Here is a 72,089-nt window from a genome sequence, read left to right on the forward strand (position 1 = left end):
GTATAAATGATTATGTAAGATTGATTTAAATGCACCACGGACTTCATTAATTGGTCTTTACATATACATCATCCTTACACCTTCCATATATACCTGCTCATGGTTCCCAAAAAACTATAAAATATATATAACCTTCCCCTGTACGAATTATTATTACTATACAAACTCACAAATAACCCTCCAAAAATGAAATTGGTGGTCCTGTTAACGTGATAAGCTTCTCATGGTTATATTGCAACTTCTTTCCCATGGGCATATTGCAACTTTTGCCGTTCTCTCCACCCATCTACTACTTCACCTTACCACTTGATTCTTAAAATCCTATCTTTAATTTACTTTTCCTCCTTGTTCTCTTCTAAACTCTTACGTCTATGACCATTGACCAAGAATTTGTGATAGGTAATTAAACTCTCCTTTGATACGGCTTTGCATAGATTGATTCAAATTCTTTTATCTGATTTTGTTAATCATGACAAAGGAATTAATTTGAGAACATATCACCCAACTTTTGCAGGAAATTCAATGTATCTTATTCTCGATTTAATTTAATTTTGCCAATGTACCGACGAAGTAACTACTTAATTTCTCATAGGCATGTAACATCGATAATTCTCCTCCTAATTATAGATACCACACCTCTATAAAATGAGATTAATTTAGAACGTGGAGTCTTCCATCGAAGTCAGCATAACAAATAGTTAAAAACGTTTCATGATTTTTGTGATTTAATATTAATCCTTTATGATTTGAACCTGTTTGACTCTCACGTAATAATAGTCCCCTATTAGTTTTCTATTTGAAATTATTCACAGGATTGAATGTCTTGTGTGCAGGTTTCTAGCGCCACACCTTTGCCATGACCTTCTCCTTATCTATGTCTATTATAGAATACTACCTGTTGAAATGTTTTCTAGTTCCTTATGGTTAGTGCCTGAGAACTTCTAAGTTCTAATTAACTGTGTATATTTGATGCAACTATTCAATTAATTAACTTGTTTGCCTGTAACTTATGTGTTTTGTTAAATGTTTTGTTACAACAGCTCTTTATTTGCGAGAGCATCTCTTATCATGTTTATTACCCTCCACAATATTTGTCAGTGCAGTCTCATTAGGTGAGCATGCATCGTAACTTTCTTTTGCTTTTTCTCAAAACTTATTACATCGGTGACATAATATTATGTGGAGTTGGCATTGTAAATATGGAACACAAGATCGATAATCATAAATACATGGGATTTGAGGATCTCTGTAAATACGGGTCATAACACACATTGGAAGATTATTTGAGTGATTCTGTGGGGAATTCAAAATTATCCAAAAACCGTATTTGAATGTCGAACCAAACACTGCATTCAAAGACGGTTATTACATAATAACCGTCTTTGAATGTCGAACCAGATGTAACATTCAAAGACGGTTGTTATGTAATAATCGTCTTTGAATGTCGAACCAGACACTGCATTCAAAGACGATTATTACATAATAACCATCTTTAAATGTCGAACCAGATGTATCATTCAAAGACGGTTATTACATAATAACTGTCTTTGAATTTCAAACTAGACACTGCATTCAAAGACAGTTATTATCTAATGATCGTCTTTGAATGTCGAACTAGATACTGCATGTAAAGACTGTTATTACATAATAATCATCTTTGAATGTCAAACCAGATGTAACATTCAAAGACGGTTATTATGTAATAACCGTCTTTGAATGTCGAATCAGACACTGCATTCAAAGATGGTTATTATCTAATGACCGTCTTTGAATGTCAAAGCAGACGCAACATTTAAAGACAATTATTATCAAATAATCGTCTTTGAATGTCAAACCAGACACTGCATTCAAAGACGGTTATTCGATAATAATTGTCTTTGAATTGTTCTAACTTTCAAAGACGGTTATTATAATAACCGTCATAAAAAGTAATTTTGTTTCAACGACGTTTTATACAACGATGATTTACAACTGTCGTTAAAAACACTTAATAACTGTCGTAAAAAGCCATTTTTCTGATAGTGACTTCAAAAATAGGTACTTTAGTTTTTTACCCAAAAAATATATATTATTTTTAACATATTTAAGAGAGGTGAAAAAAAGTGAATGAGTGGTGACCTTCTTGACCAACCACAGAAGCAAAGTGTCTTCTCTTTCTCTTTGCATTGAATTAAAAAATGTCGAGCAGGGGATCGAACAATTTACTCAATCAATCACAAAACAAGCACAAAATATGTTATGAGCCATCATAAAATACCTATCCCCTGTGCCTTATGAACATATTGAACTAAATGTTTAATTATGATACACTGTTAGTATAAGAATTATTTTTACATTGATATAACTAGTTATAAATGTGACTTTTAAAAAGTGTTTTAAGTGCTTGGTCTATTTTGGTTGCCTAAAAAATGTTCAAATTTTTCACAACTAGGCAAGACATTGATAAAATTGTGGAAATGGTTAAATTACAATCTTGGTAATAGATTAATGCTAGATTTGGATTAGATTATTCTCATTATTGTTGGCTTTTAAATCCCAAAACATGTTTAGAATATAGTTAGTAAAAAATATGAAGGTTGGGGAAAGTAAATATAGGTGTAAGGAGTGATTTCAGGCATATTTCTATAGGCTCAAGAGAAAGAGATTTAGAGGTATTCATTAAGCAAGCTTGACCACTTCTATAGTAGCATTTGGTGGACGGTATCTCATACTAATCACAACGAGCTTTGTGTGCATAGAACATGATCAATGTGCCTTTTTCGTGCAATTTGTAGCATAGCAGATTAGATATGGTGCAATTGGATATAGTTATGCTTATTTCTTACAAATAATGTGTGTTTACATACATAGTTAGGGTTGGAATTGTTATGTTGGGTGCCACATGGATGCAAAGCAGTTTGGTTTGGGTGAATGAATTCTTGTAGAAGCACTAATGTGCACCCAGTGGCCTCCTTAGGTGGAAGCTACATATGATTATTGACAACAACATTCTCAGTACTCTTGCCATTTCCTATAAAAGCATATAAGAGTTTTGTCTTTTTTATGAGGTCTTATGCTAGTTGGTTGGGATAGATGGTTTGTATCAAATTTTATTTGTATCCCCTTAGCATATCAAATGATTTTCATACATGTAGTCAAGTATTGAATCTAAATATCACCAGAAACAATACTTTGAGTGACATCAACCATCAATTGTGCATCCATTAGTCTTCAATTCAAATATATCCAATGAGTATAATTATTTAAAAAAAACATTCTTCTTCAAATAGTGATGTCAACTGAAAAAGGATTCATAGAAAACATAAGAATTAACATTAATGTGTTTTAATTCCTTTTAAAAACTTTTCTAAAAAACAATGAAAATGGGTTTAAAAAAGTGTCAATGCAAGACTTAGATGATAGATTTATGAAACTTGTTAAATTAAGAAGTTTTAAAACACACAATTCTCAATCTAGAAAAGCTCTTATGTTAACCTAGGAGATATCAACTTTTTATTTCATTAAAATTTTAATGACTTCTTATCTATAAATATGTTTTAGAGTTAACACCATTATTGTATTATTCTTTGTTAGCCGTTGGTATTCTAATGTTCATTTCAATTCATAAGTAGGTAGAGGAAAGAGCAAGAATTGATACTGGAATAGCATATACACAAATCATGACTAGTGAAAGATCTAGGTTACCACCTCTTCAAAATGATAGTATCGAAAACTTTCATGAGGCATGGAACTCTAGGTGATATGTGAAGTCTAATTTAATACCTTTATGCATCTCTTTCATAATTGTATGTTCTTTATTTTGTTAATGGCATTAACTTGACTATGTTATTTTTAAAAAAATTCTATGGCTAAAAATGATCAACTTTTCACAGATAATGTTAATGAATCACAATACAATCATAATTCCACGCAATCATGCTTATCAAAATCTTGAGTTAACTTATTAACTCTTATGAATTTATGAGTTCACTTATCCTTTGCGAGTTGACTCGTGTTCAAACTCTCTTTTTAGTATACTCTAGGTAGACTCGAAAGACTATACAAATTTGGTAGACTCTCAAGTTTAGCACTGAATCAGCATGTTAGCAAGTTAAAAAGAAATTAGACAAAAATGCAAGTTGTTTTACGTTGTTTTCTGTGCGTTTAGGGTTCAACATATTGTTATTTGGTGCATTATTCATGAATAAAAGAACTCGTACCTCTAACAACATCAAATCTTGAATGGGAATGTCCTACCACTACTATCACTTATGCAAATTATTATCTAGTAGTGATGCATTACTAGACTTAGTTATTTAAGTATTATGAAATTTATGATTTATTATTTTACTTTATTATGTTGCTGAAATATTTAATTGGTATGTTATTTATATGTAATTTTTTTATTTTTATATAAAATAGACTTTTATGAGTTTATGAGTCAAGTCTGTGAAGCTCCCACAAGTCTACATAAATTCTTGAATTTGATAATCTTACATGCAATATGATTCCTCTACTTATATATACGAAATGAATTATCACTCAATATTAGCATAGCCAATCCCCATCTCAAGTCACAATGCCTAATGGTTATCAGGAACATGTTGATGGTTGTGCTGAAATATCTAGGTAAGCAATCATTAGCAGTAACTATCATCTTTCACATAAAGCAAACTATAGTTTTTTTTATTCAGCTAATTGCATATATGCAGTAAGTAGGAAATGAGATCCACAAATGATATTTAAAATGTGAGCTTATTAGAATTGATTTTGTTACGATGATGAAATCGAATCATATTTGAAGGGAAAATATAAATATGTTTTGTACATATTATGCATAGAATCAATTTTATTCAATAGAAAATTTTAAAATAGCCCAGTGATTAATTCATTGTTTCAGTTAAAAGCAGTTCCGTCTAACAAACAATAAAGTTAAGATAAGATGACTCCACCATAATCATCATCATGAGCATTAATTTCTATCATTAGTGTAAATATTGTGTGACTTGGGCAGCTAAAAGGATTAAAATTGTTTGATCCAACATGATGATGAATTTCTCCAGCAACAATATAAGAAAATGCATGTTAAAGAGATAAACCAACTCCTTCCTTTATACTCTCCACATAAGTTCTCTATGCATCCATAACTCAAAAAATTTGTCAAGTTCGATCAAGTACATCATTTACCATCTCTAGATATGACATGGTGTAAGAATTCTCTTCATGATTTTAAACCATGTTAGACTTTCGATTTAGAACCTAACTCAACTCTGCAAACCAACTTGTAAGGAGAGGATTGCTCAAGACTTATAAGCATTACTTTGACCACAACATCTGGTCGATGTAGGACTAAATGTAACACCCCTTGTTACATTGACTCATGTAACAACCGTCCCTTAGTTTTTCTTTTGAATAAATAAATAATAAAAAATAAGATTAAGTCATTAGAACTTTCATTATATAAAGGAAGGTTAACCCTGAGCATCTTTGTAAAGAACATTTATGTTCTTTTTTCTCTAACTCTCAAGAATCCTAACAGAGCAAACAGAGGAGGAGCTCTAGAGAGTACCAAAAACGCCACCATTATTAACAGAGAACACTTGAGCAACTACCTCGAGGTAAGGGATGAGTTACTCACACTTGGAGATTAGAATGAACATGTGTAAAGATCCCTAGAGAATTAATTTTTTATTTATTTTAGGTTGTTTTATGAAATGTAATTCTATTCTTATGTTTTAAATCACGGATTGATTGTGTTTGACAGGCCAATTGGTGTCCTTATGTGAAATTATTGTGAAATTGATGTATTCCTGTGTTGAGTGAGAATCCTACTAATATTGGGCATTTTTCTAGTTGATGAATTAAGCAAGGAAAAATTTATCGTAAGGAAAGTGTGTTCTTTCTGTTCCTTTATTGTATGATTTTCCTTAGATGCTCATGACATTTTCTTCTTTTTTTCAATAATAAATTCTATCAAATTGTATTTTTCTCCTTAAATATTTCTAAAAAAAATTGTGATTAATTTTCTTGATGATGGTGCAATGCTCAAAATCAAAATGTTTCTCATTATTGGATTTCCATGATTTTGTTGAAATTCATATACGTATATAAATTTTTGGTTGTTATTTATATGTATATTCTACATATATTTTTTTTATTTTTATCTAAGGATATATTTATATTTAATGTTATTTTATATATATATATATATATATATATATATATATATATATATATATATATATATATAGTATTATATGTAATTGTATAGTGGTGTGTTATATATATTTGATACATGTAAATATATTTATAAGCCTTGAAGTTAGATATGTTTTATTATTGTTATTACACATGCTTATCTATTTGTTAAGTATATTTTGTAGTTAGTTAAATTGTGAGATGTTAAATTGTAGACATGAGATATGATTGTGAATAAGTGTGTGATTAATACTTGATGTGATATTACTTGTGTTGAGTTGTGAGTTATACAATAACACAACTGGTGTTTATCTTGAAAAAAATGTTATGCACGAAGTGTTAAAAGAAAAATGTAGGTTTCCAAGTTAGGAACCTGAAGTATTAAATTGTAGCACAATATGTTAAACGTGTTTGAAAAAAAAGTGTGAGATCGTGAGTATTATATAATTTATAAACAATGTCTGCGTACAAAAATTATTTTTATGGGTTGGACCTGAATCAGGAAGGTGAAGCCTTAACGGATTCTTCGTAGTCTAGGCCTTGAGGGTAAAGACACTTGGTTTGAGCACTTCTTTAAGTCTATGTTGATCCCATATGATTAGAGCATTCTCACAAAACAGAGTGACCCTGATTGGTCACCTTATGATTTTACTTAGTGAGAGCGATCTAACATACTTATTGTGTGGTGTGTCTTGTTATGTACTCCTAAGAGCCCTAGTGTGGTTTTTCACTGACATGGTACCACATTGCATATAGGTTTGAGTCTTGGTATAATTGTTGTATAACATCTGTGAATTATTTATTATGAAATTAGTGAGTGTTGTTATGTCTTGACTCGATTGTGTGATTCATGTGTAATATGATTGGTGATTGAAATATGAATTTTAAATGATAAAGTGGAGAAGTAACGTGGATTGAAGTAAGTTGAGTTATGTTATAAATAATTGTATAATATATTTTGCTTATGTTTTTGTTTATCTGTATTTTATTTAGAAATGTGATAACTCACTCCTGGTGTGTGTTTGTGTTTGGGCTGATTGCCATTTTGTTTCAAGTGAGCCAACATATGATGAGTTTCATGTTGGAGATGGAGAGACTTAGCCTGTGATAGGTAAATGCTCTGATAAATGTGACATCGGGACAGGGTTTTATTTCATATATTATAATTCCATGAATGATATAGTTGTTTTATGTTTCCTGCTTTAGTGTGACTTCTTTTCATTCAGAATAAGCGACCTTGTTTTGAGCCGAGATAATTTTATCATTTATTTGAAAAAGTTCTATTATGATTTTACTAAGTGGATATGAACCTTTTACCCTTTTGAATTATTTTTATTTAAATGTGTTTTAAAACTTTTAATTAATTCCGTATTATTTTTCCTTTTATTATTAATATATATTTGTGTGGGATAGAGGATGTCACAGCTCATACTTGACCTTTGTTTAATTTTAAATAAAATGTTAATCAATTTATTCATGAAAATTGGTGTAAATTTTTGTGTTAACAACATCACTGGACAAAAGTGGAAATTAAAACATAAACACCATAGTGGAATGAAACATAACTTTTTCATTAATCAAAAGATGTGTCAACATAGTTAATAAATACAATTGAAAACTAAATACAACTAAAGGTACATCATATCATTGAAAGACCACTAATCAACTCCCTTTAACAAAAACCTAGCAAAGCGGTGATACAAACATATGAATCCCCTCCCTTAGAATTAAGCTCGATAGGATGGCACTTGTTACCCTCATGAATAAGAGGTGATTCAATTAGGAACATATACTTCTTAGGGATGACATGAGTCTCCACGTATTGCTCAACCTCAAGTATGTTGAATACTACAACTGGAAAGGTAAGCTCAGTTGTAACTAACGATTCGCCTAATAATGGTAGGTTACAAACGATGAAAGCTCCACAATAGTGATATCTACCCTCGCTTCTATGGAAATTCCACTGTCCACTCTAGTTGAATGACACTTCTAGATTACACGCTGCGAGGTCCATCTATGCATAAAATTAAAAGGGAAATGGTCAGGGTGAGGTCGTATTCTTTCGATGTCATCCCATGAAAAGAGTAGAGATTTTTTCTCACTCCAACACATAAACAAACAACATAGAACTATACAAATATATGTGTATAAGGTTAGTAGTGGAAACTCTAGAATAATCTAAGTCTCATTTCGTCATCATCATCGTCATCACATCATTCTCTTCATAACATCATCATATGGATCCATACACCTAGTTGATCAACAATCATCATAAATCATCTTTGGAAAGTGATAGGGACTAAGTATATCTCTACCACTACCACAACCCCATACATGTGCAATCAACACATCCATTTGCTACCATGACACCAATATCAATTGTTAGTCAAACATATAATTTCATTATGCATTATCAACCAGGCAAAAATTCTAAAAGAGACATACCCTCCGCTTCATCATAAATTGTCTTTGCGATTACTAGGGCATACAAACTAGCACTATCAGTCCCATAACATAAGGAGCTGACCTAACCATTGGAACAACACACACTCAATGCCTTCCACCCCTTAGACCTCTTGCTCGGGCAACACATATCAACTCTTGGTGTACTAAACCGTTGTTTCCCGCATCACATCCAAAACCTTCCACCTAACTTGGTTAATCCAAGTTTAGGCTTCAAGGTTCATTGTTGTGGATTAATCATCAAGATCAACACACATGGTTCATTCTCACCTTTTAACAATAAAAATATATAAGGATATGATAAGACAAACATCAACAATAAAAATAATAATGGTACACCATCACATTTCCAAATAATAGCCCCATAATAATGATAACGACGTAATCATTGTCACATGTTCATGCATCCTTATAATTATATTAAGATTCTTATCTTATCATATTATTTCCTTAGTATTTTTCTCTTAAAATAATTAAAGATCAACATGATAATAATAATAACAATAAATTTCATATCAAAATAAATTTATAAGAATCATTCACATTTATATAATTAAAAATATTTTGATAACTCAGTAATATATAATTTCTTTCTGAGATATAAATAATCATTTATAAAATCAATTTTTATACTTATTTGTATATATAAATACACCTGGCATATATAATAAAGAAAAAATAATTTATTTCTATCTATTCCTTAAACTTTGATAAAATAATTTGGAGCATATAAAGGTTACTTGATAATAACATTTCCTTTATAAAATAAGGATAATAATAATTTTGTCAACTTATACAATTTCAACACTTATAGTAATGATTATCATAACTTTTATAAGTATAATTTAGATAAAACTATAGAATTCCAAACTGTATTTTCTTCAAATAAATACTATCATTATAATAATAATTAAAATGAGTAGATACTACTAACATTAATAACCAAAGTCACACCCCACATGAAGATCAAAGGACTAGGTCTTTTCAATTTCTCTTAAGTTCATCTTGTTTATAGGTATTCATATAATTTCATGGAAATTGATACGAGTTCAACATGATGATTCAATATCAACAATTCAATCCATAGAAATTAATAATAATAACATACTAACAATTTTTATATTATAACAATATTAGATTAACCATGGAATGAGAGGACCTTGAGGTCCATTTCTACACTCCCATAAAATAACACTCTATTGAAAGAGTACAACCTCACCATACCTATTTCTCCTAAGTTTGGATGAAGTTGAGAATGCTCTTCTCCTTCTCTCCCTCAATTTTTGTGCATCACCACCTCCACCACCAAGGAGAGCTCCAAAATGTTGTTTTCCTCTAGCTCTTACTCTACTTTCTCTAAAACTCTCTATTATGAGTTTTTTTTTTTTTTTTTTTTTTTTTGAACTCAAATGATCTTTGGGGGTATTTATAGAGTAAGATGTGAGGTAAAGGTAGTAAATAGGACCAATGAGTGTTAACAATCCCATAAGTCTTTAGGTTACAAATTTAATTATTCTTACCTCTTAATTTTTTTTTTATTTTCTTAATTAGATATTCTAGATGCTTCCTAGGTTATTTAAAGTAAAAATATGTTTGCATTCCTATTTTTTTTAAAAAAAAAATAGAAATTCTGCTACTGTTTGCTCCACAAAAATGTCCTTTGCACCCTCTTTTTAGTGCAGTCTAGTTTTACTTACAACACCCTTAATACTGTTATCCACACCCCTTGTAGCACCTTATTTTATTTTTATTCTATAAGCCCAAAACTAGTATATTTCTATTCTAGGCTCAACATAATAAACATATAATGTTACAAGCTAATTACAAAGACATGTATTCAAATAAAATATTCTTACAAAAGAATTCATACAACATCAATTCACACAAATACATTATTCAAAGAATTAATCACAATTTCTTGTGATAGTAATTCTCTTTAAATCAAATAATATTTATTTTAAAAAATATTTAATTTCCTAAAATAAATTAATTCGCATAATGTGAAAATCAGGATCTTACACTAAACACCCCCTTGAGTCTACAATTAAAGCAAGTCTTGGAAGAGTCTACCACTAAAGCCAATTAGGAGTGACTCTAATTAAAACAAATTTCGAATAGAATATTTTAGTCTCATAATGTTCTAAGATATTTATGTGAGACATGTTAGTTTTGATATATGCTGAGAGGAATTTTTAATTAATGGGGGTAACAAATGATGATCTAGAATGTAAGGATTAATATAGTTCTAGTGGGATAATATGAGTAATAGGTTTTACAATTTTATTTCATAGTTTTTCTTTTCACTCGAACATTGTTTCTACTTGTCTTTCTATAGCCATTATCAGTAGCAAATAAATTCTGAAAATTAATTTATAGCTACGTTTTTTGTTAATTAACCTATCATTGTAATAAATGAAGTAATTTATTAGTCTAAAATTTTCTTGAAATAATAGTAGATTAACGCTTCTCCTTAATGTACTTTAACAACACTCAGTATCACTCAAATACTTGAATCATGTTCTTGATGATGCTATCATGTGTGTGTGTGCTAATTAATCTTTAGTCTTGCAATACTTAATTTTACTGTTAATTGTTTCCTTGCATATCAAACGAGGAGTGTTAGAATTCCTAATTAGTCTTGTATGTTATATTTATCATTGATTATTGCAAACTTGTTGTAGTATAGTATCTCTATAACTTCCTTTTGTTGTTCCCCATGTCCCCAATATTCCTTTTATCCATATAGCTTAATTTGTACATTATAACAGCTACTACATATTTGCCTAGTTCGCCAAACCCAAGTTATTCATCTCAAGTATATTCATCTTCTTTGTCTTGAAATCATATATTATTTTTTCATCGTTAATTATGTACAAGCTATCGTCTACATGTAAAGAAATAATGAGTCTGTTATTAACCTGAATTTCAAGGTATAATGTTGGTTTTTTCTTACTCTAAAGCTTTTCACTCTCATATAGGGCAGCTTTTTAAGTTTATGTTGCTAATCTAATTATATAGGTTTCATTTTGCTACATCATTTTAATGATATTGATTCTTGAATTTAACTAGGACAGAACAAGCAATGAGTATAGAGACACATCAAATAGCCCCAAATAATATAAACAGGGCCATCACACAACTTGAGAGAGCAATGGTTCCTGAATCTTCATCTGCAAAGTAAGCATTTACTTGAAGTTATGTATGATTTTGTATGGTTCAAAAATTTCCTAAGTAAACATGGTTGTTTGGATTGATTAATTAGGCTTCACTAAAAATCCTATATCTAACTTAAGTCTATTATGATGAATATTTATTTAAAAATCATATTGAATGATTATTTCACTTTCATTAACCAATTAATTCATTCTCTTTGTCAAATGAACGACTCCTCATTATCAATCCATGTGTAGTACTTAAAGTCCTTCATGTGTGTGGCCTAACAACTTAAAACTGTTAGTATTAGTTGTTGGAAAATAAAATAAAAAATGAAAGAAAATAAATACGAAGAAGATGCACAGTCTTGAATTAAATAACAAAATAACAGTAGCAAAATAAATTTAATTGACAACACATAAATAATGCATTATATCACACAATGAGCACAAGGAAAAATTAAATTAAGGGAAATAATTAAATAGCCTGGGTTGAAGCGCTTAAACGCTATCCTTAGAGAGAAAACGCCCCCACTGCACGGGTAAGAAATTCTGATTGCGCTCCTCTCCCAAGATACGACAACCCGTTGGTTCCGATCGTGTGCAGCGAAAGGATCCCCGAACCTTATGAACACCAATGCTCTTGCTCTCACAAAAAATAAATTAAGTTTTGTATAGGAAAAGAAAGAGATAAATTTTTGGCAGAAAGAAACCAGAGCTCTCAGTCTGTCATTTCTAGAAAAGAGGAAAGAGATATATATAGGCATTTTGCAACAACAAAATATGACCGTTAGAAATATGACCGTTGGAAAACCAACCTACAGTTGTCACAACAAATATAACAAACTAGTTTGACTCATTAAAACAAAATCTTAAGAGAATCTAAAATAAATATTATTTTATAAAATAGAATTAATATATATTTATAAATTTTAAATTAAAACACAAATATTTATCAACATTCCCCCACATAATTTAAAATTTTAAAATATATTTTCTAAAAGATAATTTGTATAAAAACATAAGAGAAAGAGCATGTGATATTGTATTTCGGTATAAGGAACCTTCCGGGTTTGAGCCTTATACCTAGTGTTTATGAACTTCCATCCGAGAAAAATGTAGTGACTTGATTGTCTTGAACTACATATTCTTTAACCGGACTTTAGTACACAACCCCTACAATATTGGCGTTCAATTAAGTTCTAATCAGTGGTAGCGCGTTACACGGCCTTGCGCTTGTATCTTGTTTCGTGAGTGTCCTTTAGAGATTAGCCCATATCTCACAGTGGCGGCCCCACCACCACACTCACTAGGTGAATCCTCAAAGAGTGAGTTGTGACCCTCACCCCTACAATAATTGTCATCGGATTCATTAAGAGGTATTTTGTTTTTTTTTATATACCAAAAATACACATATATAAATACCTCAACCTTAATATTGCCACAATTTATAATACACCTCGTCATAGGAATGAGAAACGGAACAACTCCGCAAAATTTCATTTTGGTGTACTTTAGTCAACAAACAATTTCGTTGTTACCCGTTGAACTCCATTCATGGGATCACCAATCACACGGAGACGGGTGTCCATTGTTGTAACTAAATAATGGGCTTTAATCTCATTCCCCTCGACGACTCAAATACTTGTTGACGCGTCAACCCTTTTGTAAGCGGATCCGCAATATTATTTTCTGACCTGACAAAGTCAAGAGAAATGACACCATGAGAAATCAAATTTCTGATAGACTTATGTCTCACTCTTAAGTGTCTTCTTTTTTCATTAAAATTTTTGCTAGTAACTTTAGATATAGCAACTTGACTATCACAATGCATTGGAATTGGAGGTATAGGCTTATTCAACAATGGTAGATCACATGACAAATTTTTAAGAAACTCAGCCTCACTAGTAGCAGTATCTAAAGCAATAATTTCTGCTTCCATAGTAGAACGTGAAATAATAGTTTGTTTAGCAGATTTCCATGATACTGCACCACCAGCTAAAGTAAAAACATAACCACTTGTTGATTTTGTTTCATCAGAATCAGAAATCCAATTTGCATCACTAAACCCCTCAATTACTGCAGGAAAACATGTATAATGAATGCCATAATTGATGATTCCTTTTAAGTATCTAAAAACTCTTTCTAATGCAATCCAATGAGAATGATCAGGATTATTAGTATACCTTCCTAATCTACCAACTGCATATGCAATGTCAGGCCTAGAGAAGTTTGTCAAATGCAACAAAGAACCGATAATTTGAGAATATTTATGTGAAGAAATTCCTTTACCCAAATTTTTCTTTAGCTTGATGGATGAGTCATAAGGAGTAGAAACAGGTTTCACATCAAAATAATTAAACTTCTTCAACAACTTTTCAACATAGTGTGATTGGGTTAAAATCATGCCATCATTTTTCTTTATAAGCTTAATACCCAAAATCACATATACACAACCAAGGTCTTTCATATCAAAATTTCTAGACAAGAAAAACTTCACATCATACAAAATATCAATATGTCATCCAGATACAAACATAAAATGACGCATCCATTATCATCAAATTGTTTCACATACACACATTTATCACTATCATTAATTTGAAAATCATACAAAAGAATAACTTAATCAAACTTTTGTGTCAATGCTTTGGAGCTTGTTTCAAACCATACAAAGATTTAACAATTTATTTTTCAAGAAAAAATATTTTCAAAGAAAGTCACATCTCTAGACTCCATAATAGTACCATTAGAAATTTCAGATACTTCTGAATTAATAACTAAGAATCTATAAGTAATATTATGTAAACAATATCCAATAAAATACAATTAACATTTTTTTTTCAAAATTTCCTTTTCTTATTAATAGACATATTAACCTTTACTAGACACCCCCACACTTTAAAATATTTCAGATTTGGTTCTCTTTTTCTCCATAGCTCATAAAGATTTTTTTTTAATAAGGTACTCTATTAAGAATACGACATGCAAAATATAAAGTTTCACCAAAATATTTATTTTATTGTTTTTGTGTGTTATATTTTCACATGTTTATTATTATTACAGCAAAAAGCTACATATATAGAGGCAACCAGTCACTAACGTGTAACAACAAAATATTTACAAAAATAATGTTAAGAAACAGAAAATAAAAATCGAACAAACTTCCTAACATTAAATATTTGTAACGTTCACAAAGGAAATTGACCAAGTAAAACATTGGTTCCTAACATATAGGAATAAAAATTAGTGGGATGCTTTTAGTTTTTCACATAAACTAATTCTAAAAGCATTTTATCTTAAACAAAAATACAATTGACAAGGAAAATATTTTTCAACAATCTCATACTAATTTAAAATTTCAGGAAATAAATAATATAATAAAAATTTTTAATGGAACATAATGCATTGTATTTTCATCCATTAATTTTTCATGCTTACTAGAAAGGAACTCAATCATATCCATTATAGATATTTTGATACAACATCATGCTACTGTAGAAAAGACTATGCAAGAAGAAAGTATAAAACATTTTCTCTCTAAAACAGTTTTCTCTCTAAGACTGTTGGAAAATAAAATAAAAAATGAAAGAAAATAAATACGAAGAAGATGCACAGTCTTGAATTAAATAACAAAATAACAGTAGCAAAATAAATTTAATTGACAACACATAAATAATGCATTATATCACACAATGAGCACAAGGAAAAATTAAATTAAGGGAAAGAATTAAATAGCCTGGGTTGAAGCACTTAAACGCTATCCTTAGAGAGAAAACGCCCCCACTGCACGGGTAAGAAATTCTGATTGCGCTCCTCTCCCAAGATACGACAACCCGTTGGTTCCGATCGTGTGCAGCGAAAGGATCCCCGAACCTTATGAACACCAATGCTCTTGCTCTCACAAAAATTAAATTAAGTTTTGTATAGGAAAAGAAAGAGATAAATTTTTGGCAGAAAGAAACCAGAGCTCTCAGTCTGTCATTTCTAGAAAAGAGGAAAGAGATATATATAGGCATTTTGCAACAACAAAATATGACCGTTAGAAATATGACCGTTGGAAAACCAACCTACAGTTGTCACAACAAATATAACAAACTAGTTTGACTCATTAAAACAAAATCTTAAGAGAATCTAAAATAAATATTATTTTATAAAATAGAATTAATATATATTTATAAATTTTGAATTAAAACACAAATATCTAACTTAAGTCTATTATGATGAATATTTATTTAAAAATCATATTGAATGATTATTTCACTTTCATTAACCAATTAATTCATTCTCTTTGTCAAATGAACGACTCCTCATTATCAATCCATGTGTAGTACTTAAAGTCCTTCATGTGTGTGGCCTAACAACTTAAAACTGTTAGTATTAGTCTCTCCCAGTATGCATACTTTTCTATTAATTGTTCACTTCAGGCCCAAATGATTCTTAATTTGGTGAAGAGATATATTTGATATATAATCACTCTTTTTATTTCACTGCCAAAGTTTATACCTGGTTGGCTATTCAATAAAATAAGTTGTTAAGAGATAAATTGTAAGTACATTAATTTTGATTCAGTATAACGTGTTTTACCCCTTTTCGATTTCTTTATTTCCTTATAACTACGACAAAAATAACATAATTAACTAGGGTTGAAATTATAGAATGCTAGGCTTTGAGACGTCTTGTTCTTATTTATTTTATATCGTTGAATCATGTATAGGACACCTCCAAATTTAATTCTCAACATTGACAACCAGAAGGACAAACCAATGATTTCTTCAGTTGGTTCATCTAATGCTATCATTCCTATGTAAAATCAGAGACCGAACTTACAAATTGAAAGGGTAAATATTCAAAATCACTTTTTTATCTTTTGGGAAGCCTTTGATGATGAGATATAGTCAATGCTAAAATTTTGATTATGGGATTCTAACACACGAAACGTGGATTATGGAACTTCAAAAGGAGCTAAGGAGAAAAGAACCAAACAAAGTAGCAAGGAATATCAGACCAGAGAGGTAAATCCCATATTCATAGATCTGCTAAGCCTTAGGACATTTTGTTTTGAATATTACTTTGGTTAAAAAATAAAAAAGACAATTATAAGGGCAACTTGCATTGCAGCGACGAGTAGAACGACCATGGGACAATCGACAACTTGAAAGTGAAGAAGGTTCATCCTCTAAGCGTCAGAAGGGTACCTAATATTATTTTTCATGTATTTACACGAGTGGTACCATATTATGACTAGGAGTGACCATAATATAACAATTTTTAAAAAAATTATAACCATATTAAGTAGTTGGTTTTTGGAAAAAAAAAATAATTTCTATCTCGAAATATTTATATATTTTTTTAACATGGTTAGAGTTTAATTTTTATGTTGTGACTATATAAAATTTTCTATTATCAATTAATTCAAAACTATAATAGGTATTATCTAATTGGATGACATTAGTTTTACTAAACTTATAGTTTGATTATCCTAATAAATATTTTCAAGTTTCATCCTTCATCTTTTGACTTTTATTGTTTCATTTTCCTGTTGTTAAGATTGTTTGTTAGATGTTGTTAATTAATTAAGTGTAGTTGGTTGATTAATAAGCTAATTAGCTGAATAGTTACTATAAAAAGTTGTATAGATAGAACATTTATCTTTGGGCTCAGTTTTGTAATCACATTTAGTTGATTTTTTTCTTCTCATTTTATATTCTCTTTTTGGGTTTAACCGTGTCTGTTAACAGTTATGGTGTGAAGTATTAACCGAGGATGGGGATTTAAGGTTCTTATGCTCGGTTTGGCTTTTTGTTTTGCAGACAAATTCATTACCAAGGCAAGGACCAAACACAGGTCTTGCACTCCAGCTACCAAACAATGCACTTGAAAATCAAGTAGTGCAGAATCAAAACCACAACCCGGAAAATCATGTGGAAATTTGGAGGTTTTGTTCTCCAATCCTCGTAATTCTCAGCTTCTCTTTCTTACAATATCTCTTGTGATTTTAACTTTCATGTCATGTTCTTGTGTGTTTCAGTCATTCTCTCTATGATCTAGTATTTGAGGCTCTTGGCCTAGCTGCTGACCCTCACATTAGATTGTTTCGATCAATTTCTTTCTTTGACCTACCATCACTACTAGAATAATAATATTCTACAACACTCCAACCACACCGGTTTCAACAAGTCGTTGTTGAATAAAACACGATGGTAATATTGTAATTAACAAGAATCGAGCAACATCGTTTTTGTTAAAGACGATGTAATTTATTCTATTCAACAACGTTTTCTAAACAAACCTGTTGTGGTCTTAGATTCTGCGTTCAATAATATTTTTTATTCAACAACAGTTTTTAAACAAACCCGTTGTGGTCTTGGATTCTGCAATTTTATTTTTTATTCTTTCTCGCTCCTAGAATATGAAAAGGCACAAACCTAAATTCCAAGAGCAGCGCTGTTTCAGGGACCACGAGCCTCACTTCAAGCATGGTTCTTATCCTTCTACCACCTTTTTTCTCCTGCTTCCAAACTCTTCCCTACCATCCCTTTTGTTGCATTTTCCTTCATTAATAAACAGTAATCAGTGTCTCTCCCAAAAATACAACCTTTACTCTTTTCTTCAAAGAAAGACACATTTTTTTTAATTTTAATTTTCTGAGTCAGAGAGAAAATGAGTGATTGGGCACCAGTGTTGATCGGGGTGGTTCTGTTCGTGCTGCTCCAACCAGTGTTGCTTTTCTCCTTTCCTGGGAACGGGGAGCAGCTTGAGTTCGGTAGCATGAAGACCAACGACAAAGCCATTTTCATCCACATGCTCATCTTCTTCGCGCTCTACTATGTCCTCATCCTCGCCGTTAAAATCCATATCTACACCAGCTGAATCGATTCCCAGGATCTGAGGTATCATTTCGTTATTGGTTACTAATCAAACAAAAGAAAAGGAAAAACACACCACCATTGCTGTAACTAGAACTGTCTGTTCTTCTTTCTTTCTTTACTTGTTATTGGTTACTAAAAACAAAGTTTTTTCTTCTTTTTGGATATGGGAAATGCATAGATCTGACTGTTTTCTGGTGGGTGTGTTTTACTTTTGATTGATTTATGTGTAGTTTTGGGTTTGAACTAACTTTTCATGTGCTTTTTCGGATCCAAAAGCTGAGTTTTGTAGTGAGTACTCAGAAGGGTTTTTTTTAAGGTGATTGTAGTTGGAAAAAAAATGTGCTCGTGAAAATTTGTGGTTCCATCATTCATGTGTAATTTGATTTGTGTTCCTTGCAGTTGACACTTGTCCTACAAGTGAATGGCTTCTCTTCCAATTTTGATTTTTTTATGGTGTTCATCTTTGTTTCATTTTTTGGGGTCAATTTTTGTCCTTTCTTGTTTCATATTACTTTAATTTGAAATTTATATTTTTTGCAATTTGATTGAAATGATGGTTTCAATTCTGAACGTTGGATTGCACATGTTCACTCTCCTTGAGTTATGGGTTTATGGTGTTTGATACACTGCATGAGAAATAAAGTTTCAATATTTTGTCTATGTAGTTTAAAATTTTGTTGTTTATATATTTTATTCCATTATTATTATGCTTCTTAGTTCACAGGTTTATATCATTTCTGTATTAATAAAGACATGGCAAAAACTAATCTTCATTTTGGTGAACATTGCCTATACATTCCCCCTTGATATATATGTTACTAATTCAGAGCCTAATTCTACATAGGGATATTCAATAAACTTTGCTTTCAATTGTCCCTTGCTATAAAAAAAATCACTTTTTATTTTATTCATGTAACCAATACCCCTACAGGGTTCACTTTGGTTAAGGAAATTTGTTTGATCCTATTATCAAAAATAGAGAAAGAGTAACTCCCTGGTTAAAAGTGCTGTCAAAATTTATTTACTAAAAGTATATATTACTTTAAGAAAGATAACGAGAGATAGAGGAATTATTATTATTGATGTTATTATTTTGGGGATAATGGTTTGGTGGAATTTAATTATGTGTAGGTGGATGACAAGTACCAATATTCATGTCACAACAAAGATAGCCACGTTCATGGATGGGAAAACGCTAAACTACAGGTTTAATATTAATTTACTTTATCTATTTAATATATAAGTATATTATATAGCTTGATTTTATAACTTAGCTACAGCTTTAATGTTAATTTACTTTACCTATTCATTCGCAAGGATTAGAACCACAACATGGAGATAAAGAGGTTTGTCCATCTAAACCTATAAGTAGGTTCATTAGATTCAATTTTGGTTCAAATCAAGCTTTTGGTTTGTAGTTTGCAAATGAGTTGCTAACTGCTTGTAATTATAAATACTGATTTTAATATTATATAATAATATTTATTGATTATTAGCAATATTGATAATATAAATTTTGATTATTAATTAACCTAAATTTTAATTGTTTGCAGGTTATTTAACATTTAACATCGGTGCTTACGTCACCACCGATGTTAAAACACAGGTTATTCAACATTTAACATCGATGCTTACATCACCAACGATGTTAAAACACACAGGTTATTCAACATTTAACATCGGTGCTTACGTCACCACTAATGTTAAAACACACATTTTTTACATTGTTGGCGAATACAATATCGATTTTGAATGTATAATTTCTACATCGATGGTAAGGATAACACCGATGTAGAAAACATTGTATTTCTACAACGGTTAATTGAGGAACGATGTCGAAACTTTTAACTTTCAACGACATCATATACAAAAACGGTCCAAAAACGATATAAAATGTTATTTTCGACCGATGTAAAAACTGCGATTTCTAGTAGTGCATGAGTATCACACTTCTCTCTTTTATTGTTGTTAATAACATGCACAAATTCATAATAGTTGGTTCACTTTTTATTGTGAGATATTGAAGAAAATTTATTATATTACTTGCCATCATTATATTCTTTTTGAACAAAAAATTGTCAAAAGTTTTTTTTTTTACAAGAATCATGTTGTTCTTAATGTAGGTCGAGCAGAAAGAGGGTATTACATGTACAAATGAGAAGTGTGTGAGATTCTCATGTCTACTCCCTTTGGAGTCTTTATCGTTGTTCAATAAAATCCTCAAACAAGGGATTATTTCTATGTTTACTTTTAGTTAACATTAAGTGAGCATTTGAGACCTATTATACCAATTTTTGTCCAGTAGAGACATAAAAAACTGCATAGTCCTTGTGGTGTTTTACTCAATTCAGTACTGTTACTTGCATGGATTATCTTATTATCCCATTTTAACTTACATGGATTTGGTTTATAAAAGTGCACCATCTTTAGACCAGGAAATTTTCGCTTATATTGTTTCAATTATCTATTGATGAGTTATATACTAGGTAACTAATTAACGACTAAAGTTAAGTTTAGATAACTTCTCAACAATTATGTACAAGAAAAGAAAATAAAATCATAAAATTAATGAAGTTTTGAATTTAAAATACTTATTATAAAAGTCAACAAACTTATCATATATAGTGGGATATGATTGGATGACAATGAAATTATTTTACACTATCAATGCATAACTTATTTTCTCTTAAGTTTTTCCAATAATTATTTATAAAATCTCTTTCATTTGCTTTATCTAAAAGTTGATTTTAATTTCTACATAAGTTAATTTTAACAAAAAAAAAATGGGAGAAGCTAATCTATTTTATCTTCTATTATTTTCTCTACAATTATTTATTGAGAAGTTTTATCTAAAGGGTCATATATAAAACTTTTTTTAGCACATATTGTGAATATTAATTATATAATAGCATAAACATGTAGAGAGATTATATATGAATAATTGTTATCTTTTTAACTTTCCCCCCAAAAAAAATTGAGAAACATTGTTATCAAACATAAAATTATTGATTATTTTCAAGTACTTGAAATTCATTTATGAATTTGTAATGTTGTTTAGTATTTACACATCCTAAATATTTGAATGCAACAACGGAATCACAATTTCATTGTGTTGAAAGGGAATCATGGTCATGAGTCCATCATGGTATTCAAATCCCATAAAAATGTTTTTTTTAATGTTTATTATTTTTTCATAGTTAATTTTTTTCTTATATTTTTATTACTGCAATTAATTTTGTGAAGGATTATTGACTTATTTTTTCATTTTAATTCAGACTTGTGACAGCTCGCATGAAGTAGATATAGTACATTGTTGGACCTCACTCCCCTCATGAATGCCCCTCGTATGAAGGGGAAGATCCAAACGAGAGATGTCGTAAAGTCACTGTGTCAGCACGCACTGTGAGGATGAGCGATAGCAGCAACAGTTTGAGGCAGACGCAAGGCCAACGGCTGATAGGATCATTGGACCTCCACTTGGAAGAGGTCTAGTTGATTTGTCCCTTATTCGGTCTTACAGGGATCACTGTGTCGATCATCTTTAGATCTATCAAGAGCTGTCAGAGTTGAAGTTTTTTAGCCATAATGCCCAGGTTTAGCATTCCCTACTCAACTGCTAGTTAGGACTTATGTGGACAGATCGGGGTTATCAAATCTTGTTACGTCGTGGTATCCTGCCGCAAACAAGGACTTGGTGAATGCCTTTTTTGAGAGGTGACACCAGGAGATGTCTTCCTTCCACCTACCTATCGGATGACTATCACTCTAGATGATGTGTATTGTCTATTGCACTTGCTATGACAGGAAAACCCACTGATCATGTCCCCTCGTAGTTTGATAGAGAGATAACGAAGATCCTGCTAATGACTCATCTTGGCATTCCACAGCAGCGGCGACAAACATAGGTTCCAGTGTGAGGTTGACATTGCTGGCAGACCTATATCTCCGCTATATTGAGTCAAGCTTCTATGTTTGGGTTGCCATGGCTTATCTCTTGCAATTGATTGACACTATAATATTTGACGACAAGTCCTCGACTCATGTCCATGTCACATACCACTAGTACCTAAGCAACCTAAATGCTTGCCATGAGTACGTATGGGGAGTCATTGCACTAGCGTGCCTCTACGACCATCTCTCCTATGCGAGCCAATATACCAGCAAGCAGTATGGAGGTTATATGATGTTACTCATGCTAAGTAAATTATTTTAGTATTGTAATTATTTTTTATTATTGAAATTAATATTTTTTTTTACAGTCATGTGTGTTTGCACATCTACCTAGTGTTGACTACTTAGAGTCGGAGGATTGTGTGGTGAAGGACCCAATAGCCACCAGATAGAAGCCATTGGGAGGTATTGGGTGTGCCCTTCTGGTCAGGGAGAGACTGGATGACCTACAAATGGATGTTATCATCTGGTGTCCATATGAGGAGCATAGAGGTGTGACACCTTTCACCGAGCAAACCCTTTTTCTTTGGCTTCATTAGATGCAGGATGGACGTGAGGCCTTATCGTTCAAAAAGGGTGCTGAGGTAGTTTTAGCCATGTACAGACAATTCTACGCCAGCAAACTCCTTGTCATACGAATCAACTTTATGATAAGGCATGGACAAAGTTGCAACAACATATCATTCCTTTGGGCGATGTTGTACTAGCTAGGGATTCTTGGGCTTGCACCTCTACTATTTGTCTTGATTTTACAAGGATTTTCACCCTTGTGTCATTCCATCAAAGGATAGACAGCTACCATGTGGTCTTGTATGTTTACCGCCCATCCCCATATAGCCATAGTTGCAGCCATTAGTAGACTATGTACAGGTAGAGACTAAACTTGTCAGGTAATGTAAAATAGATTTTGTTGATTTTTTTCATAAATTTTCACTGAAAAAATAATTACTAATTGTAATTGTTATTGGTGGATCGATGCCGGAATGCATCAAGAGTTATGCAAAGCTTGCTGGACCTTAGAGTTGTGTCAGAGGGCATGAGTCATCATCAGGTCATACAACAAGCTTTGCTATTGTTGCATGAAAGCTTAACAACTACGTGCAGCTCAGAGACACAAAGATAGCATAAAAGGCCTAAAGAAGCTAGAGTTTAGCTACACACACCTCTCTAATAGCTAAGCTCATCTCCTTGAGATGAGAAGCTAGAGCTTAGCTACACACCCCCTATAATAGCTAAGGTCACCTTCATGACAAAATACATGAAAATACAAAAAAGTTCCTACTATAAAGACTACTCAAAATGTCTCGAAATACAAGGCTAAAATCCTATACTACTAGAATGAACAAAATACAAGGCCCAAACGAAGGAAAAAGCTATTTTAATATTTACAAAGATAAGCGGGCTCATACTTAGCCCATGGGCTCGAAATCTACCCTAAGGCTCATGAGAACCCTAGGGTCTTCCCTTGGATCTCTGGCCCAATCTACTTGGAGTCTTCTATCCAATGCCCTTGTGGGTTAGGATTGCATCATTGGATGGTGACAAGAAGGGTGGTAAAGGTGGTTGATTATTATTATTATTATTATTATTATTATTATTATTATTATTATTATTATTATTATTATTATTATTATTATTATTATTATTATCATTATCATTATTATTATTATTATTATTTAATGTAGTATGTACAATTTTTTATGTTTTTTTTTTCATTTTATGTTGTAGTTGAATTACTTTTTTTGTTCATCAATTGTTTAAACAACATGTGCATAGTAACAACAATTTCTTTAATTGATTCATAAAACACACATCAACAACTAAATAAGCACTGATAATACAGACCTTCCTTAAAAAAAAAAAACAACCAGCATATAATTCTTATAAAGTAAAACAATAACTACACAGATTTTTCATGCATTAGAACAATGATCTCATCAACAGATCTTGGTTTATTAGTTTACACAACAAGATAAGGGTTTCATTTGGAGATTAGTCGAAAATTGCATTCAACTCAATTAGGCATTTGCTACTAAATTCCGAAAAGATAAAAAATAATTTACCCATATCATTGTCGCATTTAAGCTTCGTACACTCGTATTCAATACAATCATCATCTACGTAAATAGGTTGACGATAAAAAGATCAAGTAAATTTCTATAACCTCTGATGGAGTCCATGATTTTTTCCCTTAAAGCATCAAGCCACATGTTCTCACTTATTGTGACAACTTTAAGACCACTAGGACATTCAAACAATATCCCTTCTGATGATGAAAGTATGCCACCATCACAATACACAATAGTAGATATATTCTCCATGTTTTAAGCAATACAGTGAATATCAAGAAGCAAAGGTGTTGAGTTGCATCAAACCACTAGTATTATTTGTATGGGATGATCTATTGTTTTCTCGTGAGTCATACCAATGGTTGAGATCACATCGACAATATAAACGGTTGAAATTATGTCTACATTTAATACAATCATTATGCATATCATAAAAAAGTAGTGTTCAATCAATACGTCCCAGAGAAAAATAGTGTTGAGTCAATAAATACAATATTTCAATGTTCAATCAATAAAAAATAACTAATGTATTTTCTATTTTTTATTAGTAATTCTAAAAAAATAGTACAACGGAATCATGTTTCTGTTGATATTTTTTTTATTACCTCAACGGAATCATGATTTTATTGTTTTAAGGGGGTGTCAAAAAAAAGTTACAACAAAATCATGATTCTATTATATTTTTTTTCACCTCAATGGAATCATAATTTTGTTGTGTTGTGAAAAAACATAACAACAAAATCACGATTATATTGTGTTAAGGGGGGTTCCAAAAAAAAACTACATCAGAATCGTGATTTCTTTGTAATGTCTAGATTGACAAAAAAAATATACAATGAAATCATGGTTCCGTTGTACATTATACAACGAAAATGCGATTCCATTGTGTTGTGGAGGGTGTGAATAATGTACAATAGAATCACAATTCTTTTATGCATTTGATTCAACGAAAACGTGATTCTATGGGAATGATAATTTGGAAATTAAAAAAAAAGGATCAACCCCTTAATAGGGACTAATAGAAAATGGGATGGGGTCAATAACAACTCCCTTTTTGTAGCCAATCTTCAAAGCCACCTTTTGAACCATTTGTAGCCAAGAATCCAACTCCATCTTCAATTCAACATCAACCAACCCCATGGTAGAATGGATATATTTAAATATATTTAGTATTTATATGGGTTGATCTATTGTTCTCTCGTGAGTTATATCAATGGTTGAGATCACACTGACAATATAAACGATTTGAATTATGTCTACATTTAATACGATCATTATGCATATCATAAAAAAGTAGTGTTACGTATCAGAGAAAAATAGTGTTCAGTCAATAAATACAGTGTTGCAATGTTCAATCAATAAAAACCACCAAATGTATTTTCTATTTTTTATTAGTAATTCTAAAAAGAATAGTGCAACGGAATCGTGATTTTGTTGTTTTAAGGGGGTGCCAACAAAAGTTACAATGAAATCATGATCCTATTGTATTTTTTTTTCACCTCAATGGAATCATAATTATATTGTGTTGTGAAAAAACATAACAAAATCACGATTCTATTGTGTTAAGGGGGGTTAAAAAAAAAATTACATCAGAATTGTGATTCATTTGTAATGTCTGGATTGGCAAAAAAAATATAATGAAATCGTGATTCCGTTATACATTATAGAACGAAATTGCAATTTTATTGTATTGTGCAGAGTGTGAAGAATGTACAATAGAATCACAATTCTTTTGTACATTTAATTCAATGAAAACATGATTCTTTAGGAATGATAATTTGGGAATAAGAAAAAACCAATCCCTTAATAAAGACTAATAGCAAATGGAATGAGATCAATAACAACTCCCTTTTTGTAGCCAATCTCCAAAGCCACCTTTTGAACCATTTGTAGCCATGAATCCAACTCCATTTTCAATTCGACGTCAACCAACCCTATGGTAGAATGGATATATTTAATATATTTGGTATTTAATTCCTAATATATTATTATTTATTCACTAATGAATCCACAATTCGTTGTATTTAAATTCAAAGATTTATAACACTAAAACATGGTCTAAATTTGGCTTAAAAAAAATTGTTTCAAAATATTGGTAACATTCTTTTGATAAATAGACAATTAGACATATAAAGAGAAATTCATACAAAAATGATAAGCTATAGAATAAGAGGCCCCAAAACATCATGGATATCAAGATCACCACAATCTGGGGAAGATTGTCGAGGTGGAATAGGGATTGGACCTTAATGCATTAAAGGAATGTTTTATGAAAGAAAATGTTTACAATCAATTTTTTTTCGGTAGGGAGTGGAAAAAAATATTAATTGTAAATACTTTTTTTCATAAAGCATTCCTCTCCCATATAATGTGTGTTTGTCTTTACATTCAACGGAACGTAATGCTATTCCATCCCCTCCCCAACAGAGACGAAGTTACGTGGGAAGGTGGGGGACCTTGGCCCCCTGATTTTTTTTATTAAACTACAAAATTAATAGAACATTTTTTGCAAAGCAAAATTAATAGGAGGTTAGCTATTGTATTTATCAAATTTTACTTATTACACAATCATATTTTATTCTTCCTTTTGGGCTTTGTTAAATATTACTTGTTGGCCGTGATTAGGATAAAAAATGCGATGATAAAAATAGAATATGATAAAATCAGGATAAGTTTTAATCCTAGCAAATATTTGGCGTGAACGGTAGGATATGCTGAAATTTAAAAAATATTATTTCATTAAAATTACCTACAATTTCTAAAATAAAATTTTAATTTATTTTATTACAAATTCAATTTTTTTATAAATTATGAAAATTATATTAAAAAAATAATTTTAACTAAATTATACAAATTTATATTTTATTTATGCAGTTAATTTTTTATATAGTTATAAAAAATTGTATAAGGTTTTTAAAAGAGTCAAATATTTCACTTTGAAAAATATTTGAATAATAATTATTTAATTTTTCATATTTTAATTTAAATTTTTGTGTCAAAATTATTATTATTAATATATATATATATATATATATATATATATATATATATATATATATTGTTACTATATTTACATATATATGCTATATAAATTAGTTTATTACCATATATAGAAAGGGGAACTATTATATCCTATTGGTACAACAAACAATGGATGATAACTCAATATGATAACTATCCTATCGTATTCCCTCTTATCATTATCATGACCATCAAACAGACTCTTAATGATTAGCATCTTTTGATTTATTTCTACAAAAATGCCATGATTCATTAATTTGAAATTAACTTCTTATTTTTATCTATTATGGATAACCAAAATAGTTAGAGTGGACTACAGGAGGCTATAAATTAAATTTTTATTTCCTATATCATAAATAAAAAATTTATTAATTGTTTTTCATTAATTTACATGTGTTAATGTGCATTTGTATTTGCTGCATGTGTTAAGAAGCATAATTATTATCTTGATAGCTATTTGTTGTAAATCAAAATAAATCTTAAAAGACTAATTTAATTATTTTAGTCTTTCTTATTGACTTAATTCCTAAAAAAAATTAGTATAGATTTAATTATATATAGATAATTTTTGTGACATGCTTGAAAGACATTTCTTTGATGGATTTTTAATGTGATTATTTTGGAACGTATAATTGGTCTCCCCCCCTGCCCTTCATTTCTGGCTCCATCCCCGCCTCCCCACATGCATTTTTGCCTCGAAAAGCATAAAATGTCCATTGAACATGGGATGTGAAGGATTATTGCCCCAAACACAACTAATCAATATAATAAAATGAGATGTGAAGGATTATTACCCCAAAATTTTCAATCTCAATTTTAAATCTACTTATGATATTTTTCTTGTCTTGGAGGAGTAAATAAAAAGCCCCAATTAATGCACAAAAAGGAGGTTAAGACCGCATACATACTAAAGTATGATCTGATAACACTTATTAAGGGCATTATCGACATCCTCATGGCATAAATAGTGTCAATTTGCTTTTCTTTCTTTGTTCCTTTTGAGTACTTAAGAAAGCAAGAAATTCAAAACGGTATATTAGCTGCTTCTCTATTTATTCATGGCCAGGTCACACATTTGACTTTATTTGTACATATGCTGCAAGTACTTGCTCATGGTTTAAACTTCTAGTTTAGAAATTTATAAGAAAAAAAAGCCTTCTAGTTTAGAAAATGAACTTGTTAATAACATTATTTTCTTGCATGAAAAGTAGCACCGTTGAAGAAGCTGATCATGTTCACTGAATCCTATCATTCTAGCTCTTCAATTGTCCGGGAAGGTCACTCAAGTGTCAAGATGCAACCTATAACCAATAATGGAATAATAGCATCTTGGTTTGATAGTTCTTATTTTCTAGACGTTCTCATCACTATGAACAAATATTTCAAGATTTGGTTCTCTCATTCTCTAGTCACAAACGCATTGCTCGGAGTATTCTATCAAATTTTAAAATATAAAATAGTAAAGGGGGGGGGGGGGGGGGGGGATGTTGCAAGGAAAATAAAAGAATACATCTAAATTACCCACAACCGCCATAACTCAAGTTTCATTATTTGTAAAATTGTGTAAACAATATACACACTATTGTTAAAGAAGTAAATTGTGAGTGACATTGAATTATCTGGCCAGCAAAAAAAAAAAAAAAAAAGAATCAGTATTACTGCTGTAGTGCTGATTGATGTTATATGTTCAATTAACTATGGCAAGAACTGCAGAAGATACTATTTTGATGTCAATTAGGGGAATAAATGATAAGAACCTTGCAATTGGATCCATCAATATACAACTAAATCTTGGGTTTTAAATAATCACCCTGTAATCACTAGTCATTGCAAAATTGTCAAGGGCGCTAAACAAAAAAATGCATAGTAAACACAACTCAAGGTAAGGAATACTGCCTCACCAACAGGGTAAAAATGTGTAAGGGATCTTGGTTGAACAACTATGACAGTTTAACCTACAATATCACCCTCACATGAGTAGCTTTAATTTAAACTGGATGCATAGACATGCATACGTCTACCTATTTTGTCTTGAAGTATTGATCACTTGGTCATTAAATAGAGGCATGTGATTTTTTTCTAAAACCAGGCCAAGGACCAATTAGCCTAAACTATCAAGTTATGAGATGAAGGCACATGAATGTCTTTATAATATCTCGAAAAGTTTATACTCGTAAAATCAATCAAGAAATCAACATGTGGAAAAAACTATATTCATAAGTAGTTCACACTTCACACACCAAAAGGTACATAGTAGGTACCCTTGTACTAATGAATCTGGCGAAAACCTCTCCAGCATATTTAAAGAGCAATGAAATTAAAAATTTGTAATGTTAATATCAGAGAAGATATCTAACTGCCCACCTATATGGAAATGTCTTATCTCAGAGAAGAAATTCTTCACTAGATGGACACAACAACTTGTTATGTTCCAGCTGTTCATAATGCACAAATTTTTAAGAAACAGATCCACCCTGGTAACATATAGAAACAATCTTTTCATTGTTTCCTTTCCTTTGCTAAAGGTACAAACTTCATATTTCGAAAATATATTGTTACAGAAAAGATTTTGATCCAAAAATAAAATATCTCAAAGCATGACCATAAAGAGTTTTTATGAATTATGAAGCAATGAAAAGAAAGTAAGAAACCTCAATATCGTGAATTATCAAACACCCATGGCTCATGTAAAAATAGCTCCCGGCCATTCATTTGGACAGTTCCTGCAGCAATATCTTCTGCACGCTTACTGGATACTTCGGCTTTTCTGGCTGATACTGCAGCGTCCTGAAAACAATGAGTACACATACTATCAATTTGGAGACTGTAACAGATTAAATTGGTAATTCCCTGCATTAGAATAAAGTTTCTCAAAAAACTTGCTTAAAAGTGCTTCAATCTGCTTGAGTGAAACCATGGGCAGCTCAACCAATTGATTGCAATATTATCCCCATTTATAGATGACTAGGCCATCCAATTAATCAAATTCTGATTTCAAGTTTTTAACCAATGTGAAGAAATTATTTGCAGTCAAGTAACTTAACCTCAAAAAAATTTGCATATAAATAAATCCACCCAGACCCTCGTGTGATAAAATGTTATAGAAAAAATTAAACAGTCATGGCATGAGGCCCCATTCTGTATTGAATACAACCATATTCTTGATTCTTCATCTTTCATTTTCTTCTCATAGGTAATTATCAAATGTAAACACGTACTTTAAAAACATTATCTCATTCGCATCCTTCTTCTCTTAAGGGAGACAAGGAGCTACTTGAACCAAAATTAATCGCATTTAATCAACCTACCTAGGAAGCCATCATGAACACCAGTATGTTTAATTAGTGTACCTAAACCAATTTTACATTTTTAGCTTTCAAACAACAATACAAGATAGCTAACCAATTTTGCGTGATCAGCCCACCATAGAACATGATGTTCAAAAACTACCCTATGCCCCATATTAACAGAGAGACAGTATCATATAAGATGAAAAAGTCTTCTTTTGTTAATTCTAAACTTGATTACAATCATAATTTTGAATAATTTCTTTTAGAAAAAATACATAACCAAACTCATCAAATTGTTGGAAAAAGAAATATAAAAATTCGCAAAATTCGGAATCGCGTAATCATATAAATGCCTACCTATTGTTTAAAAAAAAACAAAAACAAAATACAGAATTTGAAACTGAACAAAGCGATAAAGAAAGAAAAACCCTAAATATGGAATTGGGAAAGTAGAAGATAATAAAAGAGACCTTGTGGCGCTTCCATGAGAGAAACTGTTCCTGTGAGAGAGTAGGCTTCGGCCTCTCTTGTTCGGGTTTTTCCTGTGATGATTCAGTTTCAGCTCCCATCGTTTCGTTATTCCCAACCAAAGCACCAGATACTTTAGGGAAGGGTACACGACGAACCCCTGCAACTACAAGGCCTCTCAACGATGTGTCCTTTAATCTTTCGCTTAATTGCATTTCTTATTCTTAATTTTTTAAATGTTGTTACATTTTATTTCTAATAAATTAATTTGATATACTTTACTTCTTATTTCTTTTAAAGAAACTTAGAATTTTATCTTTTGTTATTTATTCATTAATAAACACAAAAATTAAGAGTAAAATTTCTCAAAAAAATATAAAGTTGGATAGAAAATTTGTAAAAAAAAAAGAAGTACAATTATATTAAGGATAAAATAATAAGAGATAAAATTTATAAGTTTTTTAAAGAATAAAATATACTAAATTAATTTTTTGGAACATTAAAGATTAAAATTTTGAAATTAAAATTACAATTAAGTATTAACCTTTTGTTAAGCATCTTTTCCATTTTAGTCTTGTAAGTTGGTAAGTTTTTTTTTTTTAACAGTCTTGCCCTTTTTTAATTTTGGTTCAAGTAGTTTTGTTTCACGTTTAGTTAATGTAAATTTGTGTTTTTAAAAACTAAGGAGTAAATTTACCTAGATTAAAAATAAAAATTTTGAAATCATAAAATGACTAAAATTAAAAAATGCAAATTTACAAAAATAAAAATGAATAAAAAAGTTGCCAGCATCAAAACCAAAAAAGCACGTGCTAACAGGGATAAAATGAAGAAAAAAAGTGAAGGGAACCAAAATTTAAAAAACATAAACTTACAACAATTAAAATTAAATTCATATATAAGACATAATAGAAAAGGACAATAGTCAATCCCTTAAAAGCTAAAGGGGAAATACCATAATATGCCTTTATTTATTGTTAAACTAGTATTTGTATTTTATCATGTCTATTGAATAAAATAAATGTTTAAATCTCATAAAAAAAAGATAAATGTTTAAATATGATTTATTCCTCTAATTAACATTTTTTTAATTTTAGTCTTTATTAAGTGTTTTATTTTTAATTTTTGTCCCTAATTTTTTCAAACATTTTGTTTTAAGTTTCTATGACCCGAATTATTACAAAACATTAAAGATAATTTCATCATGGTGTCATCAACAAAAAAGACAACATCAACACATGTTATCTTAGCAACAAAATGTTATGTCTAGTAGAATATCTTATCATCATAACATCAAAGAGATTAAAAATGAAATGAAACATTATAGGAATGAAAAATAATTAAAAAATACATGAATTAAAAGAATAATAGTATTGATAGGCATAAACAAATATTTAAATCTTAAATATAATGTATACATTTAATTTGAAATTAATATAAATTTAAAATATTTAAATGACAAGGAAAAATCAATCAACAATCTGAACCTTTTTCCACTTTTTTCCTTGTTCAACATTATAAGGTTGCTCACATATTATATAAAGATTTCATGTTCTCTCACTCACCTCATACACCATTCCTACTCTCTTAAACACACACATACTTTATAATAATAATAATAATAATAATAATAATAATAATAATAATAATAATAATAATAATAATAATAATACTAAACCATTCCAAACACTCTTAACAGCAGCACAGACACATTCAATTTAATATAGAATAAATAAATAAAAGAGACACAATTAGGTGTTGATAATTATAAATAAATAAATAATTTAACTAAGATACGTTGTTTTTTTATAACATCATTCAATTATATATTGTCATATATGGTAAAACTATTGATTTTTATAATTACTTACAAATTATACTTAAGTGACTTAAGTATATTAACTGAAAAATAATCTGAAATTAAATTTTGTAATTTTTCAGTTGCCAGTGAGATTTACTTTTAACACTATTTTTACCTTGTTAATGATCCTTTTCAGTTCAAACAATAATTGAGTTTCAAGATTTTCGCGTAGGTAAATTTAATTGAGCACGTTTCACGACTTAGATAAATAAAAAAAAAAAATGAGTTCAACATTGTGCGCCCAAAACAATAAAACAATCAACGTTTCAAACAAACAACACTAACTAAAATTTAGGAATTAAAAGACCAAAACATTTTTTTCTTAAATAAAAAAGAACCAAAAGTATATTCATTCCTTTTATTATCAAAATTTGAGTTTAATTTCTTTTTTTTTTTTTACGTAAGAGTTTAATTTTTGTTATTAAAACATCTCTACATTATATGATTTTAAAGATAATTATTATAAAAATTAGCATACTTATTATATTTATAACAGTTTGTGATTAAATAATATTGTAAAAACTATTTACCTATTAATACATACACTAATTACCCAAATAAAAATCATGAAATGCATCTAAATCTTTATTTGAATTGTATTTAAGTGGCCATACAAAAAGAAAAAACACTCCCTGTCCAAAATTGAGATATTATAACAAGGTGGTGTATGCCCCCCACCCTCAGGGTGCATGGTATATTCCTGCCCCTCCAGTATAGCATGGTGATCCCTTTCGCTATAGATGTTCAGCTTGTGAAATACAAAATATATCACGCAGTTTTATGTGCTAAGATATGCAATTATGCGCTAACATTTTAAACAAAACCCAAACCCTGTGCAATAAATTAAGTTTAGAATCGGTGCATAGACACAAAATCAATCAAGCTCTTGCAATTTTGGTAGCGAGACATGCGTCTACAGCTTCTCCGACAGTAAGGAAAACCCATTCTTTTCCAATTTTGTCTACAAAGTGTGCAAGTTTAAGCTTGTGAATTACTAGCCACCTTGGGTTGACCATAGCTAACTGTAAAAACAACATAACACTTAGGTGTTAGAGTATGAAGGTTTGAGCAACCATGTGTAAAAATCATTATTAATTTCAATGTATAATTATAGTTTTGGCTCTCTTACTATTGTCATGTTGCCAATTTAGTTCCTCAATTTTCCATTTTTGTAAATTTAATCTCTTACTGTTTTAATTGTGTAATTTTTGGTTTTCCATTAACTTGACATCTAATATTTAATTGAAATGTTGACATGACAATGCATGACAATAGTAGGATAAAAAAAATGAAAATAAGTCTAACTTCAAAGAATATAACTAAATTCATGGTGGCCTCACTTCTACCCCACGGGAAAGCAATCTCTTGTGCAGTTCCTCAAGTGCTAGAATTCCGGAAGTATCAACATTCATCAAGTCTATCAAGGACAATTGCAAAGGGTCATTGGGATAATATCAAATTTAATTACGAATGTTTAGGCACTGAGACCTTTATATATGAAAAATGTAACAGATACTCACTTGTCATGTCCAGAATCACTGCTTGGACCCTACCCTTGGTGGTTTCTTTAAGGTCATCTTCATCTTGTGAGACCCACTTGAGAATTCTGGAACAAGTGAAAAAATTCATACACGGTTCTAATTTGGGCTAAACCCCTCTGAAAATCATTTGTAAATTGCTTGCTTGCCTTTCTCTGACAAAATTAGCATTTGCAAAGCAGAGTGAGCCAGAGCTTATGCGAATCACTATGATGCCTGGAGTGCTTATGGCCATGGGATATTGAGTCACATCACAGAAGGCTTCTGTTCTTGGAACTCTACCTAGAACTTCTATTCCAGGTCGAATTGATTGTATCAGTATCTTTGCAAACGAGATTATCACCTGCACATTAAAGAAAAAGAATTAGAGTATTTTGTGTAAAGGTTTCTTACATAATAATCTTATCATACATTGCTATATATTTGAAAATGTTTACCTTCGTATTATGGTTTACTAATTATATACACTAATTTGATTGTATCACAAATTGAAATTTCCAACACACCTCAGACAGAAGATTGGACATCTCAAGTATGAGGTTACCTATCATTTACTTATTTATCTTTACTTTTTTTAACATTACAACAATGGGTCAAGTAAATAGGTAAGTCTCTAACTGAAACATTGCTTCTAATTGGAAGACAAATAACTGAAGGAAAACATTGCTAATATCCTCCATAAGCATAACAACCCCCAAGATCTTTAGATAGGAACCACATAACAAGTACATAAAACATTGATAATAATGGTTGTTATGCTTAGGAATAAAAACTTTCCACAAGGAGGACCATATCAGAACTTCTATGAGTGACCAAGTCATTGGCTATACGTAATGCCCTTAACTTCTTGTGATTATATTACAAGAAGGCTTTCTTTACAACAAATCCAATACGCAGTATGATTATGGAACAAGAAAAGGTTTGGAGTACACGATACTATACAGTGACATTTAATTATTTAGAACAAAACGCAACACTCAATTTAATTATACAAGTTATGAATGTATGGCCAAATTTGACGTCATAAAGTTAATTTGAAAGCACAATAAGTCTGGTATTTAAGAAGCAAGTGGTTCTTTCAAAAAAAAAAAGGAGCAAGTGGTCAACCAAATTCAATGGTCCTTTGTCATGTGCAAATTGTCAATGAATTTTACGTTACTTCCTGCTTACAAGGATGCTAGTTAGTGTGCAATAGGGACTCAAATCACTTGTTTCCATTCTCTGTTCCTTCCTTGTCTCTCCAATTAAAAAACAGGACAAAACTCACGAGAAATACTTAAGTACTTTTAATCTTGTTATTCAATCAACATTGAGTTTAATTTTATACTAGTATGAGAAATCATTATTAGTATGATTTTAAGATAATTATTATAAAATTCAACAAACTTACCACAGTATATAATTAAGTGACAATTACATTGTCAATGGCTATTTACTCATCAAAATTAGAGTTTCACTTCAATATGCAGTGCAATAAAAGTTGTCATTAAAAGTCAGTGTTGGTTATGAAGATAGAAAAAACTCAAATTTTGAACAATGAACAATACTAAAAAGCACCTTAAGTATTGCACCTAAAATTTATTTAAAAAGTAGCATCTCAAGTGTAAGTTTTTAATTAATTTGTTGTTACTTCTAGCTCACAAGATACTAGTTAGTGTGCAGCTAGCACACAAATCATTTGCCCCATTTTCATTTAGTTCCATCTCTAATTAAAAAATAACATCACAGCAAAAAAGGAAATAAAAACTATCAAGAGAGAAAATATGTTATTTTTCAATTGGTGCAATAGAGGAAAAAATTTAAGTGGTGAATGACTTACTGCAACAAGAAGGCCAATCTCTACTGTTGCAAACAAGACCCCAAGAAAAGCACCAATACAAGCAAGAAAGTCCAATTTATCAACCTTCCAGATATAGCAAGCCTCACTTAGGTCAATTAATCCAGGAAGAGCAGAGAGGACGATAGAGGCAAGGATAGCCACAGGGGTGTAGTATAAGAGCCTTGTAAACAATTCCAGGGACAAAAACACTGTAACAGCCATCACAATGTTTGACACAGCTGTTTGACATCCAGCACTGAAATTCACTGCAGTCCTTGAGAAAGAACCTGAAATTATTCACCAAGAAACTATAAACAACTTTGATACATACACATGTAACACATCAAACATAAGAGGAGTTATACAAATTAATTGCACAATTTATTGGAAAAAGAAATCACCAGTTGCCACATAGCATGAAGTCAAAGATCCTGCAATGTTCATGATTCCCATTGACAACATTTCTTTGTTGCCATCAAGATGGTATCCCTTGATGGAAGCAAAAGATCGACCAACCGCTATTGCTTCCTGAATAAGAAGATCAAATTGCTATTAGGGTCATAGGACTCAGAACTGAGGAAATAATAGTAATAGTAATAATAATAATTTGGAGAAAATCAGAAAATGAATTAACATACTGTGAGGGCAATAACAGAACAAATCAACCCAATTTTTGCTGCTTGTCCGACATGTGGACCATGTAATTGCAACTGGTGAAGAGAACTTGGATTCAGACCTCCTTTGACATGCTTTATTATATTAACCCCATGCTTATCAGCTCTGGACAAATACACAATCAAGGTTGATAGTATAACTGAGAGAAGAGGAGAAATAGCAGGCAACCAGAAAAGCTTTCTATTTCTTCTGCCCTGGAATTAGATACATCATATGCACCATAAAATGTTAAAATTAAACAAAGAGGTAGTGAAGAAGGTAAATACCAGAAATTCAAGTACTTACAATAAATCGGGTAATTAGAATGAAAATCAAGAATGAACATCCCAGGACAAAATTCAGAGGGTTCCACTGTCAATTAAACAACCAAAGAAGAACAATATCAGATATTAACTTGAAGTTCAGCTTGCTATAAAATTCAAGGTTCAAAGTTATGAATAAGAAACTGTATAACTTTAGACGATAGTAAATAAACTTTATCAGAACATAAATAGCTAAAGTAAAACCAACTCACTTTTTGTCCAGGGGCAATTTGATTATGTAGTGACTTATAAACAGATGCCAACACTGATACTACATCTGTTTTGGAGGTAAAGTGACTAAGCCCCAGCAACCCTTTGAGCTGCTGAAGACCAATAATGATGGCAGCGCCTGCCATAAATCCAACTAAGGCAGCATGTGAAAGAAAATCCACAAGAAAACCCAACCTGCAAGTGTTGAAGGATAATCAAAAGTGAGAACTACTTATTAGGGGCATGTTTGATTTCTTTCTCAATTCTTTGGTTTTAAAAACTGTTTTGTAACACAATTTCGTGTTATTCAAAATCTATTGAGTTTTGAAATTTGGTTCCAAAACAAGTATTTTAAAAACCAAAAAATATAAACAGCTAGGATATATTTTCTCATTTTCTTCTTCTGTTTTGTGGTCCTGGGTCAAGGGTGTGGTGTGACATGGACTCTGGTGTGAGTCTGATTTCTTTGTTTCTTTCATAAACAAAAAACAGTTTTTGAAAATAGAAATCAATCACATCCATATATTGAGAAAACTACAAATTTACAAGAAATTTCACAAACTGATGTGAGGAATCCACCTGAAAACACCAAATGCAGTTTGAAAAATTCCGGTGAAGAAAGTCACAGTAAAGACAAGATTTCTGTAGGCATTAGGATTGGTAACTGGATCTTCCACTTTTGGGACCAGAGAGGCTAACAGCATTGACACTACAGCTACAGGTCCAATTGCAATTTCTCTTGAGCTTCCCATCATAGCATAAATAAGAGGAGGAACAACACTGGTATCTGAATGAAACAAAAAACCAAACCAATAGTGAAATTTAACCAAACCAAACCAAACCAATCAGTAGCAGTGTAGACTGAAGCCACATACTTACACAGGCCATATTCAGGAGCAACTTTTGCTAAAGTAGCATATCCTATGCTCTGCAAGATTCAAGTGGAAAACAGAAGAATGAAAGGACAAGATCTATGTAATCCTTCAATTTATCTTGAATGCATTGCACTGGAAAAAAAAAGACAGAAACATCATTTGTGAAACAAAATACCTGAGGTATGCAGAGACTGGCAAGAGTTAAGCCAGCCAAGAGATCATCTTTGAACTTGGAGACTTTGTAATCTCTCAACCAACTAATGATTGGGAACAAATTCTGCAGGCATGAGAGTGCATGTCCATTGATGGTTTTCCTCTTGGATGAGAAGCAGAACATGTTGCCATGAGGCAGAATGGTTTCCTTGACAGAACTAAATAGCTTCTTCCAGAGAGGAGGAGGGTTGGGAGAATCAAGCACCCACTGGGACCTCTCTGTCTGGCCATGTTCCTCAAGATGAAAGACCCCTTGTTCTCTCATTATTGGAACTTGTTAAGAGGCTTCAATGCATGGTTTTGTTTGAAGTGTTTGGGTGAACTTTGGTCAGCTGTACTTATTGTACAATCTTGTCAGTTAAATATAACCAACACCACTCCTTTTGACAAAGGGATCAATTTATTTGGATGATTGCTTGAAAGGGGTAGCAGAGAGGTGGTGTGATAGAAGCCTGTTCTGGAAGAGGGATTGTTGTGACACCACATTGGTTGGCTTGTGTCAAAAGTTGTGACTGGTTGGGTGATAGTATGTAGAGTATAGACCCCCCTTTAATATGAATCCATATTAGGAGAGCATCTATTCCTACTTATGGGTGAACTTGGCTTTCAGGATATGGCCAAATTTCAATTTATAGCATCATTTCATTTTGCATGTAATGGAAGGGGAATATAAACAATTATATGTGGATTGTGGTCGGTTGGTACCTCAAGCTCTGGGATAATAAAGCTAGTTATTATCATCTGAACTGCAATAATTGAAATAAGAATTTCATGTGAATAACAACAAAGTGGTGAATTTGAGTGGATGGGTTCAGATTTTTAAACAAACTGGTTAGGAATTTGAATCCTGATTAAGGAATTCTAATTCAAGCATAAGTTATTATAACTTTCGATTCCTATAAATAAAACGAAATTTTAATTCTAACTCTTGTACACCAAGAAAACTTGGTTAGGAGAAGATAATCTACTTTTAAGTACCTTCAAATTTTCTAAAGATTAATCTCTGTAAATAACCAAAATACTCTCCTTCAATCATAGGTGTATAATAAAAAAGAATTTAATGTGAATTTAAAAAGGAATAAATATTATGCTAGCCATTATTGTCAGCAGTGCAATTCTGTGAAAGAATCAGAATTTCTGTATATTTGAGATAAACAATCAATGCCCGGTCAAGAAGGCATTCACAATCATGTCCTCATATATTCATTGGACCCGCTGTATTTTGGATTTTATACTTTGCAGCCGTCGGGCCAATTTTCTTTATTTAGAAGTCCTTTTTCACGGAGTAATACAATTAGTGACCACTTCTTACAGCGTCTTTTACAACAATGAAAGAGATATGAAAGAAATACAAACAAAAAAAACGGTAAGACAAGATGAGTTATATGATTAAAAATGATAAATAAGATGTAAAAAGTATTATAGAAAAGATAAAGAAGACCTTAAAAAATAAAGAAAATTGTATACACTTTCAGTTAGTATATATTACAAATCATAGAGAATTTGACTAATCGATTACTTTGTGACGTCTTTCTTTTTCCATTACTTTTTTTTTTCATTTACAAAAATATTTAAATACAAGTTCTAAGGAATTTAAAACTGATTTCAATAAGATCACAAATTTATTGGTAAGTATAACAATTTAAAGATAAAATTAATAATTAATCTCTTATAAAATAAAGTAAAAAAATTTGCACATTTTTTCTTCTCAAAATAAGGGTACCTAGTAACAATTTTTTTAGTTATTATATTCTTATTTATTTAATAAATCATACTTCATTTGTTCCTTATTTCCAAGTTTAAAAATATGTTTGTTTCTTTTTATAAGACTCAATCTATCACATTTTTTGTATTTATTATTTTTAAATTAGAATACCCCTAATTAAAAGAGAGATCAATTAGAAGAGAGAAAAATATTAATGATAAGGGTAGTTTTGAAAAAAATTATAAATTTAAGATAAATTTATTATTATCAACTAACTTAATTATTCTCCTTAATCTTGGTGAAGTGGGTAACTTGATATTATAAATAGAAATGGAGTGAGTGTTAATTAGTTAGTCATTTAATAAAAATTAGATTTTAAATACACATTTATTATTAGGTATTGAAAAACAATAATGAATTTTAATGGTGTCATTAAAAAATATTTAAATTCATAATTCACTAAGTGATCATTATGAATTCATTTATTATATTTATAAATTTTAATTTTTTTAAAAAAATATTGAATTTTAAAAAAAAAAACTAAAGATATTAATCTATGATGAAAAAAAAATAATGTGTAACTGTAGCTTCATCTATCATTTGTAGTTATTTATTGTGTATAAATTTGATAGTGTTTCAAAAATTAGTGACTTGCATATTAATAGCTAACAAACTAAATAAACATAATAGATGAAGGATTTTTTTCCACAATTAATTAGTACATGATTAAGAGTGATATATTTTTTTCGAAAGGAGAAGTCAAACTTTGATATCAATAATTCATAATAACTCACCCACATTGTGAAGATCCCCTTTGTCATGATTAAGAGTGATTTTTTTTTTGTCTTAATCCTCAAGTTCATCAAGGGAAAGAGATGATGACTAATTCAAAATTTGCCTGGGAGGTAAGTAATGTAACGATCCACCATCGTTACTATTTATCATACCAATACATCTTTAATACTGTTATAGTCCTACAAGAAATACCTAGGAATTTTTCACATTCAAAACATGTAGCTACATTTATCAAGTATCGTATTCACCACTTGAGCCACAGAAGATGTTTTTTGACCAACAGCTACATAAACACATATTACATTTTGTCCTTATTGATTGAGAATAGTATTTGTGGCTACTAGTGTTTTACCCGTTTATTTGTCTCCAATAATTAATTCTCATTGGCCTTCACCCTTTGGACTCATATATAAGCAAAAATAAATGATTTTGCACTAATTAAGAAAATTAGTTGACATCATTTAATTTTACTAATCTCAAGTAAAAAATAAGGTTATTTTTCAAATGTCCTTCATTGAAACTTGTTATCATAAATAAAAAAAGAGTCATTGAAAATAGAAATAGAATTAAATGAAGGGTATTTTAGGAATGATAACATTAAATAAGGTAAAATTAGTTAGATTTGTTTATTTTTAAGTCCAACAAACATGACCATTTTTTTTGCTTATATATGAATTTAGAGGGAGAATTAAGACACAAGGATAATATGTCTTAAAGCGTTACAAAATATTATATGTAAAAGTAGACTACAAGTTCTAAAAGGATTTCCTTTAAGGGAATATATACACCAACATAAATATTTATATAAGGCCCTAAGCTAGTCCCCTCTAACATATTATGCATAAACTAACAAAAGAGAGATATCGACTTCCAATCCATCTTCAAGATCTAGGTCTTCAAGAAACTACATGATCTCCTATAGCATTAGTACCATGTGCTCCCATGTCAAGACACGACACGATCACTATAGTCATACAACACAACACAAATACAAAGCGCAAGGGTAAGCTTATATATAAAAGGAAACATATTATAAAAGAGATAAGGATATGAGGTTACTAGCTTAACAAAGAAATTTAGATGAATCAATCATTCATGAATCAATTAAAACATACAATACAACAATCACAATTCATAATTTTAATCTCATATGCATATGCATCATGTAATGTAATGCTGACACAATTCTATAGATATTTCTACAACTTTTGGGCGGTTCCCATCAGCCTCATCCCCTACCATGGTCCCATTCTTTGATCATCCAGGGAGTTCCTTGAGCTGACCCAATGGAGGAAGTGTAGTTTTATAAATAAAAAAATAATAATAAACAAGTGTGGGTATTGGCTTACCTCTGTAAGGTTTGCAAGACCTTACATTTATAGGAATTTGCCTACTTGTCTATTCTATAAGCTCATTCCTGTTAACCACCATGAAACCCCTCAGTGCTAGGTTGAAAGTCTACCAATCACCTTCAACTTAAGTAAAATAAGATATTGAAATACATAAAAATGAGCCTAGTAAAATAAGATATTAAAAGATTTCATTCAAGAGAATCAAATAAAATAGGAAATTGATTCCTATTCCAACCAAATTCTTCTTAAAATTTTTCTTTTGCTACTAAAAAAAGTATTACATATTTGATCTTGTTTGTAACTTCGTACCCCATTGTCCAGAGGCTCTTCGCTATGCGAAGGTATGGGGGAGGGATGTTGTACGCAGCCTTACCCTTGCATATGAGGTTGTTTCCGGATTCGAACCCATGACCAACAAGTCACCAAGACACAACTTTACTGCTGCACCAGGGCTCGCCCTCTTTAAACTTTCATAATATCATATATAAAATTATTTTTAGGCTCCTCTCTTCTTAATACTCTAAATTCTCTTTAATATTTTTTATTAACTTATTTTATCTAAAAGTGATTTTTTTTTCATTTTTCTTACTTTTCTCTATATGATAATTTTATTTAATTTCTCATACACTCTTCTGACTTCGGCAAGATCGCAAGCTTTTTTCATTGTTATTGTCCTTTTACTTTGTACTATGAGTTTTTTTTTTGTTTTTTTTTTACTATGCTTCTAACATTTTTCATCTTGCATTTTTTAATCTTGTATGATTTTTTTTCTAAGCATCTAGTTATAATTAGTAACTTTAATTTGCAACTGCATTCCAAATGTACATTATATTTTATTGTATCCTATATGTTTTTTCTTTTTAATGTTTATTAAATATTTTTTTGCATTGCGATTCATTATTGTGAATATTCTTTTTTCTTCTTTTTTTGCATTCTTACTTATTAATTTTCTTTCATATGAATTAGACTATTTCGGTAGTGATAGGATTATTCAGTATCCACTCAAAGCTTTATGATTTTTAATAAAATTCAGTCAAAATGAAATATGTATTTAGAAGAACAGTAGACAGTCTATTATTAACATTTCTTAACTTTTTATTATTATTATTAATTAATCATGTTCTTTCCATTAGAAGTAAAATTAGCACAATACCTATGCCTCCACACGTGTGAATCGACTATTTTCACACATTTTATAGGCAAGTAAACTATATTTTGGTATGGTCAGTAAAAACGTAACAATAAGATGAAAACTTTCTAGTAGGAGCAAATACAATGCAAATTTATATATTAAGATGCCATGCAAAATAACAGTAGTCATAGATAAAATTCAAATTTAATATATTACAAACAACAAGAAGATAGACAAGATAAATTATTTGTGTATAATAATATGTTATATTATAAATTGATTTAATAAAGACGTGTGAATAGACCAAAGTATTTTTTAAATTTAGAAAAAAATTAAAGCCAAAAAATAAAATAATTAAAAGACTAAAAAATATTTTAATCTTATCTAAATTTGTAATTATTTAAAATAAAAACATATGTATAAGTGATGATTGTAAGTAGACAAAATAATGAAGCAAAATAGACACAAATTTATTGTTTATCGTCCCATCCCCTCTCAATAAAATTAAGCAAAAAATAAAATAATTATAATACTAAAAGATATTTTAGTATTATCTAAATGTATAATCATTCGACATTAAAAATGTATAAGTCATAATTATGAATATGTATGAAAAGGGGTTAGGACGAGGATGGGTAAGTTGTTCCCATCCTCATCTCACTTAATAAAATTAAAACTAAAAAATAAAATAATTAGATAAGTAAATGATATTTTAATCTTATCTAGATCTGTAATTATTTAACACCAACAAAAAATATAAATGATAATTGTAAATAAACATGACAACATGATAGGATCAGAACGAGTATGTTTTTCCCTGTCCACTGACTAATCCATGATTCACCCCATCCTTGATCTCTATAGGGGATAAAATTTTATACTCATCTTGTCCCCATTCAAAGTCATGTATATGATTACTATTTTGTAGATTATTTTTTATCTAATTTTAAATTAATTTAGATGTCATTAAATCTAGCAATCTATAAAAAGTACAATGACTTATAACATAAACTCAAGCCATTATGATAAAAAAAATGTAAGTCTCATAAAAAATTAAATATATTTTAAAAAACACAATTATCTGTTTAAACCTTTTGAAAATAGAGAATATAATTATAAAAAAATATATTTGATTATAGTGGCACAATTATTTCTTATTTATTTAAAATATATTTAATTCTAAACATAGAGTGAAATTGACATAAAAAGATAATTATATTTAAATTAATTTTTATTATAAAAATCACAATCTTATAATATAACTATTAATAGACAAAATATTTGTTTATGAACTGATTTAAAATTATTTTAAATTTTCTGGGTAAATTATAATAATTTTATAGAAATTTAAATAAAAATATTTTTTTTAATTAAATTATATTTAATTAATAAATAATAAGTAATTATATAAATTTATCATAATATAATATTAAACAAAAATAAATATTTAATATAGCACATAAATAATATATAATATCATAATAATATTATAAGTTATAAATATATTTTTACATATGTAATAAGAAGAAGAGTATGAATTTTTGGCTAATAAAATAATAAATGTTTTTTGTATTTTAAGTATAAATACGAAAGAGGAAAAAAGACAAAAAAAAAACGAAAAGAGAGAAAAGTTAGAAAGAATTATAAATTTTGGAGGGAAATTTTTTTAATGAGAGTCATACATGTAGAGGGAAAAAAACATTTTTATTAAGAGTAATTGAATATATATATATATATATATATATATATATATATATATATATATATATATATTACTTGATATTGCAAGAAAAGAAAACAAACATTATCATTCAATTTATATATTAAAAGAGTAATAAAATAGAATAGAATAAATAGATATTATATAATATAAATAAAAAAGTAGTTATTATAAAAAAATTGTGCCCAAGTAAAAAAAGATAAAAGAAAAAGAAAGTGATACAGAAATAGAAGTAAATAAAGAAAAATTTAAATAATCACTTTTAATCTTAAATGTGTAATTTATTGATAAATGTGTCCCTAAAAATTAAAATATAAAATTTAGTCTCCGAAAGTATAAAAAATGCGTCAAATATATCTCACCGTTAACTTTCGTCTGTCACCGTTAATAAAATAACCTATGTAGCACATGCAGAAGAATGAATTTGTCACTAAAATGATTGTCAACATAGCCATACGCACTAGATTGAACAAAAATGTTAGTAAGATATCATTTTTAGATGTAAATGTTAGTAATTTTTTGTTAAACGAAAATACCAATATTTTTTAATTGGAGGTAAATGTCAATAATTTTTTTAGGTCTAAATATCAGTACGTTCCATTGGAAAAAAATGTTGAGAAGTTATCATTATTGGAAGAAAATGTCAATAATTTTTTATTGAACCTAAATATGAGTATGTTTCTATTGGACTAATTTGTTAAACTCAAAATTTCATTTCATTTAAGAGTAAAATATAATTTTAGGATAAATTTTCGTCATTTTTTAATTGTTACAAGTATAGCATTACAATAATGACTTAAAAAAATATATTAACAAATATAATTTAAAGCAAACATAATAATAACGATAGTATTGATTATCAACCATAATTTGTCTGTCACAATAGAAATTGTCTAAAATAAATATTTTACTAGTTTACTAAGATCAAACATTATAACAGTATATCAATCATTACAAATTTTTTCAAATTATCCTAAGAGATAAATATATCTCATATTTCAATTCTTCGAATCTTGACTATTTTATTAACGGTGACGGACGAAAGTTAACTGCAAAATATATTTGTTGCACTTTTACATTTTTTGGAACTAAATTTTATATTTTCATCTTTCAGAGACGTATTTGTCAGTGAATTACATATTCAAGGACAAAAGTGACTATTTACCCATTCATATTCTCAGAAAGTGGGAAGATGAAAAGTCAAGAAAATATTATATAACAAATATGTCCCTATGTTGTTAATTAAATATGACCATGTTGACAATTATTTCCATAATAAATTCATCCCTATGTGTCAAGTAAGCTATTTTATTAATGGTGATGAACGGAAGTTAACACCCAGATATATTGTCACCCTTTTTAGGACTAAAGTTTATATTTTCATCATTTAGAGACATATTTATTAGCGAATTACATATTTAGGGACGAACATAAAACATTATTTACCCATAAAAAAAGAAAAAGTTAAAGGAAGTGAGAGAAGTTTTGAAGGAAAATATTTTTATCATATGTTGACATGTGTGCCAACCAAATTTTGTTTTATTAATAGTAATAAATAGATTGAGAGAAAAAAAAAAAATCTATGGGGAAAAATATTCAATTTTCGTTGCAGTTGTCAGTGTTTGGTCCATTTTTTCCTCGTCAGAATTAAGAAAAATGTCCACCTCAAACACTTAAAATACATCTAACATCCGTCTAGAAGCGATTCGTCACCTTGTGTTTGTGTTTGGATAGAAATTACTAATTTTTTAATTAAAAAATGTAATAGAAATTTGTTTTCAAACCTGATATTTTATTTTTAGAAATGTTAGTATCAAAATGTTCTTATGTAAGAAATTAATTATATTTATATTAATGCTAGTATAAATTGTGTACGATTTTAATCCTTAAGTTTATTGTAACCAATTAAGAGTTGATTTATATATATTGAATCGATTAAATTTCCTTAAACTCAAAACTCACCAACTAATCAGACTTTGAATGTCTGGGGAGTAGATATTAATAGTTTCTTCGGGATAGTTGGTACGTTGGTCTTTATTGACATGTTTTTGGTCTTTGGGAGAGTAGCTCATGGCTGAGATAATGACTTGGTGTTTTATAGCTGGATACATCTTGTGCACCATCTATATTTATCTTTAATAAATTCTCTTTTGCTTGTTAAAAAAAAAAAAAACTCAAAGCTCTCCAACTATAATTTTAAATTTTTCCAAAAGAAAAATATCAAAATTTTCCCTCTTCAAATCCTAATCCCACATACTATAAAATTCTTCAAATTTTATCAAGCATCTGCTAAATTTTTTACTTCTAAATTTTAAAATTTATTTCATATCTTAAATACATCACAATCTCTCACAAAATTGAATAAAAATAACAATGCAAAAGTTTTAAATAGAAGAAAATTGAAAAAAATATATACTTAATTCAAAAAATTTAAAACCTAATTAGCTCAAGAAAAAGCTTAAAGAACAAAAATAACTTACACAAAAAATACACAAAATTCAAATTAAAAGGAAAAAAATTTTAATAAAAAAGAGAGTAAAGAACAACCTTTTGAACTTGCAACAGCACGGTTTTGCATCACCTCCCTTGGCACGGAAGATAGGCGGCGGCATTTGGTATAAGAAAAATTTGTTTGTGTCCAAGAATCATTATGGGAATTATGATTTCTTGGAATTATGAATTTTAGAAATGATTTTATTTAGTTGATCATAAAAATTGTCAGTTTTTTTAGAATATAAAAGTAAAATAATATATTTATCATATTTTTTAATTATTTATTATAGTTAAAGTTATTTTTTAACTTGAAAAATTTAGATTCTCACCTTTACCCATGAGAATATTTTTGAGAAAAAATTGGTCAAAACAATCTCCGAGAAGCATTGTTTCCTGTAAATATTATTTTTAAAATCAAATCAAACATAAAAAAATTAAAATTTCAACTGAAAATTTTTGGGAAACTAAAAAAATTTTCTTGTACCAAATGCCAAAAATTAAGATAACATCGACCAAATATTTAATTTGATATGTTGGAATGCATTAAAATCACACACACATATATAAATTCAAATAGACTTTTAATAATTATCTGATATATTTCCTTATATTTTTAATATGAACTAAATAGTTTAACAAGTTGTGATTGAATATCAGAACTAATTTCAAATATATATTTTATCTTCAAAATTCAAACACACTTTCACCATGTATCTAATATATTCTCTTATTATTTAATATCAATTAAATTATTTGAATTAAAATTTTATCTTTTTCAATCTGTATATTAATTTTAATATCTTTATTTCCATTTTTAGTTCTAACTTGAATTTAAATATTGTTAAAATAAATTATTAATAAGTAAAAATAATAATATATTACAATATAAATTATTTATCATATATAAATCTAAAATTTAATTTATAAGTATAAATATATTTATTAATTACATATTATAATTATATTATAATTTGTATATTTAAAAATATTTTTATTATAAATTTTAATTGTATAAGATAAACATTATTTTTTTCAATGCACATGCTAAAATAGTAGTATTAAATTAATCAAGCTTATGTTGTGAGCTTTAATTTATTTTTATAGAATAATTGAAAATATTCAAATTTTTTATATATTTATTTTGAATTATAATAAATACTATTATTTTTAAATTTATATTGAACTGTATTAATTATTTTTATTACTTATAACAAGTATATTATTATCTTTAAGTTTAAATTAAATTCTATTTTATTTTAAGTTCTAACAACTCTTATTACCATTAAAATATCATTATTATGTTCAAATGAGTTGTTTTCAAATTCAGGTAATCGAAAATATGATAAGTGATTTTAATTCATATAGTTAAATAATTATATATAAGGAGTATTTATCACAATATTAATACATTAGTTAAAATTCTATTCTATGTTTATTTGCTAATCTAGTTTTTAATTCAAGGGAAAAAATACATACGCACTTATCAAGCTCAAAAGTTTGTGTAAACTCATGAGAGTTCTATAGACTTCGACTTGTAGACTCAATTTATGACCTCCTAAAAATTCACTTCATATAAAAATAAGAATAAAATATCTATAAATAACATATCAATTAAATATTTCAATAATATAATAAAGCAAAATAGTAAATCATAAATTTCATAATACTTAAATAAACAAGTGTAGTAATATATCACTACTAGATATTAACTTGCAGATATTACAGTAATAGTAGATCATTCCCATCGAGCGTTTGATGTTAGTAGAAAATTAGGGTTTGATGTCATTATAGGTGAGGATTTTTTTATTTGGGAACAATACACTAAATGAAGGTATATTGAACACTAAAGAAATAAAAAATAACCCTAAATGACTTACATTTAGATCTAATTTTTTTTTAACTTGCATACTCATTGACTCAATGATAAATTCGAGTCTATCAAATTTATTTAGAGTCTACTAAAAAGAGAGTTAACCTACAAGTTAACTCACAAAAAATAAGTAAACTTGTAAAAATTAATTAATTAACTCAAATGTTGGATAGACATGCATATACAATCATGTATAATCATGGGAAGGATTTAAATTTTAGTGAATAAATTAAATACATCAATATGACTAATCTTCAATTATATACAAACCAATAAATGTCAATAGTAGTTAATCATTAAAATATATTTAAATATTTTTCATAAAAAATTCCATATTAAGTATGCTTAACATTTTTTCAGGCAATTTAGGTCCTTTGACAAATTAAGTAAATACAGTAGCTTACTAACTAAAACTCAATAATTAGGCTTCAAAAGACATGTGCCGAGAACCTTTTAACAGTAGATGAACCTCAATATTGATGTGAAGCACTAAATCAAAACAATAAATATGTTAGATGTAGCAGTTTTGGTAAGATTTTCTCAAAACGACATTTTTCACACCGCCTCACTTAAGAAAACCGAATTATGAATGATATAAATTAAATAGGCCTAAAAATAAAGGTCTAAGTTAAAACAATTATATAGTGGCAGAAGAGGCAAATTTCTCATTCTAATTCTGCAAATTCAAGGTGAGTAAAGTTTAAGGTTTTAGTTATATCTAGGTAACATATAGATTTAGCACGATTTTCAAGGAAGGGTGTATAAAAATATTACCTCTATCCCTTTATATAACATTATTTTGAAACTTTTTTTTTCCTTTTATAAGATTCTATTGTATTAATTTTTTATTATCAAAATCCTCTTAATTATTTTAGTCCGTAAATAATAAATATTATAAATTATCTCGTTCTCTCTTACGAGGATTAACAGGAAAATATAAGAGTTTAATTTTAAAAATTAAAATTTCATTAATTACTACTGTTCTCTCTGTACATTATACATTACTTAAAGATAATTTTTAAAAATATATTATAATTAGAAAAAAATCTAAAATTAAAACTAAATTAATCAACTTTCTTCATATACATAAATATAATTTATAATAATTAAGGATGAAAGAAATAATAGATTTGGAATCATAGAGGCCATGTATCCTTGTAAGAGGCAATCTTACCGGAACAATATAGATAGCTATTTTGTCATATATAATTATACATAAATAGTTAATATTAAAAAATAACTAATAACCATATCACAACTTAAAACATTATATACATTTTAAATTTTTTTAATCCTAATCATTCAAATATGATTTAATTATTTATATTTACTGTTCTTATTTTTAATAATTAATAACAACCAAGTATTTTGACTTGATTATCTCTCTATACATAGAGAGAGAAGGATTAATACATGTGTACAGTTAATTCCCTCATTTAATAATATAAGATTCAAGTAATTGTATAATAATTTCATGCTATCGATTCTTATCACTATTTTATTTTAGCCATTATTAAATATTCAAAAATAGTTTAAAGAACATAAACCATTATTTCCAATTATCCCAACTCTCTCATCGTACTCTCAGCCTATTTTGATGGCTCTAATATTGATAAAGGTAGTTATGTAGTCGAAATAAATGCTATTTACACACATTTTTACTAAACAAAACTAAAAAGTTAAATATCAGGGAGTGTTCCTCTCATTCATTTAAGAAAAATGGTTTATATCTATGTTTTTACCATAAAAAAGTGCGCAAATTAGTTAAATAACAAATTTAGGAGAGACAATTATAAGCTAAATATCCAGATGCATGTATATAAAAAAACATTTATTAGGAGAAGGAGATGTGAGTTTTTATAAATAAATATCAGGAGAATTAATCTTTATTCTCGATGAATGGAGAGATAATCTAGGCTAAAAAAAGAAGCTAAAGCTAAATAACTGGATAATAAAGCAGTTGATGGAGCATGAACCACTATGGCCCTTGTTTAGTGTTATCAACGTGTGTCCTGCGTGGACATGACCAAGCTTAAGCAATAAAGCCTTTGATGAAAACCCACCGATTTGCTATAAACGTATACGGTTATATTTCACGTGCATGCATAAAGCACACACTAAAACACCACTTCGACATTAGTATGTGTATGGAGGAGGTTGCATTGGACACATCCACATACCTATATATGATATATCATTGCTAATATTTGTTAGGAAGACTTTATTTCCTCTAGAATTGACTTTAGCCAGAATTGGCATTTTGGAGTTTAAGGGGCTATGCCAAGCCATAACATAAAATTCAAAGATTCGCTGCTTTATGAATGATTGTAGCTTCAGTGGAAGTCATCTTCCAAGTATTCAATTTGTTGGGTCTTGTACTCTTTTGCCTGTGCACTCGTTTTTGCTGTAAAGCATTCCCAACTAGTCAAATGAAATTGGCATTGATTCTGGACGCAATATGAAGCAGATTCAATTAAAAAGATAAGTAAAAAGGGCACGAAACCAGCACTTTTTTTTTCTTTAATATATTTACCGTCTATTAGAAAGAGAAAGCGTAGTTTTTATTTTTTATTTTGGGTCAGTTTTCTTGTAAAGTGTCAATGCGTCTCTATACAAGGAAAATGAAGCTGATAGTAAAAAGCTGACACTTTACTATAGTTTTATATATTTATTTATGGGTTAAATAAGTTTTTGTCCATTAACTATTTCAAATTTTGATTTTTAGAATTTTTTTTAAAATTGTATATTTTTAATCACTCATAAATTTTAGATGACTAATTTTAGTTAACTAAAAAATAATTCTCATTTTTATCCCTCAATTATTTTTATTGCTCAAAATTTATTTTCATTTTACCCGATTTTAGTTCATTGTTTATTTTATACTTTGGACTAATTTTAAGCAAGAAAAATAAACAAAGAACTAAAAATGAGTAATTTTTTAGAACTAAAATTAATTATTCAAAGTGTGGTGCATGCAAATGTTAGGGTGGTGCAAAGCGAGCCGCATGAGCGAAGTTCTTTCAATTGTGGGATATATAGATTTTCATTATCTAGGTGGACCTATATGTTCATTCTTTCAATTGTGGGATATATAGATTTTGATTATGTAGGTGGACCTATATGTTGGAAGTCCACTGTTCAGTCAATAGTTCTGAACGAAGAAAGACTTAAAAACATAGTTGTCAACAACTGTAGTTGTGTAAAAATATAAAGTTGTTGTAATATGTTTCGGTTAGCATTGCTTCAACGTGATCCTAAATAATGATCAAATGATTTATGCCAAAAAGGGGGATCTGCTCCTTGGTTATGAGTTCCTAACCTGTTCCGCTTGGTGTAGGTGAACTTAGAAGAAAGGGAAGAGATAAGATTTTGTGTGAAAGATAATGGTTGAAAAGCTATATAAAGGAAAATGGTAAAAGAAAGCAATGAAAGAAAGTAGTAAAGGAAAACTTTAAATGAATGGAATAAATGGCAGAAAGAAAAGTGATAAATGAGTGCAAGATAAAATAGCTTGTGTTTTGGATCTAGTTGTGTTAAATTTTAAGTACAAGATCTGCTTATAGACTACAAACTCATATCTACCACCAAACCATGTGTTCCCCCACTTAATAACTACCTAGAACATGATTTAATTTCAATCAGCTGACTTTGGGTGTTAAAAACTGCCAATAATTGGTTGCAAGTTGCTATTAATCGTCTGGCAATTGTAGATTGTAGTTGATCCACCGTATGATAACTACTTCTATATTTTAGCTAGGCATGTTCTCCTCTTCAAAAAAAATCAATTAATCTGCATTTTAAATTTTGTAACCCACTTCCTAATTTTAAGGGAACATTATAATCAATCAATTTTAACGGTCAAAAGCCATCTAAATATCATAAAATCGTGGATAATATGATCTTATAGTTATTAAATCAAATATGAATTAATTCAGTTGATTTTCTCAGTCAGCTTATTCCTGTCATTTCAGTAGACATTGTAATTAGCCGATTACTATCAATTCGGCAGACTATGTGATAAACATCAAATTTATCGGATTTTATATGTATTTTGTGACGTTTATTTGGCATTTTAGTTAACTTTAGGCATTGTTTTGAATCAAATTAGCTTTAAATTCATTTTTTACTTTGTCTTAGGTACAATTTTATATTTTAGTTATTTTTAATGAATTTTTGATAGTTTTTCATAAAAAACAGGTCATTCTGGCTAAAGCTCCAGAGGCTCACAATAAGCAGAATATTCTGGAAGAAGAAATTGCAAAAACTAAAGATAAAAGCTAGGAAAATCAAGAGCAATATATTTTTCAAGGATAAATCAGCTGAAGAAGAAGATAATTACTTTAATTAATTAAAAAATTTATTTGTTTTTAATTTCTTGTGATTATCTCCTTAATTAAATCTAACTACAATTCTATAAATAGGAGGCTAGACATTCATTGTAAAAGATAGAAGTCTCAAGCAATTCATAGAATTATATTTTAGACTTCCACCTACTAGACACCTTTATTATTCCATTAGACACTTTAGGTTTCATTGTGTTATTTTTATGAGTGCAATTCCTTCCACCTAGGAGAGGAAAGGATAAATCTTTTTTCACTTTAATTCTATCAATTCAATACTTCATCTTGAGTTTTTTATTTATTTATTTTCATACTTAATGCTTTTATTTGATTGAACATCTTATAGATGAATTTAGGAATTGACTTGCGCTTTGGTGAGCCTTGTTGAAACCTGAATATGAATCAAGTAATTAATTGAGATTATCTCTAGGGATAGAATAATCTTGGTTAAGTCTCGCTAATTCTCGACCATTAATGTTGATTGCTTGTGTCGGTATGTCCAAGGGATTGGGTATCGGGCAAGTAGTTTAGACTCTGGGACCATGCGGGAACTGGGGTAGATTGCATTAGTGAATTGGGGATGAGCAAGAGAGATGAGCAGAGAATTATGAAGTACAGTGGATCGATATCGAGTAAATTCAAAGTCTAAACCTAGACATTCATTCATCAAGATCGATGTCACCATTCAAGTCTAGTATTTCTATCTTTAATAAATTGTTTTATTGTCATTTAATTTTTATTTCAATTTATTCTATGTTATATATTTCGTGACAATCACAAAACAAAAATACAAAAACTTAGTTCTTAGTTAAATAATTACATGAAATACCTTTTTTATTCCTTTGGGAGATGACCTGGACGATAGTCCAGTCACTACATCATGATTGGATTAAACTTGGCTCCTTATAAGTTGAATCTAACATGAAATAAAATGCTAACACTATGTAAGCAGTCGATTTGGCCTTATTCTCATTTAGCTAACACTAAAATAACCATTTTTCGATTAACCAAGACCAATTATGCTGATTGGAAGTTGATTATAGCCGATGATAGACAAATTCAGCGTGATTCAAAGTCAAGCCTACCGAATGGACAATCTTTAATTAGTACATGAGGTTGGTTACCGAAATTGAAAAATTCAGTTACCAACAACACCTAAAAAGCTAGTCCTTGGAGCAATAGTCGCCGATTAGAGACGACTAATATAGGTAAGCCGATTGGGGCGATTGATGTGGCTAAGTTGGGGAAAATTGGTAAAATGACTAGGAGGGACTTCTTTGGACAATGTATGGATCGTATCAGAGGATGTGGAAGTCATCTTGAGGAAAAAGAAGTAGTTTATGAGATGTTAGCCATGATTTCCTAGATTATAGGGATTTTGAGTAATGCTTCAACGTAACCGTTAGTTAGTCATTATAAATAGGGTCTATCACATTGTAGTAAACACACAGACATTAATACACAAAACCCAATTATTTTTCTGCCAATTACTTGCCTTATTTCGTTTATTCATTTAAGTCCTTTATTGCTTTTAGTTGTTTATTGCTTCCTTTTACCGCAAATTTCCTAGGAGTAGTTCAACTTTGAAACTTCAGTTCATCGACTGCTGGGAAGCTCTTTGGAGTTGACCATGAACCCAACCAAGGAATAGAGTCCCTTCCTTGGGTCAATCGCCAAAAAAGGAATCATCTTTTGGTACTTAGTCGTCACCACAACTAAGGGATTTCACACCACTAACAACCATCACTGTGTAGCTAGTAAAGGAGAGGCTCCTAGCACCATTGTGTCAATACTAAAGATGGTGACACTTGTCCTATCCGTTTGTGACAACAAATGGAGATGGGGGGTTGATAAACATCAAATTTGTAGGATTTTCATATGCATTTTGTGACACTTATTTGGCATTTTAGTTAACTTTAGGCCTTGTTTTGAATCAAATTAGCTTTAAATTCAGTTTTTACTTTGTCTTAGGTACAATTTTATGTTTTAGTTATTTTTAATGAATTTTTTATAGTTTTTCAGCAAAAATAGGTCATTCTGGCAGAAGCTCTAAAGGCCCAAAATCAGTAGAAAGTTCTGGAAGGAGTAATTGCGAAAATTAAAGATAAAAGCTAGAAAAATCAAGAGTAAGATATTTTTCAAGGATAAATCAGTTGAAGAAGAAGATAATTACTTGAATTAATTAGATATATTATTTATTTGTTTTTTTTTGTGATTATCTTCTTAATTATACCTAGCTACAAGTCTATAAAAAAGAGGCTAGACATTCATAGTAAATGAGCAGAAGTCTCGAGCAGTTCTTACAATTATATTTTAGACGTCCACCTACTAGGTACCTTCATTATTCCATTAGATACTCTAGGTTTCATTGTATTATTTTTATGAGTGCAATTCCTTTCACCTAGGAGAGGAAAGGATGAACCTTGTTTCGCTTTAATTCTATCAATTCAATACTTCATCTTAAGTTATTTATTTGTTTCCATAGTTAATGCTTTTATTTGATTGGGCATTTTATAGATGAATTCAGGAATCGACTTACACTTTGGCGAACCTTATTGAAACTCGAACATGAATCAAGTAATTAATTTGGATTATCTCTAGGGATAGAATAATTTTGGTTAAACCTCGCTAATTCTTGATTAGTAATGTTAATTGCTTGTGTCGGTGTGTCCAAGGGATTGAGTAGTTGGGGTAAAATACATTAGTGGACTAGGGAAAGCAAGAGAGATGAGTAGAGAATTGTGCAGTTATGGTGGATTGAGCGAATTCCAAGTCCAAACTTAAACATTCATTCATCAAGATCGACATCACCATCCATGCCTAGTATTTCTATCTTTACTTAATTATTGCCATTTAATTTTTATTGCAATTTATTTTATATTATTTATTTCATGACAATCACAAAACAAAAATATAAAAACCTAGTTCTTAGTTAAATAATTACATGAAATAGCTCTTTTATTCCTTTGGAAGATGAACAATAGTTCAGTATCATGGTTGGGTTACACTTGCCTCCTTATAAGTTGAATATAACGTGAAATAAAATCCTAACAAGTTTTTGTTGCCGTTACTGGGGAATAAGTGGATTTTTATTTTTTTTAATTAAGAACTTGTAAATATTTGTAAATAGACTAGTAAATAATTGTAAATAGTTATAGATAATTGTAGATAGATTTTATTAAGTGTAGATAGATTAATAGATAATAATTAGAGTAAATAGAGTAGGTGTGTATATCTTTTAGATTAATTAGGTGTATATATCTTTTAGATTAGGTTTAGGTAGTTAGTTATAGATTAGATTTTATTAGATTGTAAATATATTTTATCTTCTAGGTAGTTAGTAAAAATTCTAAAATTGAAAATTCGAATAATATCTACCATATCTTTTAAGATTTGATTGATATTTCACTCTTATTTGAAATTTTAATTTTAGTTTTATCTTGTAAATATACTATCTAATTGATTGTAATTTTCAGATTTTTTTATTTACTAACATAACCTTTCTAATTATATTATCTAATAATCTTGTAAATATTTTTCAGCATTTAATCTTTCCTTCCCTAACTACTCCTAATTTTCAAATAACATATAGATATCTTTTTAATTTTCAGTTTTAAAATTTTAATCTCTAATATCTATTAGTAAATATAGTATGTATAATTTAATTGGTAGATTTATCTTTAATTTTCAGATTTTCTTTCCCTTTTATTTTCAATTTTTTTTGTATATTATATATATATATATATATATATATATATATATATATATATATATATATATATTAATAAATATATTTGGTTAGAAACCCGAACATGAATCTAGTACTTAATTGGAATTATCTCTAGGGATAGAATAATTTTGGTTAAGCCTAGTTAATTCTCAACTATTAATGTTGATTGCTTGTGTTGGTATGTACAAGGGATTGAGTATCAAACAAGTAATTTAGAATCTTTGACCATGCGATAACTGGGGTAGAATACATTAATGATTTGGGGATAGACAAGAAAGATGAGTAGAGAATTGTGAAGTTATAATAGATTGAGCGAATTCCAAGTCCAAACCTACACATTCATTCATCAAGATTGACATCATCATCCAAGTCTAGTATTTCTATCTTTACTTAATTATTGTCATTTAATTTTTATCAAAATTTATTTTATGTTATTTATTTCATGAAAATCACAAAACAAAAATATAAAAACCTAGTTCTTAGTTAAATAATTACATGAAATCACTCATTTATTCCTTTGGGAGACAACCTAGACGATAATTGGCTTACACTTGGCCTATAAGTTGAATCCAACATGAAATAAAACTCTTACAGGGTTCCATGATATCATGCAACAAATCTCTAAGCAATTGGGTGATATTGTGAAACCTATGGGTCTTGAACAAATTCCAAAAGGCTCGAAAGGAGGAACTTCATCATGGTTTATAAGAGGTAACAACTAATTTTGCACTTACAATTCAGCCTTGTCAACCTTTGAGCATTGGACCCCAAACCAAGCTAGACTGTGGTGAGGACAACTGCCCCTCAAACTATTGATCTCAATATGATAGTAGCTGCAATTCGTACACATCTTGGGGTGCAGTTGAAGCCCGTGAACAAGCCAGTGTACAAAAAACCTTATCTAGAAAGGATTGACAAGATAGTCTTTTTGCCACGAGGATACAAGATCCTATATATTGCAACCTTCTCAGGGGAAGACGGGAAATCCACCATGGAGCATGTTAGTGGTTTCACGCTTCAATGTGGGGAAGCTAGTCAGAATGATTATTATCGGCTATAGTTGTTTCACTTGTTGCTTACTAGAATGACATTCATTTGGTATTCAAGTTTGTTGCTAAATTTGGATAACATGGAACAATGTTTCCATGATAGATTTATAATCCTCAACTAGATATTTTGGTAGCTAATTTAATGAATACCAAACAATCAACTAACGAGTTAGTCATTGATTTCTTAGAACGATTCAGGCGAATAAGGAGTAAATGCAATGTGCAATTTGTGGAATTGAAATATGCAACCATCGCAATTGAAAATATGATTGCACATTTGGAAGAACGACTGCTTACATAAGACTGTGTGGATTTGGCACATTTAGCTGTCAAAGCTGCTAGGACTGAGCAATTCATGAATTGGGAGGATCATAGAAAATCCCATAGAGGTGGGAGAAATCCTTAGATCATATCGATATTCTCGGAAGAGGACAAGGAAGACTCTGGTGATGACTTGTCTACCAATCAGATGGCGTCTGATTTGGTCAAATGGAAACCTTATTCTTGTCATACCTTACAATCTTTCAAAGGGAAAGAAGCTGAAGGAAATGAGCCTTACCTTTTAAAGACAAAAAAAATTAGAGAACCCAATAATATTGCAGACATAAATTTAGAAGATGAGAATGTTGGGAACTTAGCCTACTAGAGCTGCTCTTTGATGTAAGGTTAATGATTTTTCTCTATTTATAATTATTCCAATTTACAGGTGCATCTACTTATATACTCTAACTTTGATCCCTCGCATGAAAGAGCCTAATTTATCTATTTTCTCTCCCAAATCCCTTTACAGAACTAAAATAGTAAATTGTATTAAGAATAAAGATGTATAACAGGCTAAACAAATATCAACCTATCCCTAATGATGACTTTATTTATATACCCTTTCCTAGTTCTATTAGAAAATAACATATCCCAATGCTAGCCTTAAAACTTACCATACAAATGGGTGATCAAGCCACAAACAATAATATTAAGCACAAGAAAAGATAATGCAAATGTAATATTCATAAATAGATAGGAAGAGAAATTATATCAAAAGTAGTTGGCTGCCAAGTTCCCAACAAAGGGGGTTTAGTCTCTCATAGTCATAGGAGACTTTACAATTGCAAGAGGGAAATATTTAGTGAAGGGGAATAAGATAAGAAAAGGGGATGGAAGGAAAGAATGACTCCTAATGATTACTTTTCATTCTTCTAGCCTTTACCTTCTATAAGGAATTGTATTCTCTTGGAATTTCTGTGTGTTTTAACTTCTCTCTTCTTCTTTTATAAGTGCATATTAGCTTAGTGCTAAGCGGGTTTCTCGCACTAAGCTCACCTTTACTTTTCTAAATTAGCCTACTTTCCTTAATTAGCCATGCTTTTTTTAATTAGCCCTGCTTTTCTTAATTATCCTGCTTTTTTGGGCTTTATTTTACTCACTAAGCATCATAAATTCATCACTTTTAATATTCTTCGCACAAAAACTTAAATGATGTTAATTTAACAATTATTTGCTCAAAAAGAAAGAATTAGGAGAGAAAAATTACAAATTCCTATATAATTTAACCCCATAATATACTCATAATTAGCACTAATCATGTACCATCTACTCTCCATCAGGTTTTGATTTTCTGGATTGATGAAAAAGTGGAAGTGATGTTGGGTGATCATAATCTGTTCTCTAAAGACATAGTGTCTAGTGAAGCTATATTTTATTAACCTCTCATGCAACCATTCATAGAGATAACCACTGTAGAAGAATTTTATGAGGCTAAAGCCTGTGAATTTATTAATCAGGGTTTTAGGCCCAAAAAGTTAGCTAGCATACAACTGATTAAACAAGAGATTGATGAATTAGGTTAATGGAAGTTCTAGAAGATCTTAAGAAAATAGTAGAAGCATACTTCTCTAAGGAAGTAGTGGAGAGAGTTCAAGAAGAAGAGCTTATGGGAAATCTTTTCAGAAGATTGAACAACGTGCAATTAAGAAACTATTGCCCCCATTAGAGGCTCAAGATCCATTATTAAACGTGAATCTAAGGACAATTGATTTGCCATGACTAATTATGATAAGGGGTCGATTATCTGGAGAAGAGTAGACAAGATTGCTAGCACTCATTACTCAATACAAGGATTGTTTTGCATGGGATTATCTTGAAATGTCAGGGTTATCCAAGGATTTGGTTGAGCATAGGCTACCCTTAAAGGAGTTTTTTAAGCCATATAAACATCCTTCCAAGTGTTTTAATCTAGAAGTAATGCTAATGGTCAAGAAAGAGGTGGAACATTTGAAGTCTTCAAGATTTATTAGAATGACTAAATATGCAGATTGACTGTCTAATATAGTCCCAATTATTAAGAAGAATGAAAAGGACTATGGAAGTATACATTGATGATGTAGTATTTAAGTTGGTTGAGTTTGACCAACACCTAATGGACCTAGAGTAGGTGTTCAAAAGAATAAGGTTGCATGGCTTGAAGATGAATCCAAAAAATTTGCTTTTGGGATAACAGCAGGCCGCTTCCTAGGTTTCTTGGTGCACAGAAAAGGAATTGAAGTTGATAGAAACAAGGCCAAGGCAATCCTAGAAGCAGATCTTCCCAATAATAAATTGTTCTTACAAAGTTTAATAGGGAAAATCAACTTCCTTAGGCGATTCATAGCAAATTCGACTGGCAAGTTCATAGCCTTTTCAGCATTGTTACGACTGAAGAAGAAAAAAGATTTTGTTTGGGGGAAAAGAACAACAATAAGTGTTTTTATCTTATCAAACAAGCCTTGGCATCATCTTCTGTGTTAGTGCCACCAATAGGAGAAGGTCGACTGAAATTATATCTACCGGTAGCAAAAAAGTCCATCGACTGCTTGTTGCCGTAAGAGGCTGATGATGGAATATAATAGGTTGTGTATTACTTAAGTAGATTGTTAGTCAATGTTGAATGTACATACATGACTATTGAAAATATTTGTTTATCATTTAATTTGGATGCATTAAATTAGAATATTATTTGCTACCAAAAGTGGTATTCATGGCATGTAAAACTAACCTAATTAAGTACTTGCTAAACAAACTTGCCCTATAAGGACAATCGATGAAATGGGCTTTGAAATTAAGTGTATATCCACTTAACTATTTGCCATTGAAAGTTGTGAAGGGTCAATCATTAGCTGACTTCCTAACACAACATCCATGTTAAGATCCTCACTACAACAAATCTGTTAAATAATGGAGGTTATTTTTTCGTTTAGTGGAGGTTTTTACCCTCTGCAAAATAAATTACGGAGGTTTTCAAAAACCTCCGCAGTTATATTCGCCACAAGCAATTAGCGGCGGTTTTCGAAAACCTCTGGTATCGAGAATATTTTGCAGAGGTTTTTTTGTAGAGGTTTTAAACCTACGCTAACTGTGGAGGTTTTTTAAAGGAGGTTTTAAACCTACGCTAACTGTAGAGGTTTATTGGAAGAGGTTTTTATACCTACACTAAATATGGAGGTTTTTTGTAGGAGATTTTAAACCTATGCTAAATGCAGAGGTTTATTAAAAGAGGTTTTAAAACTATACTATGGAGGGTTTTTTTTAAATCATGCTAACAATAGATGTTTTACAATTGATTTCTAATTCTCCTTATTTTCTTGTATATAATGATTTTGTATACTCATTTTAGTTTCATAATCTACATGTATTACAATTTTTCATTTTCTTATGATATCGATAAAAAAAATGTAATAAAAAAACTCATAATGAGGACGTAGAAATTATATTTCAATAACCAAAATAATAACATATAGTTCAAAGATTTATAATTCAAATTTTTATTGTAAATCAAAGTATGACATAAAATCCATAACAAAGTAATATTAGTCTTGTACTAAACTTTAAATCCAAAATACATTATAAGCAAACTAAGGGTTGCTAGCACCAGAAAATCCTCTTGCATCCAAAGGTGTATTAGGAACACTTGAAGCATCATTTGGCTGAAATAAGAAAAGAAAAAACACTTAGTCACATATACTATATACAAGGGTGTATCACACATACTAAATCATAATGACCGTCAATAAAAATAATCAATTCTAAACAATTGTTTTAATATTCTAAACTTATGCATGGTTATTACCTTGGTCATGTATGTTTACTTAAAGACCTAACTTGAGATAAAGAGTATTGAGAGCTAGCCAAAATGAATAAAATTCTACCTTAATATTGTTGATTAACTATAAAATCTACCTACAAAACTGTAAATTAATTAACTTAATAAACACACGTACCAATTACAAAATATATTTCCTTACTAATATGCGTGAATAAATTAATAAACTCTAGACATATGTAAAACAGTTTTAAGAGTACATTGTGTATTATACTAACAAGTTTTAGGATACCAACAACATCAAGAGGAGAAACTTCATATTCATCAACTATGCTTTGAGTCAATCCTACTTCAATTTGTTCCTGCAAACATGTAATAAAATGAAATATAAAAGTTTTAAGATTAAGCACAATCCTTGAAAACAATGTTACTAAAGAAAAACATACCGCTATAGTCTTTGCTGCTTCATTTACAAATGATCCATCTTTCCTTTTATGAGTTTCAATATATAATTGTCCACAACTTGCTAGCTTCCCAGTTTCTAACAACTAAGATAAATAAAGAGTAAGTAAACATTGAACTTCTTTAATTAGTAAAAGTTAACATTTAGTGTCATTACCAACTCATTTCTTCTTCTAGGATTAGCTTTGGATCCACCAGTGTGTGGAATAACTTGTTTGCTTCGAATTTCTTTATTTCTCCTACAAAGTTCTTATATGCAAAGCAATTTCAAGTTTACAACTTGTAATAGTAATCATATAATTAGCTATAAAAACAAATCAATAATTAAAACAATCTAATTAGAACAAGATAATAATTTGTATAAAATAAGTCATTGAATAATATTATTTAAAATATAATTTACGTTAATAAAAAAAGCTTAATTTTTCTAAGGGGTTCATGCTTAACACAAGAACACATCAATTTCACAGCAATTTCTCATTAGGACATCGACTGATTAATCAAACATATATAATTTCAAAGCAATTATAAGGATAAAATGAAAATTACAAAAACACTCCAAAACCCATTCCAATTGATATCTCTAAGGATCCCTACACATGTTCTCACTAATCCCTAATTGTGAATAACTCATCCCTTACCTGGGCTCACGTGTCTTCAGCCAGCGATAGCAGCATCTCTAGTAGTTCCCTGAGATTCCTCCAATTTTTTCCTCTAATTGCTCCAATAGAGTTCCCAAACGTCAGAGAGACAGAAGGGATTGAAGCCTCCGCTTGTACTTTCTTGATGAGATTCATTTTTCTCTCTCCGTGACTATTATCTCACAAATCCCAACGGCGAATGTGTGCAGAACTGAAACACAAACCACATATCAAAATTTCATGAAAATCCAACGGTTAACGAAACCTGGATCGTAGTTTTATTGAAACCGTTTTGGGTTTCTGCGGGAAAGAAAAAGGCTACGATGCGAAAGGTATTTCTCTTAGCTCAGACATTGTATCAAAATTCCCAACGGTGAGAATGCTCATAATTGGGTTGTTAACATACTATTTAAATTTCACGACGATCCAACGGTGAATGAATCTGAGATCGTCATTGTCTTGAGACAGGTTTGGTGGCTTGCGGGAAAAAGTGAGGGTTTTGAGAGGAGAAGGAGAAAAACGAAAATGAGGGAAAGAGGAGGCACCTGACTTAACATAGCTATTTATACCTAGGGTACTCAGCCTATGTTTGCTCTATATTTATTTATTTATACTAAAAAGATTTATAAATTTATTTATGAAAAAAATGGGATGTGAGGGAGAGTTAGAGAAGGAAATTGGGATTTTGTGATTTTTTTGAGAGGGAATTTTTTTTTGCCGGAAAAAAACATGATTTATTTTATTTTAAAGAGAAAAGAGTGGAAAAATAATATTTAATTAGCAGAGGTTATAAACCTCCGCAAATTAAGTTCAAAAAATGGTAGTTTTTAATAAATTATGGAGGTTTCTAAAACCTCCGTAAAATAAGCACAAAAAATGGTAGTTTTTAATAAATTAAGGAGGTTTCTAAAACCTTCGCATAATAACTTCCATTATTTAACATTTTTTTTGTAGTGCCTCCAGACCCGTTCAATACACATATATGACTTACATAGGGATTAAGTCGTGGATCATGTCATTAGATGGACCAAAACCACAATCAGCCCCAAGTGCAAGGTTGGTGGTAACCAGCCCAAATAAAAGAATGATGAAATTCACATGTGAACCAATTAATTGTTCCAACAATCAAGCTAAGCATTAATCCTTGATCTTGATTTAAAAATATCGTGAGCCGAATATGCCAAATTAGTTAAAATTATGGGTGATTCGTAGCTAGTAATTAAGCAGTTAATTGGCCAATATCAATGTTACCACCCAAATTTGATTTTGTTGTATGAATCGGCTATTCAATTGTTAAGGAAATTCATGGATTCTGAGATCTTGTATGTACTACGAGACAAAAACCATGAAGCCAATGACTTGACCTAACATTATTCTAAGTACAAGGAATTAGAAGTCAAAGAACATGATTATGAATCGACTATTCAATTGTTCAGCCATTCTAACTCTTTGCTGCTTTGATCCTTGAGCTTGGTGTTAAGCTCATAATTCACCTCCAAATCTCCTAGTAGTAGAGAGATTTAGTCATAAACTTTCTGCTTGGCCTTTGAGATAATAGTCGAATTAGCTATCACTACCAACTTCAACAGAGAACTCCTCAAAGTATAAATGTGAGTGGGATCCTCTAGAAACAGTTGAACTAAAGTGTCATGCACATATTTCTTGTGTTTCAAAAGTGGAGAGCCATCTTAGGGAATTGAAGGATTGATCATAGGAGATTAGAAATACTCAGACGATACTTTGTCTGGAATAGAAAGCTTTTTTAGCATAGGGATAAAATTAACTGATCTAGTAGGAGTAGCCAAATCATCTTTGTGTTTGTTAGGACCAATTCTCTCATTCGTTTTGGCCTAGAGAGTATTAGGAGTATGATAAGGTTCATTAAAGAGCTCTTTTGCCTTCTCTTTTTCCTTTTTTCTGTTCTTTTTCTTAGCCTAAGGCAAGGGAAATTTAAGTGATACTACAATACTGGATAGGTAATTCAAAGGAAATAAGAAAATGAGACTAAGAACCTATTTAGAGACCTCAAAAGTACTACACTGACGATTATGAGCCAACCTAGAAACTGAAGTTTGGAGTGTTGTTGACTAACAAGTTTACAGTCAAGGCCCACTAGTCAATTTGGAAACTGATCGAGGCTCAGAAGATTCAAGGAAAGCATCCATATCCACTGAGTCAGACCCTATAGAACCTAAAGGTGGATCTGTAGAAAGAAGACAAAGGTGAGCAAGGAGAAGAGATAGGAAGTTAAGAAATCCAGGAAAAGTATGAAAAAAAATTCTTAGACAACTGAATTAAAATCAATTATTCTCTTTGGACTACACTTGACAGTGGTAGGAGATGGTAGCTCATCATCAAACATTTCATCAATCAACCTAGTGATAAAATTGGCTGCTAACCCAAGGGATAATGTAGCTAATATAACTCCCCACCATTCTGTGAAGAATTCCACATTGTTGGGACTAAAAGCCAAACGCTTAAGCACAAAAGGGTGAAGCTTGTCTTCAATGTCCTCCAAAACTGCCAAAATCTCATTGAGCTGACAAGAAGTACACAAATTAATCGAAAGACGGGTGGGACAACTTAGTATCTTGGGGATGTATTGAATCAAACCAAATTGCCTTACAAAAGAGTAAGGATAATAAGCCTCAACAACTAGCTTGTTGTTCCTTGATGTAGGCTTTATGCCAAACAAGAAACAATGACTTTCTAAGGTTGATGCCTAGTTATTTCTAGCCATGAGACTCCCTTCACTAAGTGTAGTTGTATCCACCAATGTCCAATATGGACTTGTTAGCTAACGATGAAGAAGAGTGAGAGAGAATTAGAGTGTAAAGTCAATTGTTAATAGCTAATTGGAAATTGAAAAGGCTGGCACTTTTGATGCTAGAAGGCAAATGAGAGAATTGGAGTGTAAAGTCAATTGTTAATAACAAGTTTCCTTTTGTTTGGTTTCCAACAAACTAGCTCTAGGATAAAGAGTGTCTGAAAAATATAGTCGTGCCCAAAGGATCAAAACTAAATTGGACCATAATCAGTATTGTTCTCAGTACGATAGTCTTCGAGGTTGTGGAGAAGATGGAAAATGTCCCTATACAGTGTGGAGAAAAGGAGAGGACCCAAAGCCAAGTCATGGTCGAATGTAATAGCTGAGACAAAGTTACAATACTCGCTAAGCACAACACTAAACTCATATAGATGAAGTTCCAACACAACCACATCAAAATAAAATCATTGGGCTCACTTAGTGAAATAACACCATTCTTCTTGGCATTGGGAAGCATGAATTTGGAATACTCAGAGTTATCTTTGGAGAATTTGATGCCAATGGTAGTGGAAAGGACATAACATGTCCCATAGAGTGACAACAATTCCTTGCCATGAATCGACACGTTTAGAATATCTGCTACATCAAGGAGAGTTGGGGCAACCATAGCTTTTGGGAGTACAAATCCGTTGATAGTTGTTGACCAGAACCCTAGGATTCTAAGCAACATGTCTCATGGCCAATGCATATTAATGGTCGATAGCATAATTATGTCATAAATTCCCCATTCCTTCCACTTACCTTTGTAAGAGACTGAGACTTTTTTCAACCAGGTTTGATATTCTAGAAAAGGATGAGTCCATGTGCGAAAGGTAAAAGGGAATTTGTGAATCCCATACTAGGTGCAATTGATTAAAAGCAGATTTTTCTCATGATTAAATAGCTTGTTAGCCGTTTTATCAATATCTCTACCCTTGTTGAGATGGAAAAGGCTTATGAAGAAGTCTTGGTGGTTGCTTAGAGGCAGCTGACATGGTTCAAGGTTAGGGTTTTTTAAAGCTGGGAAACGAGAAGAGAAGAGAAGATTTTGATAAGTTTTATAAGGAAAAGGACCAAGATCGGTTGAAGAAGATAAGAGAAATAGAAGATAAAGCGGAAATCAAGTTTTGAAACTTGAAATATGGTTGATGGGTTCAATTGCATTTGGTCATCTGAATATTTTCCTATCATCATTCGAGAAGATATAATTTCAAAATTCAAATGGCTCAGGAAAAGTGGGACGGTTATGTTAACACCTAAAAAGTTAGCCATTGGAGCAGTAGCCACCGATTGGAGATGACTAATATAGGTAAGCTGATTGGGGCAATTGACGTGGCTAAGTTGGAGTAAATTGGTAAAACTATCGGGAATTATTGCTTTGGATAATGTGTGGACCATCTTAGAGGACGTGAAAGTCAGCCTGAGGAGCAAAGGAAGCGGTTTATGAGATGTTAGCTATGATTTCCTAGATTGTAGAAATTTTGAGTAGTAATTCAACTAATGTAACTGTTAGTTAGTCATTATAAATAGGGCCTATCACATTGTAGCAAACACACTGACATCAATACACAAAATCCAATTATTTTTCTGCCAATTACTTGCCTTATTTTGCTTATTCATTTAAGTCCATTATTGCTTCCTTTTACCGCAAATTTCCTAGGAGTAGTTCAACTTAGAAAGATCAGTTCATCGATTGTTAGGAAACTCTTTGGAGTGGACCAAGAATCCAGCCAAGGAACAAAGTCTCTTCCTCAAGTCAATTGCCTAAATGGGAATCATCACTTGGTACTTAGTCTTCACCATGTCTAAGGGATTTTCACACCAATAATAGTTTACAAAAAAAATTACATGTGACAATCCTAAAAGACTCTTTGATGACGTGATAAGTCAATGAGTTGTCAACATTATTAGTTAACATTGTTACTTGATACTAGAGATTAAATCAAAAGATAAATAAACTTTATAGGACTAAAAGTAATCTTTAAAGAACTAAACATAAAATAGCATATTTTATACATACCAAATTATTAAGTCTTTTATAAATATGATAAACACAAAATTTTACCATAATGCCATGATATGAGACATAATATAGAATTAATCCCATTAATACCTTGGTAAATTTAGCCAAAAAAATCCCTAAGATTTAACGGCTATTTGATAACATCCAAAGTTTAAAACAAAGCTATATAAAGGTCTTACAAGTATAAGATACGACTTAATGACTTATCAAAGCAAAATACCATTGTATTTACCTAGTGAATAGACATGACAAGAAAACCCGTACCCGTGGGTACCCGCCCGAATCCGTCCCGACTTTGACGGGTAATACCTGAGTTGACCGGGTATGGGTTCGGGTTCGGGTTTTCCCCGATAACCAAAAGTCGGGTACGGGTACGGGTATGGGATTACTAGACTCGTCCCGACCCCGAACCCGAACCCGCCCCATCACTTAAAATCTTTAGAATTTTTGCATAATTTAATCGAAAGGCATATAATTTTTATTACTAGTTAATTTTATTTTAAATTTTTTACATAATTTAATATTATTTTCTTAACTATTTATGTAGACACACGCGTTATAATAAATTTATTGATATATAAGTAGTTAAAATTAAATGTTTAACAATCAATTTATTTTTTTCTAAAATCAAATTTTTAATATTTTTTACAAAAAAAAAATATTTTTCTAAATGGTGTGTGGAACGGGGTTGGAGATACCCGATACCCGACGGGTATGGGGATGAGACAATAAACTCAAACCCGTTGGATATCGGGTACGGGTATAGAAATATGTTGAGGAGTCAGGGTAAGGGATTGGGGAGACAATACCCGTACCCGACCCGCCCCATTGCCATGTCTACTAGTGAATAAAATATATCCCCTCACTATCCTATGATAATTATCTTATAAGAAAAAAAATATAAGTTTTAAAATAAGTTTCATTTTAGTTTTTTTAATACAATATTAATTATATTTTCACTTATATTTCTTAATTATAATATGAACGATGGGCTACAAAATTTATAAATAATTTAATGATGATAAGTTTAATTTTATAAAATAGTCACTTTCTTTAATTTCATTTACTTATTGTTTCTTTTGTCTGCATAAAAAATTTAAGATGAATAATATTACAAAAAAAAATTAGTAAAAAATGATTTATTAATATTGGATTTGACTTTTTAAGATATGTGTTTACTTGATTTCATAACAATATAAAAATTACTTTAGAATGTCAATACATAATTTATTTTATTTTTTATTATATAGTTTATTTTAACTATTACACTAACTTACATTATTTATTATATTATTTTAGCACCATATTTCAAGATATTAATAATAGATTATTATGAAAAAAATGACACAATTAAAAGATGATGGAACTCACAAACCAAGAGGGAATGAATTGGTTTTTAAATCAAAACAAACTTTTAAAATCTGAGTTAAAAAAACTTATTTTCCAAGTCACAAACCTTTGATAAACCAATGTTTAATCAATCACCCTTTACACAAAATCATTTGTTAAAGTTCTTTCTTCAAAAAGATATTTTCTTTAACCTTCAATAAATTTCGATCAAGATCAGAATGAGAAAGAAATATAAGGTCAAGAGAAGATGTACACCAATTTTTATATTGATTCATTCTCTATCTCTAGAAAAGCTAATCCAGTTATCTAATACAACCCAAATTAGATTTTCACTATGCATATAGAATACTTACAAATAATCTTTGTTGCTACCCCAGAAAAAGAGGTTAAGGTACCAAACCCTAGGGTCCTTTGTGAATAAGAGCCTAAGAGAAATCTACCCTTATCCCAACACACAATACAACAATCAATACAAATGCCACTCAAGAGAGTTTGGCATATAAAAGACAAAACTTCTTCAAGCTCTTCTTCTAGCTTCAAGGCTAAGTCTTCATGTTGCTCCCCCTATCTCTAACAATCTCCCTCTTTTTGGCTTTGATGATGCCAAACTTGAATTGTCATTTGAGTGCATTTGGATAGTCTTGAGAGTAGATACTTTTCTTAGATAAACTTGAAAGTTTTTGAACACTAAGAGAAGTATCAATTCATATCATCATCATCATCATTAAGTAAAGTTATATATGAATGTATGATGCAATGCTAATGATATATTTTCTCCCCCCTACATAATGCTTATGCAATACACAAAAATTCTAATGCAATGCACTATGGTAATTCATTTTTTTCTCCCCTTTTTGGCATTAACAAGGCCAAAAAGTTATAGCTATTCATAGAATTGAAACAAACAAAGATATGAAAGGAAAAAGCCATAGCATTTCATTCATATAAAGGCTTTTACAACATAATCATTAAACTATTGAAAGATATCATAACTTCTTATTCAAACAGATACACAGACAAACAAAAACATAAGCAAAATATACCAATAGACAATAGAAACAAGCACTTAAAACATGACTAAGCTTCATCCTCATCGGGGTTAAGGAGGTTGCTAGGGGTCAGCCTAGTGTCTATGTTTTCTAGTCGGGTAGTTATGTTCTCCAGCGAACTGTGAACTTCAGCTGAGTGCTCTTGATGGAGGTGAAGCATAGCATCCATTTTCTGAATCATGAGTGACTCAAAAGGACTCCATTGATATGTAGGCTCTTGTGGAGCTTCAACTTCAACATCTTCATTCATATTTCCTGTTGCTGGCTCTTCAGCCATTATCCACTCATGGTCAACAAATCTCATTCCAAGCTTCTTGAGATGTCTTTCGATAATCTCACTAGATGCTTTGGTAAAATCCACTATCGCATTAGATACATCGACATTGAAATAGTTAATGAATCTTGGAGCAAGCACGACATAAGGAAATTCGTAGTCCACTAACCGACGACTCTTTAACATGATGTCTTCTATCAAAAGTACCTAATTCATTTTGATACACAATTTCAGGCTATAAACAATATGAAGATCATCACCACTTTCTTT

At 30.2% G+C, this 72,089-nt stretch overlaps 2 protein-coding genes and 1 long non-coding RNA gene across 6 annotated transcripts; all 3 read right to left on the minus strand.

The window, feature by feature from the left end:
* Positions 1–29,977: 29,977 nt before the first annotated feature.
* On the minus strand, positions 29,978–31,661 carry LOC114383297 (zinc finger CCCH domain-containing protein 15 homolog). Its single transcript, XM_028342941.1, has 2 exons — positions 31,466–31,661; positions 29,978–30,492 (listed from the first exon to the last, which is right to left on the minus strand). The coding sequence occupies exons 1-2, from the start codon at positions 31,562–31,564 to the stop codon at positions 30,358–30,360; spliced, it is 234 nt and encodes a 77-aa protein (XP_028198742.1). The 5' UTR covers positions 31,565–31,661; the 3' UTR covers positions 29,978–30,357.
* Positions 31,662–33,882: 2,221 nt separating this feature from the next.
* On the minus strand, positions 33,883–39,803 carry LOC114385185 (low affinity sulfate transporter 3-like). 4 transcript variants are annotated; one of them, XM_028345196.1, is made up of 12 exons: positions 38,919–39,790; positions 38,748–38,796; positions 38,448–38,655; positions 37,871–38,063; positions 37,642–37,707; positions 37,320–37,550; positions 37,083–37,209; positions 36,682–36,968; positions 35,012–35,205; positions 34,845–34,930; positions 34,665–34,741; positions 33,883–34,346 (listed from the first exon to the last, which is right to left on the minus strand). In XM_028345196.1, exons 1-12 carry the CDS (start codon positions 39,219–39,221, stop codon positions 34,203–34,205), a joined length of 1,965 nt encoding a protein of 654 aa, XP_028200997.1. In that variant the 5' UTR covers positions 39,222–39,790; the 3' UTR covers positions 33,883–34,202. The 4 variants fall into 4 exon arrangements, with proteins under 4 accessions (XP_028200997.1, XP_028201000.1, XP_028200998.1 ...); XM_028345197.1 differs by having other exon boundaries at positions 34,231–34,346; positions 34,630–34,741; positions 38,919–39,802; XM_028345198.1 differs by having other exon boundaries at positions 34,235–34,346; positions 34,645–34,741; positions 38,919–39,801.
* A 23,149-nt stretch (positions 39,804–62,952) lies between these two features.
* LOC114384239 lies at positions 62,953–63,929 on the minus strand. The gene is made up of 4 exons (XR_003660629.1): positions 63,834–63,929; positions 63,661–63,762; positions 63,493–63,576; positions 62,953–63,098 (listed from the first exon to the last, which is right to left on the minus strand). It is a non-coding gene; the product is annotated as an uncharacterized LOC114384239 (long non-coding RNA).
* Positions 63,930–72,089: the final 8,160 nt, after the last annotated feature.

Source organism: Glycine soja, chromosome 14, assembly GCF_004193775.1.
Source record: "Glycine soja cultivar W05 chromosome 14, ASM419377v2, whole genome shotgun sequence".
Lineage (NCBI taxonomy): Eukaryota > Viridiplantae > Streptophyta > Magnoliopsida > Fabales > Fabaceae > Glycine > Glycine soja.

Excerpts from the sequence above, each read along its gene's own strand:
- LOC114383297 (XM_028342941.1), bottom strand. The coding sequence starts at position 31,564 with ATGGGAGCTGAAACTGAATCATCACAGGAAAAACCCGAACAAGAGAGG. Across the intron at positions 30,493-31,465 it reads TCTCATGGAAGCGCCACAAG|GACGCTGCAGTATCAGCCAG; the intron begins GTCTCTTTTATT and ends CATTGTTTTCAG.
- LOC114385185 (XM_028345196.1), bottom strand. The coding sequence starts at position 39,221 with ATGAGAGAACAAGGGGTCTTTCATCTTGAGGAACATGGCCAGACAGAG. Across the intron at positions 37,708-37,870 it reads AAATTGCCCCTGGACAAAAA|TGGAACCCTCTGAATTTTGT; the intron begins GTGAGTTGGTTT and ends TTTAATTGACAG. Across the intron at positions 34,347-34,664 it reads TGCTTTCCCGTGGGGTAGAA|TTAGCTATGGTCAACCCAAG; the intron begins GTGAGGCCACCA and ends TTGTTTTTACAG.